Source organism: Megalopta genalis, chromosome 6 (assembly GCF_051020955.1).
Source record: "Megalopta genalis isolate 19385.01 chromosome 6, iyMegGena1_principal, whole genome shotgun sequence".
Classification (NCBI taxonomy): domain Eukaryota; kingdom Metazoa; phylum Arthropoda; class Insecta; order Hymenoptera; family Halictidae; genus Megalopta; species Megalopta genalis.
In genome coordinates, this window is record NC_135018.1 from 15,575,545 (window position 1) to 15,647,633 (window position 72,089).

At 41.8% G+C, this 72,089-nt stretch overlaps 3 long non-coding RNA genes across 3 annotated transcripts in view; 1 reads left to right on the forward strand and 2 right to left on the reverse strand.

Annotated features, from left to right (window-relative positions):
- The window catches only part of LOC117219282 (uncharacterized), a 359,703-nt gene extending 357,622 nt beyond the window's left edge, over positions 1-2,081 (forward strand). Inside the window, exon 5 of the long non-coding RNA XR_004489983.2 lies at positions 1,890-2,081. This is a non-coding gene — a long non-coding RNA (uncharacterized LOC117219282). The remainder of the gene's footprint in view (positions 1-1,889) is intronic.
- Positions 2,082-25,233: 23,152 nt separating this feature from the next.
- Positions 25,234-34,601, reverse strand: LOC117219238 (uncharacterized). Its single transcript, XR_004489978.2, has 3 exons — positions 31,090-34,601; positions 29,256-29,417; positions 25,234-27,830 (listed from the first exon to the last, which is right to left on the reverse strand). It is a non-coding gene; the product is annotated as an uncharacterized LOC117219238 (long non-coding RNA).
- An 11,248-nt stretch (positions 34,602-45,849) lies between these two features.
- On the reverse strand, positions 45,850-51,981 carry LOC143259681 (uncharacterized). The gene is made up of 2 exons (XR_013033683.1): positions 50,162-51,981; positions 45,850-47,475 (listed from the first exon to the last, which is right to left on the reverse strand). It is a non-coding gene; the product is annotated as an uncharacterized LOC143259681 (long non-coding RNA).
- Between the last annotated feature and the right edge of the window lie 20,108 nt (positions 51,982-72,089).

The window sequence follows — 72,089 nt, forward strand, 5'->3', positions numbered from 1 at the left end:
GGAAAAAAAAACCAAAAAGAAAGTAGAGTTTACGTGTCACAGCTCACACCATTCAACCGAATCGAACGCCTCGAAACACCGTGTACTACTACGAGCTAATCCACCCCCTTCGGCCACCCCGTGACCGTGGCCCGTCAACCGTATGCGTCGCACCATGAGAAAAAAATGCCGAAAAATATTCGACCAAGGTGAAACTCACGGCACAGAGATATCCGGCTGGATAAACGTGGAGTTGTTGTTTTTTCTTTTGTTTTCGTCTTTCATCCCTTTTTCCAGCACTCCGCTCGCGCGCACCCTTCCGATAGAAAAGTGTCAAAGCGGCGCGCGATTCGGAACTAAAAGATTTCTGGGAAGTGGCAAACAATCAGGGCGACCGATTTTTCCGGATCAACGTCGCCGCCGGTCGCTATTATCGAAGTGCCGGACACGTCGGGGCAGTCTATTTTTATAAATCAACCCCAGAGTGCTTCGAAACAACGGACGAACGCAAGGGGTTGGCGCGTCATCTTCGCTTTTAAAAATGTTTCAAATGTCGCGGACATTGTTTTGCCAAGGTTTTGTCAATTCCAACCCCTGTCCCCCGTTGAATGTTCTTTTTTCATTTTGCACCCTCTGTTAACGAACTATGTCGTTCATAAAAACGCGAGTTACAAGCATGTTTTTAGTTACAACTCTCTCGGCAAGGTTTTTCTACTCAGCTCCCTTATTTTGATGGAGTAAACTATGTCATTTGTAAGAACATAGTTTAGGAATTCATTTTGTTCATAAAGATTTGTATTAGTACGTCTAATTTTGAAACATTCGATTAGAGATTAAGACAGTACAAAATCAACCCTGGACAACATTCCATTTTGTACGTTCTTTCTAAAACTTAAAAGAAATAGTTGTACCTGATTATTTAATTATTAGAATTTTCAATTAACGATAAGAACAATTGACTAACTGAGAACTGAATTTTAACATCGACGTGGCAATATATTCGTACATATGTAATATAGATTTGTATACTATAATATATAATATATAATATTGTGTATAACATATAATATAATAATGTAAATTCTAACATATGACATGGCAATACCTACTCGTACAAAAATAAATGTTTTATTATATCGTACTATTAATAGTTCTCCGAACGATATTACAAATGTGACTGTTAACGAGTAGCTGAAATATAAAATTGAGATTTTATATAAAAGGAATTTAATCATATACGCTATTTTCCACTACGCTATTTTACGCTATTTTCCACTTACGCTATTTTCGCCATTTTCCACTTATTAAAATTATTAAAAGAAGCAATTTATTTTTATTTAATTTCTGTTTCCTACAATCGTTGTGAAAATTTGTATTTTGCATAATAATCGGCGATCTACTCGTTATTTATCGAGATATTTTACATTATCTTCGCATTATATTCATTTGTGAAAAATAGAAATTTTCGAAAACGATATGAAATGATATGAAAATAAATTTTCTAGTTTCTATTAATAATTCTGATAAGCTGAAAATAGCGTCTTCGCAATTTTACAGTTTTCATTCTCTCATCTTCGTCATAAATGCATAAAATTCGCGGTCTACATTATACATTATAATACATTATACATTTCACGTTATCTTCCACTTATTACAATCATTGAACAAATCAATTTATTTTTATTTAATTTCTGTTTCTTACAATCGTTGTGAACATTTTTTTATTTTTCGCTAAGATCCTCGATCTAGTCGTATCTAGAATGAATATGTTCATTTTCCCGATTTCATTTTCGTCCGTTCATCTTCGGCTGTTATATGATCCAAAGTCACTTCTGCCTCGACTGTGTCCACCGTGCCTCGTATTTACTTCTCGTTTTAATTTCCACATGTTTCTATTTTTTTCTTTCCAGGGGTCCGGGGGACCGAGGGGAGGAACGTGGACAGCAGAACAGGACAACGGGCGGTCTATTTCAGTGGCAGCGTCGCTTTGTAGGACGCGAAAGTTGAAACGGAGGAAGCTGTGCGCGACGCGTCTGGTATTAATCGAACGAATATTTTTTAGCACAATCAAATAAATGAGATGAGCATAATGGGCGAACGGATTCAGAGTACACATTGATGAAAGTTTGAACGGAGCGCGACGCGTTTGGTTTCCGTTTGTGCGCGAAGTTGGGCGATTTTACGACCGTGTACGTACACGTGTTTCCAGATCCTCGTGGTTGAACGTACGCGGGCAATGTTAATAATGAAATTAATATGGTAATTAGCCGAAGCGTCGATGAGAAGTCCGACGTGGACGCGACGCTAAAAATGATTCTATTCTTGTCGGAACTGTCGCGGCCTAATTGGATTCTGGAAATAGATCTGGAAATTATTGGCGAAGGAAACGTTTGAAAATAACTAAATAAATACAGTGAACACGAGAGATGACGGTCGCGTTGATCGAGGCTATTGATGATTCGAATGAAACGCGGCGCGAGGATTGATTCGTTTGTACGCTGGAAATTGAGAGCTTGTACGACACCGAAATTCTTCCCTCGCATAATCAATTAAATTCGATGAACGTTAATAATACCGATAAGCGAAAATGTTGCCGGGAATTCGATTGTTTGCACGAGCGCAAACGGGCTCTTTTTCGTGCGGGAGCGAACGGTGAATTTTCACCGTTCCGGAGCGCGTAAACAAAAGCAAAAATTAATTCCTGCGGACGGATAAAAGTGAAAATAAATGTACGGTCGGCGATATTAAGAAGAATAAAAAAAAAAAGCGTCGAGAGGGAAAGTAATTCGTTATTTGGTATTTAGCGGAGGGAAAAAAAAATAACCCGAATGGAAATATGAAATTGGTACACGGATAACGGGAAATCCTTTTAAATTGGAGCACCTCGAAATAATTTCTGTCAACAGCGCCGGAACTTTTTACCGCACCCGCAAGAATTCGTTTATACATATTTTTTAATGATCTCCGCACACACAAGCGGCGAAACGTTTTACCCCGCGAATCGTTCGAGTTAAAAATATTTTTCCGATTCCGAGCATATTTTTTTTTTTATTCAAATGTTGTTCATTGATTTTACCGGGTACGGTGTACGGCCGGTGCGCGATTTTACTTAACTATCGCCGGTGTTTAAACAGCTGCTAGCCGAAACGATCGGTTATGACTGCGATTGCACTTCCTGTTGTTGATCGAACGGCGACCACATAATCCAGTCTAACAGAATATCTGCGTTACGCCGTTCCGCGCGCGTTCGAAAAAGAATATACATTTCGCTATATTTTTGTTATATTTATTATTATTTTTTGCACGGTTCGATATACAGGGTGTCCCAAAAATATCTCGCAATCCGAAAGCAGGGGATTCCTGAGGTGATTTGAAGCAACTTTTTCCGTAGCGAAAATGCAATTCGCGGCTTCGTTTACGAGTTATTAACGACAAACAGTGACCAATTAGAGGCGAGATTATTCGGCGCGAGACGACCGAGCCAATGAGCGGAACTGGGCTCCGTGCGCTCGTTGGCTGGGCCGTCGCGCGCCGAATGATCTCGCCTCTGATTGGTCACTGTTTTTCGTTGATAACTCGTAAACGAAGCCTGGGAGAAAATTTTCGCAAAGGAAAAAGTTGCTTCAAATGATCTCAGGAACCTCCCATTTCCGGATTGCGACACATTTTGGGGACACCCTGTATATATATAGGGTGTCCCAAAAATGTCTCACGATCCGGAAATATGGAGTTCCTCGAGTCATTCGAAGTAACTTCTTCCTTAGCGAAAATGCAATCCGCAGCTCTGTTTACGAGTTATTAACGAAAAACATGGACCAATGAGAGGCGAGATCGGCTGGCGCAAGACGGCCGAGTCAATGAGAGGAACTGGGCTTCGTACGCCAGTCGAGCTCGCCTCTCATTGGTCAGTGTTCTTCGTTAATAACTCGCTAACAAAGCCACGGATTGCGTTTTCGCTAAGGAAAAGATTGCTTTAAATGACCTCAGGAATGCCCCATTTCCGGAATGCGAGACACTTTTGGGGAACACCCTGTATGTATATCGAACCGCGTAAGAAATATAGCGCAAATTGAGTGGTAAACAGCGCTCATGTTTTTCGCGTTCAACGGACATTCCGTAAACACGTGTATACACATGGGCGCGTACATGGCTCGTGGATATTCAGCGGATATTATTTACCACGGTCCAGCAGTATTTATTAACAAATAAACAATAGGTTTCCGTCGAAAATAACTTCTGTTATCTTTTTTTTTTCATTCACTGCGACTGCAATCAATTCACAAACAAACACGCAACGCACGCATGCCGGGATCGGGGAGGGAGGGGGGATGTGCCTAGAAGGTGGGGGTAAAATATAATATGAGAGACCTGCCCCTATAATTGTATCAGCCGTAAACGTTCACCGAACGAACGTGTTCGCGGGGCGCGACAATTTACGGTCACCCGGGGCTTTATGAATTTTCGTATTTCTTTCACGGTCGCTGTTCATTCAAATTTTCATTTTCATTTTAAATGTACGCAACCAATTACCGTTATCAACCCTCCTCGTTAAGCGCACTCGCGTTCCCGGAGAAATTCCGTTGACGCACGACCCCGGCTCGCTTTTAAATAATCGCGCGCTCAAATAATCAGGACCGTAAGATTTAAAAAGCGCTGTAACTTCATACCGCGCATTTTAACCGCATTCCGCGCGAAATTCCCGTCCCACCTCCCCGCCCTCCAGCCCCTGTTTGCCCATTCACAGTTCACGCAATTACGCGGCGACGTAAAGTGTCGCTTTTTTTATCTGCTCCGCTGCGACCACCGTTTGTGCTTCTTTCCGATTCGATCTGCAATGGGCATGCTGAAAGCATGCACGTTTCGTACATTTCGTACGTGGCATTCGAAATTAACCAGCTCGGTGTTCGGTTAAATGAAAAGCTGTAATGGAAGGAACATCCACTTTTCATATCATTTCGATGACTACATCAGATTCGTATCGAATGTATATAACCCGTCTGGTTATATTACATTGTATTTAAATAACTTTCCTTTTCGCGCATTAATTAAACGTACGATGTTAATGTATCGTTAATTGATTCGGCGTAATAACACAATATAATATCGGCGTAACATTAATCTCATATTTGCGGAACAATTTACGACTTCCACGCTGAAATTTTCGCCGTGTTAAAAAGTAAAGTAGCTCGATTACCGCCGACAATTATTATTCGAATAATAATACAAAGACCATGGTGGATTAATTATTTCGTATATGCCACAAATTGACCACCTGCACTCGTGTGGTTATTTTGAATTACCATTAGAGATTGTTATATCACGAGATACAAAAAAAAAATGGAAATATTTCAAGTCGGTAGAATTGTTTTGGATTTGGAGTTCGAATGGCTTCGAGTGCGAATGGTTGAACAATGTGTCGTGTTGCATGGCATCGTACGAAACAAGAGGTGTACGAACATGTAACTCTTTTCCCAAGGGATTTCATAAATCGGACATAAAGCAAGAGATATTCTTCTCAGTTATTTTAACAGTTTTACGCTTTTGTGTTTTGTCTATTGAAAATGCAAATTTAATTATATTCTTTAAAAAATTTGGTGTATAAATAATGTTTAGTGACGGTGATAACGTGGCTTCTTTTAACACCTCAATATACATATACAGGGTGTTCCACAATTATTTTAACAGCCGAAAATGAGGGGTAGCTGAGGTAATAAATAATAATCGTGTTAAAGGACGTAAGGGATATGTTTGTTAGAGAAATATGAAGAATATTATCAATAACCTTCATATAACCTTGACATATCAAGGTCATATCAAGGTTATGTCAAGGTCATACCAAGGTTATGTCAAGGTTATGTCAAGGTCGTGTCAAGGTCATACCAAGGTTATGTCAAGGTCATTTGAAGGTCGTGTCAAGGTCATACCAAGGTTATGTCAAGGTCAACAAATGAAATTTTTAAGCAAGCTGTACAGTGAAGATTATACATTGAAGGACGTAAGGGATATGTTTGTTGGAGAAATATGAAGACCATTATCAATAAGATACTCACCCATTTAGTTGCAAAATCCACTTCATGTATCCGAATTTACTGTATATAATGTATCAAAATTATTGTATAAGCGGGAAATGAGGGATTCCTGAGGTCATTGGAAATAACTTTTTCCTCAACGAAAATGCAATCCGCGGCTTCGTTTACGAATTATTAACGACAAACAGTGACCAATAGGAGGCCAACTTGGCTGGTGTTGGGCAGTCCAATCGCGCCAGCTGATCTCGCCTCTCATTGGTCACGGTTTTTCGTTAATAACTCGTAAACGAAGCTGCGGATTGCATTTTCGCTAAGGGAAAAGTTGCTTCGAATGACCTCGGAAACCCCTCATTTCTCGCTTGTACAATAATTTTAGGACACGTTTAGATCGTTTTAGACCTAAATAATATAGACCTAAAGAACCTTGACATATACATCGTGTTTAGTCAAATAAACAATTTAGATATCATCAGTTCGGATAATGGTGGAATCATTTCTATTAAAATCGATTATTTCCCGTACAAATTCCTGTACGAATATATATATTTATATATATATATATTTATATATATTTATATATATATATATATATATATATATATAAATCCTGATTCGGATAGATTTTTATCGAGATAAATCCCTATTCGAATGGATATTTATTCGACAGCGTCAAGTTTACGATCTTACCCGTCAACCGAACGAAATGTTGACGAGTTCGTCAACCCCGAAGAAATGTTAATTACAACGACGCATCCATGAAAGAAATCGTAACGCGACGGTTGAAATAATCCTTCCTCGACGAACATCTGGTTCTTGGTATTGCTTCAAAAATCCTGTTGACCTTGAAATGGTTGGAAAAAGGTGAACCATCACAATTAACGGACGTACAGAAAGCTGAATAGCTTACACGATTAAAATCGACATTAAAAAGTCACGCCGGGAGCGTTGGCCAGCGAAGAAAAATGTTTTCGAAAAAAAGACGAAGATGAAGGACAGAAAAAGAGAAGAGAAGAGAAGAGAAGAGAAGAGAAGAGGAGAGAAGAGAAGCGAGAGAAATGCCTGGCCGTCCCCCAGGTACTGCACGTCCTTCGCCGACAAGGACGAAGCCTCCCCCGTGTTCCATCTTGAGACTCGGCCCCTGACGAGGGTTGTTCGGTTGGTGCGAGGGAGACACCCTCGTGCTCGCGCGAGTAGGGTGGAAAAACTCATATCCCCTAATGAAGTAAAACGGGACATCGTGACTGGTCTGTGTCTGTGTTCCTGCGTCCCCGTGTACGTGTGCACGCGCGCGCGCCCGCGCCTGTGCCTGTCTCTCGCGTTAGAACGAAGGAAGCAAGAGAGACGAAGGAAAAGAGAGGGAAAAAGAGAGAGGGAGATCGAGCGAGCGAGCGAGCGGGTTGAGCAGGGTTTCTGGAGGGTGAGAAGCGGGGAAAAATGAGGGTGGAAGACGGAGAAGAGAAAAAGAGCAAAAAGGGGAGGGGTGTTACGGGAAAGTGGGACGAAGATAAAATCAAAGCCAGCCGCGAGGAGAGACAAAGACGCGGATAACGCGGGGCGGAGGGGGTGGAGGAGAGCCGACGAAGAGGGGAGAATGGAGGAACGGACGCGGGAAAAGACAAGATACACGTGCTCGAAGGAGAGACGCGATACATACTCGACAATGACGAAGCACCCTTCATCCGGGGTGGAAAAAGGAGAGGGCCGAGCGAAAAAAGAGCGCGCCACCGACGAAGACGGTCGCGAGATGAAACCCGGGGGTGGGGATCCCGGGATGAGACACCCTTCCAACGAAAGGAGAGGTGTACCAAATGAGATGGGGTGGGTGCGTGTAAATCGAAGATTCTACCCCCGTCCGGGGCGCCGCGCTCCTTCACTCTTTTTTTCTCTCCGTTCTCGGGGAATGCCGAACCACCAGCTCGCGCGCGACACGCACAGGTGAAAATGGTTACTCGGCCGGGAGGGATTTTCTTCGGCTGATCCTCCAATCGAAATCAGGCTCGTAGGAAGAAATAACAGTAATTAGCGAATATATTCGGTCGAACATTTTTACGAATTCGATGCGGTCGAAGAAAAATCTCATTTTCTCGAGACCGATTAATGAGAACCGTAATGCAATTTTTCATTGTTTCACGAGGTCTCGATTTTTTTACTCTTTCTCCTGAAGATTTTTTATTGCACGTAGCCGACCGAATATTTTTAGAATCTGACGGGGTTTACGTGAGGTTAAATATTGAACACAATATTTGAGACGTTTATTTTGAAAGTGGCGTAAGTCACTTTGTTTTTAAGTCGATATATGTAAGGGTTTGCGTTTTAACACGTTTAAAAATATGGATGCTAACTTTCGAGAAGATTTACTTGTATTTGTTGTCTCAGGATACTGATATTTTTCTCAGTATAAATAATTTCGTATAAACATTAAAAAATCACCACTATTCATTACGGTAAAGTGACTTATGCCACTTTCAAAATAAACGGCTCATTTGAAACAAGTACTTTGGCTCTCTTCTAAGTTTCCAACGGTAAATAACTGCAAAAATAATTATTTTCATAATTAAATGTGAATGGTCTGACGCGAGGCAAAATCTTGTACTCCGTATTTGGAGCAATTAAATTTTGTTGTAATTTTTCGTTGATTTTGAAAATCTCCATTTTACTTTTCCTCTAGCTCGTGAAACAAGTTAAATAAAGATCCGTAAGGATATTTTCGTAATTCAGTCTAGAAGGACTGACGCGAGATAATGTCTTATTTTCTTTATTCGAAGAGTTGAATACGAAATACACCGTAATTAGATTCTATTAAAATTGTTCATTGTTTTCGTTTTAAACGTTCATTGGTCTGTATGTTTTACTTTCCAATAGTAAATGTACGTATGTGCGAATATTTTTCTAATAAAATGCAAGGATATCGGAATAAATTGAAATCTTACTTTTCGTAAATTTAAAGGTGTCAAACTAAAATGTACGACTCAATAAATCCATTAAAATTGTCCGTTACTTTTGTAAAGCTTGATCACGATCTTTTCGATATGTGACATTTCGTTTCACGGAAATATTTGAAATTCCAATTTCGACGCAGAATAGCGTCGATACTTTGCTGGTTTCTATAATTCTCGACACAAATTATTTTGGTGCTATAGAAAATGATGTTCTTCGTCGGAAATTACAACGAACGTATTTAACTCTGTGTGCAATAACAATGTCTTCGGGAAACTCTGTTCCAATAATTTGACGTTTAATATGAGTAATTGTTAACGAAGATATGAAATACGATTTTATGCGATTATCGAGCCAGGTTCAAACGCGTACAGTGGCCCGCGAAAGTGTTCGTACACCTTTTAAAACGCAATAAATATTTTAAAATTGAACTTAGATGAAAAAAGTTGAAAAACGGAAGGTTTTTATTGTTTTGTCATTCCAAGTAGTAGCAAAATTAAAAAAGAAAAGTATTTCAGTCGTCGTCCTCTATCATCCAACAAAAATTCAGGTCAGTTGGTTCAGTTTGGAAAAATTTATTGCGTTTTAAGAGTTGTGCGATCACTTTTGTGGGCCAGTGTACATCAAAATCTCAGCGATGTTCCAACCAGGATTCGCAAAAAAACTGGCCAAAAACCAGAACGGCCGAACAAAATTCGCGGACAAAATGTGTGCTAGGACCTTTTGCTAGGACCTTTGTGCTAGTGCAAGTTTCAGAAAGCGAAGAGCCGCGGAAGAAATTCAACTGGCATTGTGAAGCGATCGATGGCACTCGCGAGAGGACGAAATCAGATCGAAAACGAAAACGGCGGGGAATAAGCGGTTAATATAGGAATTGATAGTCCCGTGAAACTGTCCAGGTAAGCACGTACGACGTTCGCCGATGTATTGCAGACACCTCTTGTCCGTGTGAACGATATTCGAGGTTTATTATACATAGAGACGCGGCCCATGTAGGTATATGCAGGCGGCACCTATGTGCCAGGATGGCCGCCGGGTTTATTGCGACGAGCGTTATCGCGACCAGACGGAACGAACGTCCCGCAGCAAGTGGGCAGTAACGTTTGACGAGCAGTCTAACCCTTTAATTGAGTGCAGTTTTACGATTTCAGACGTCGTTTCAGACAAAGGAGTCAAGAGTTTCTGGGACGTTATGCGGCGCGCCGGAATAATTTCAGTCAGCTACCGGTGGGGAGGGTGGCTTCAATCTACGTTCGGCTCACCCCGTTCCATAGATCGATCGCCGTGGACGTTGTCCATGCCTTATTCCAGACACCCGACTGAAAATCTAAATCCTCTCAGGTCATTTTCTGTCTCTGATCGCTCGACCGCGCGGATCTTTTCTCGGATACAAAATTCGCTGCATCTGTTACGAGCAACAGGGGTCACATTTTGGACTTTTTATCCTTTTCTTTAATCATTTTATTGGAACGAATATTATGTATTGACACGTTTCTGTTCCTTTAACTTTTGCAGGACCATAAGGTTGCTAAGAGTAAATATTAGTATGTAACTGTTTATTTTGGTTTGTTTAGACGTGAAATAAATAAAAAGCATAAGGAAGATACGTAACAATGTGTAGTTTTTTGGGGGGAATTTTATAGAAAATATTTTTCGCAATGGACTATAAAGGTAACACAAATGATGGTTAGGCTTACTATGCAATGTCTTTTATTTATTCGTTTATTATAACAAAATGTTAAGTAAAATAATACAAAATTATGAAATAAAATTACTATACAAAATGATGTGCTAATTATGATATCTGCCAAGCAATTTATTTCGGTTCTGAAACAAAGATGAACATTGCACGTAGTACATATATTATGGGTCCTATTTTCTATGCGGCATTTTTATATATAATACAATAATATATATTATAATATTATATATAATAATAGTAATAATAATAACAATTATTATTATTATACATATATATAATAAATATATATAATATAAATAAATACATTTATATATAATCTAAATATATATATATATATATATATATATATATATATATATATATATATATATATATATATATAAATATATAAATAAAATAATAATATATATAAAAAATTAAATATGACAAACATCAATTTTAAAGAGTGGGTAAAATGTTTCCCTTAGTCGTGAAGGGGTTAAAATTTCCAATGTTGCGAATTGCAACTATCCATTTTTGCCACGAATTCATAAAATCCATATTCTTCTAATTATTTTAGCGAACTACGAAAACACAGTGAACAAAGTTTGTCTTAATTCCAACCACTTGGACAATGTTTCTTTTATTTTGTACCTTTTGTCACTAAAATATGTTGTTTATTGATTATATATAGTTACATCTTTCTCGGCCCGGCTTTCTTTACTCAGCACCCTCCACGAGTAAACGTTTATGAAAACACAGTATGGGAATCCATTTTTACCTAGGACACTCGTCCCACCCTCGCGTCGGTGCAAACTACACTTACATCAAGATGCTGCAACAGCGCGTGGAATTTGAGTTGAACTATTCAATTCGAAAAATCAAGAAAATGGAGAATCAATTTAGATCCTGAATGGAACGACATTCCACAAAACCTGTAAATAATATCAATTAATCATACATACCGCGATTAGTTCGGATTAGAAATTAAAGAAAGAAAGGAACACTTCGTTTCGAAATTTTGCTGCTCTCCGTAAGAATGAAAGTTCTCTGCTTCGATTGCAACAGGCAGGAGTAATAAAATAAATATTTCTAAGTACGGACAGTTTGGGAAGAGGAGATACGATTGTTCGAGCTTTGCGGCTCATTTTTATAGTTACCGATTGTAAACAGTTATAAAAAACGAGCCCCGAGGCTCGAACAATCGTATCTCCTCTTTCCAAATTGTCCATTTTAAGAAATATTTATTTTATTACTCGAGGGTTTTTATTTCTTTATTACTCGCTTTTATATTTATTTTATTACTCGCAAGGCTCGAATAATCGTACCCCCTCTCCCCAAATTGTCCATTTTTGTGTACAAGCTGAGGGTCAATTAGAAGGGTCAATTAGGGACGGATGATCTCTCATGGCAAAAATCTGCTAAAAATGCTGTTAATGATCGTCGGTGCACGCAGTCGCTTGCACCGTGTAAATCAGCGCATTGCGCACACGCGTCAAGCGAATTTATGGATTAGAAAAGTGAATTGCCTAAACGTTACCGATTGGGAACCATTAGAGGTGCCTCGGTAGCTATCATCGAAGGTTATCGATTAATCCTGCTCGATACAGGGTAGTCAGCCGAAAATTAATATTTCTGGCGATAAATAATGCGGACGCAAACCGCGTAAGCGCGCCCAGCGAACGTCGTGCGTAAATAACGCACCGAGAACGCATCGTTTAGATAACAGAAGCTTTGTTTCGATTAACGTAGAGGTTCCCAACGGACCTCCCGGTTATGGTAATATTCCCGCGATTTTTCGCGCGTTTCCCGCATTAGATAAATCTGAACAAATTTCGATGCTGTCGAAAATTACGGTCTTCGACGGTATTTCCTATAAAACGCACGAAGTTCTGCAGTTTTATCCAGTTGGCTGGTTTCGACGATTCTTATTGGTCACTGTTTTTCGTTAATAACTCGTTAACGGTGCCTCGGAGAAAATTTTTGTAAAGAAAGAAGTTGCTTCAAATGATCTGAGGGACCCGCCATTTCCGGATTGCGAGACATTTTTGGGACACCCTGTATATTGTTTGATGTCAAGACAAGATTGGATTTATTTAAACTTCCTACGATTTTTATCATAATATAGGCTTGAACGAAGAAGTTCGCAGAAAAATGTTTCTAGCATCAGGAATTGTAAACGAAAAAAAATCGGAAACCGTTTCGACCGATTTGGTAGTTCCGGTGTTAAGAAGGATACAACACTACGATATTCCTTATTAAATTATACACTTTATATGTGTGTTTTATTTAAACGAAACTACGGTAGCTTGCGACTCGTTCGAAAGAGATTTCAACGGATAGCTGGTTAATTATCGTACCGTGAATTTACTGCGTTGTGCGTGGGCAGTTCTAATGACTCTCTAATGACTGAATTAGTCAAGATGGCCATTGGATCATTTACAGTGCACAGGGTAGGATCCTTCCGCTGCACAGTGGTATAAAAGCTCGAAATCATGGTCAAAATAAGAAACAGTTACGGATTTATTTGAAAATTTGTATGTGGGGGTTTTCGTGGTCGCTGATTGCGAATCTGATTTTCAAAATTCCAAAAACAAAATGGCGGATCAAATATGGCGGATGGGTTGTTGAAAAAATGATTTGATGAACAAAAATTGGTGTACATATATCTTCGGGAATCCTGATTGCGAATTTGAATTTCAAAATTCGAAAAACAAAATGGCGGATCAAATATGGCGGATGGGTTGTTGAAAAAATGATTCGATGAACAAAAATTGGTGTACATATATCTTCGGGAATCCTGATTGCGAATCTGAATTTCAAAATTCCAAAAACAAAATGGCGGATCAAATACGGTCGATGGGTTGTTGAAAAAATGATTTGATGAACAAAAATTGTTGTACATATATCTTCGGGAATCCTGATTGCGAATTTGAATTTCAAAATTCGAAAAACAAAATGGCGGATCAAATACGGTCGATGGGTTGTTGAAAAAATGATACGCGGAGCTGTATTTTATTGGCCTACAGTAGCTGAAATGTTGAAGATGAAATTTTGTTAGGCATTCTTGCCGTGCTAAGAGCGTATATTTTGAATTTTTCATAATCAATCTCGTGCGCCGGTGCGAAATTATCTCCAGCGATAATTAATATCCGATTTCCGACCGAGAGACCAAGGGGTGATTAAAAAGCGGGATATTTTATTAATTGGTAGAATGTAATAAACGAAGAGCTTTATTTGGGAAACCGTGGAGAGCGGGTGTAAGTGGTCCGTATTTCCGCGTACGCGCTCGGGTATCTCCATTTTCATCGATCACACACGGCAAAATCCGAGGCTCGTTAAGCGAGAAGTAACATAGAAACTTCGTCAATTTTCATTAATGTTTTCGGCCCCGTGTTTTCCATACGTCCACACCGGGGCCGCCACGTGTATGCATAAAATCCGCGGGACCAATTGTCGCACTTGAAATTCACTTTCATGCGGTAGCGACGAATACCCGTTCGCGCGCGCGCGCGCGCGCCATTTAACAAATCAAAATTTCATGTAAAATCCGTTAAACAGCGATCGTGCGAATTCCGCGTGACGGCAGAAAAATACAAATAGAACGCTGCGACACCGTCGTGTCCGTGGTAATCAAAAAATGTGTTCCGATCGAACGACCCGATAACCGGCGCGCTTTATTCATCGATCATCCTTGGCCGCGATGCGAAATGAATTTGCAACAATGCTGGGAACCCGGCGATAACTGTCGTATGGAAACGAGGAAAAAAGAGCGAAACAAAACGACCGTCACGTACGTACGGCTGTCCTGGATTTAACGCCGGAACAGACGCGTCGGAGTGACAGGTGCCACCAAATACCATCAAGGTCGACCATGACCCTCTCGAGGTGTTTACTTTCGTCCATCGATCGTCGCGACAGTTCCGCGTTTTTGGGACGTTGACCGGGTTACTGCACGCCGGAAGTATAGGAAAGCGGATGAAAGGGCGAAAACTGCACCGGGGAAACTCGATTGTTTAACCGGCTGCATACCGCGCCACGTTCGTCGACCTTTATCTACGAATTCGATTTTACATCGAAGACGCGCGACTCTAGAGAATCGGTGCAGTAATTTCTCCCGGAAATGCCAAATTTCGTGTTTGCTGTGAATTTCCCTGCGCTAGTTCTACGCCTGTGTAATTTATTGTTACGTCGATGCTAAGGGTCGACGCGGAGTCGTGGCACGTGGTCTTCGGATTGCCTTCGAATCGCGTTATATGGCCTCCGAATTGCCTCCGAATCGTGGCAAATAATTATAAATAAAAAAGTTAAGTGATCGTTTTTTTATTATTATTTTATTATTTATTGTTTTATCGGCATACTGGCCGCTACGTTTTTTTTTGCCGACTGTCCCGAGTTTCTATAAAAACCGAGGCGCGAGGCTCGAAGAATCGCGACTTAGTATTCTCAGATCTTCCGATTTCAATTCCGATCGCCGAACATTTCTCGGAGATATCACTGTATATTATTTTATCACTGTTGAAATTTTAGCCTCGAACAAAAATTAATCTATAGTTTACTTAGTAAGATATCTTCAGTTAAGATATCGGTTTACATTTCGCCGGCTCTGTCAGCGGGCAGCGACGGTGATGTAAACTGTATATATTAGATGCCGCGATACATCATCGCCGGTACCTTTTGATATACATCGTGCCCTGACTGTTTGAGGGTCCCAGCGTCACGTATACAATGTAAAACGCGACAAATAAAACGTCTCTGATTGGTGGACACGACGAACCCAAAAAGGGTATACAAGAAGCGTTTCTTCTTACCGGACTCTCAGTAGAGTTTGGTCGCTCGATCGGTTTCGCTCATATACCTTCTCTCGATAAAGGATTAAAATAAAGTCTTCTAAAGCAAAGAATTATAGAATCATTTCCATTCCATAATCCCAATAATCACAAAAATTGAATTTATTTGAACTTCCTGCGATTTTTATTGTAACATTAGGTCGTCCCGCAAGTTCGTGCCGCGAATATGTTTGTACGTTTTGTGACACGTCTAATTGATTTCGTGCCGAAAATCGTCTCGACGATCGAGCATGTTCCTAGACGCGAACAAAAAAAGAATGGGAACAGCAAACGGCACGAGCTTACGAGACGACGCGCAGGGTTTAACCCCTTGACCTACAATGACGGGCATAGCCCGCGTACGATGATCGGGCCAGAAGTAAATATTACTTACAAGTCGTGCGAACGTCCCGAACGCTGCGCGAGCTTGTATACAATTTCGGCCCAACATCTTCGAATCTAAATCGTAGGTTAAGGGGTTAATTGGCACAAACCTACGGAACTTTCTAAACCAGAAACGACGGAACAGCGCATTGTTTGCCCGCGGAGCACGTTGTCGAAAACGCAGAAAATATCCGGATAGGCTGCAATTCGTAAATTCCTGCGGCAGAAAAATGATTCCAAATGAAGCATTCATTTGGGCTCGTGCCCGAAGGTGGCGTCGCGCCGGTGTTAAATGAGCCAGTCATTACGCGGGTTACGCGTAACAAAATATCGAAAAATTTCAATTCACCGGCGCGTGCACGCGCGACATAAAATGTTAAGCACTCCTGCGCACGTTTCGCCGCGGGAAGGAAAAGTCGAATGGCGTCCAATTAGACCGCACAAAACGCGTTAAATTGGAAATGTCGCGGCGGTGGAGAAAGGGAGAGAGAGAGAGAGAGAGAGAGAGGTGGGTGGGAAGGGGTGAGAGGTAGAGGAGGAAAAACGAGAAAAACGTGGCCGGGGTGTAGAAATCGGGCGAAAAGAATCCGGCAAATTTTCGGCCGGCCGGCAGATACCACACGGTCCATTCATCACGCATTTTCGATGCGATATTAAGCTGATAGCAAATGTTTGCGTAGAGCAGAGCGTGCGCGGACGTGATTCCTGGCCGACGTAATTTATCCATAGTCCGCGGAATAATTTCAGCCGAGGCGGCTGAATTATGAAATTAGTGGCCTGGGGGACTGCATGCGCTCTGCGCCCTGCCACCAGCGTCTCCTGCATTTCACACGGCCGATCGCATTCCAATGTCCACAAGCCAGATTAAAAATGCAATTGTCGCCCGCCGCAGAAAAATAAGCCGAGACCTACGCGGGCCTGATCGCTCGATATATCCCGCGTCCACGCAATTTTTCGATTTCTAAAATCACACACGTTGTGCCCTGTTATTCGAAAGTGCGGGTCTCTCCCTGCGAAATCGTTCTGCCGATTTAGAAACTGGTTTGTCGGTCGAAATGAAGCGAATATGTTTTCGACGATGAAACAATATGTATAGTTAATGGATGCATACTTTATCTGGTCGTACTTCGACCAGTCTAATGGTAACGTATTATAGTATTGTTGCACTATTGTTGGCTCGACAAAACCATTGGAAGGAACAATTAATTTTTACTTCATTTCTGTTTCTCGCGATTGACTTAGCAAATTTTATATTTTGCTTAAAAATTCGCAGTTTGATTATCATAGTCCTTGGGAGTCTACGATTTACAGTTAGGAACTTTTTAATGAATCGTCCGACGGGAATAGCAATTTCAGTCGTGTGCCAGCAAGTTATTTCAAGTAATATCATCTAATAATTTCTTATCGGATTATCATATGAAAAAAGAATTTTAAGCCTCCTCTTAGCATAGCGCAATAATTGAAAATCCTCTTAATAAGCTTCCGGTGTATAAAGTGATAAATGTGAATGTTATTCCTTTTCTTTCAGTGGAAATGAAATTCTATTCTCTTGTCATCAACATTTAACACCAGAACTACCAAACCAGTCAAACTGATTGGTTTCTGATATTTTCATTTACAATTTCTAACTTTATACAAATGTTTTCGTGCGAAATTTTGTATGAACTTTTTCATCCAAGCATATATTTTAATAAAAATCGTAGGAAGTTTGAATAAATCCAATCTTACTATTATTATAAAACAATATACAGGGACAAAGTCATTCGCAATGGAGAAATGAGGGGTTCGTGAGGTCATTTGAAGTAACTTTTTCCTCAGCGAAAATGCAATCCGCAGCTTCGTTTACGCGTTATTAACGAAAAACACTGACCAATAGGAGGCCAGCTCGGCTGGCGCGGAGCGGCCCAGCCAACGAGCGCACGAAGCCCAGTTCCGCTGATCGGCTCGACCGCCTCGCACTAGCTGATCTCGCCGTTCATTGGTCACTGTTTTTCGTTGATAACTCGTAAACGAAGCCGCGGATTGCGTTTTCGCTAAGGAATAAATTACTTCAAATGACCTCAGGAACCCCTCATTTTCCGATTACGGGCAACTTTTGCGACAACTTGTACATTAGTCGCGTTTAAGCACACAACAAAATAACATATTTCGTTTGTTTCTAAGAAATTATTGCAATCGAAGAAGTTCTAATATCGTTGCAACCGTTAAGAAAATGGTGCGCAATGTGTTAACATTGTATTTATCGATTACATTGTATTCAAAAATGATTGCACTACTTTTCTACTGTTTCGAAAAAGTTTGTAAAATTGCACGTGGAAATAATTACACGATGTTTCAGCAGGATCTGAAATAAAACAGGACGGAAGGATAATGTATTTTACTATTTAGCAAGCTCGCGAACACCATAAACGGTCGAACCAATTTAAGCATTTCCGAAATGTATTTTCTCCTCGCATCTTTACTTCGACGGTACTTGTACGCCCTCGCGAATACCACTCGCAAGTCTGAGGATAACAGCGACGTTTGTTGTTCAATTTGCACATTTCTGAGCAACAATTTGTCAGAGGCACGAAGATCGCTCTTCTTTGTCACTTTTACGGAAGCTCCGTGAAGTCCAAAGAATTTCGTCGCTCTCGCGGGAACTCAAGAGAAGCTCCTGTTAAAATTCGCCTCGTTCGCGTCAGTTTCAAACAATCCGCCTGGAAAAATCACGGTCCCGCAAATTACAAAAATTCGTCTCTTGTCCCGCGGAGTTGAAAGAAAAATTTGTGGAAATTCGTCTTCGTGCCGAGCTTTAACCTCGGACGGTATCTGTGAAACTCTGAAGAATCACTTCCGTCGCGAAATATCCGAAAAATTCTGAAAAATTCTGAAAAATCCGACTCGAAGAAAACATATTTTCGCGAAAACATTTTAAACGTTTACGCAGCGTCGACGATCGACATCTCTGAATAGCTATGATTCGATAGAATCAACGAAACATTTTTTTAAAATAATTTTGGAACTTTCGGTGGAACAAGTATAGAAATTAATATATTATATATTATTATTATATATTATTTTTTATATATTTAATTATATTATTATTATTTATTATATTATTATTATTATTATTATATTTATTATTATATATTATTATATATTATATATAATATTCTTTTTTAATTTAGAATACAAATTTTCGGATAAAATATAAAATGATCTGATTGTATGCAACATTTAAAATTATACTTGGAACAATATCGTTCCGTCTATTAAATAAACTAATGAAACTAATCGATGAGATTTTGAATATTTTGTTTCTTTTCGTTAGAGACTTTACATAAATATTTAGAACCCGAGTTCCACGTTGCTCGCGAAGATTCAGTTTCGCATAAAATGCGAGAAGGCCGACGAGCTCGGCGATTTAAGGAAATGAATCGGCGGGTGCACAGTTTGTCGGGATGAGCTGTTAATGGTGACCTTGCTCGAATTTCGCCCTCCAACGAAGTTCCGCTACCTTTAAAACACTTAACGCCACCCACTCTATTTGCATCGACACGCTGCATGCGACGGGACGCACACAATTGCCTTTCAACTCGAAACACAGGCCGAAAGTGAAAGGGGTTGATCGTTGGATTGCTTCCGGTTGTGGAATCCCGTGACCCCAGAGGGAACTCGTCTCGTAATACTTTTCCTATTTCCATAAACGATTTGCATAGTCGCGAAGATAACGCTCGCGCTGCGAATAAAACAGCACAGAAATCCAGCAAACTGAAGAAAACGGAAAGTGTGTTCGCTCGAAACACGATCGTGCTGATTATCAAAATGTAAAATTAATCGAAGCTGTTCTGCGATTGGATTCTTGCTACTGGGCAGCGCCAATTTGCATGCGCGTGCGAATATTCGTTATTTATTAACAAATTTAGTTATACAGAACAAACTTTCGTTTTTTCGAACAAAATGAAATTTTACCTTCGCGCCGTTCGAATCGATTGTTTGAAAGTTGTACCTTAATTCTCAACCAACTCTAAACGAATAAAATATTTAACATTTACCAATACTATTTATTAAAATATCTACTTTAGTAAATAAAATATTTGTTTTAATATAATTTATTAAAATATCTATTTTAATTATTTAATTATAATATCTACTTTAATCAATAAAATATCTATTTTAATTATTTAATTATAATATCTACTTTAATCAATAAAATATCTATTTTAATTATTTAATTAAAATATCTACTTTAATAAATAAAATATCTATTTTAATTATTTAATTAAAATATCTACTTTAATAAATAAAATATCTATTTTAATCATTTAATTAAAATATCTACTTTAATAAATAAAATATCTATTTTAATAAATAGAGGTTAAAATAATAATAATAACAGAATAATAAATAATAAATATACAGGGTGCTCGCGTTATTGCGAGCCAGCGATTTTTTTCGATAACGAAAGAAAAAGTTTTATAGTTTTTTATGGTCAACAGGACAGCGTATATCAATTTCGCAAATTAATATTATTTTTCAAGAAATGAAGGTGACATTTGATTTTATAAACGGAATGCCGTATATTTTTGTATGTCGTATGAAAGCACAAGACGAGATCGTTCGTCTACTATACGAAGACCTTCAAAGTCACGCAAGGTTTAACGAATGCATTCAAATCTTCTTGTTGCATATTATTTGGAGGATTGCCGTTTCGATCATGTTCGAAATGAAAAGACAACGAAACAGTTCATCGACAATGGGTCGATATTATTCTTATTCTCGAACAACGGCGTTGATGAAATGAATTAATTCAAGCATTTCTTTCTTTCAAACAAAGCCAGGTCCGCTGGCATGAACCATTTAGCGTGGACGAAGTTGACGCGGGTGGCAAAGCAAAAAAGAAAATGGCGGACAGTCCCGAAATAAAATGCCGTCTCTTCTCTGGTTTCCGCGGGTTGCGTGATCACGGTCAAATATTTTCGAGCGTATTCTGAATAAATCCGCGAGAGCGTGAGGCTTTGTTGTCCACGTGGTGCACGGTTCGGCAACCGGGGCCATTATACTCGCGGGGGTAAATAGCAGTTAGTTTTGAAGCGGCGCGCCGCGGCGTGGCGTGGCGTGGCGTGGCGCCGCGTCGGCTACGACAGCAGGAAAGGGGGAGAGTACACGCGTGTGTTTGACGAATTACACGGTTCGGCGAGATCGAAAGTAAAGTTCTCTCTCGACCGCGTTCGCGACCTGTCCGTGTCCTCTCTCAGCTGTCGCACGCGCAGTCCGTTCGATGACCCGAATTTTTTCACCCGGCGAAGCCCCATTTTTCTTCTGCCCGCCGGGATTCCTCCTTCCGCATACCTCGCCGCCGGAATGCCAGCATTTTTCGGCCGGCGAGCGCTGTTTGGTGATCGCCGCCGCCACCGCCGCCGCCGCGCCGTCATTAACCCCTCGCGGCGGCTGGGGCGCGGCCTCACGAACTCGCGATCCCTTATTCCGATACGGTGATCACTTGATTTCGTTGTGATCTCGTTCATTTCCTCGTCATCAAACTTCATGTTTATTTATTTATTTATTTATTTACTTTTAATAATAATAATAATAATAATATTATTATATAATAATTAAAAATAATTATATAAGTATTATTAGTGTATATATATATATATAATAATTAATATTATAATAATAATTAATATAACAATTATTATATTAATTATATTATAATATTCATTATTATATATATATATATATATATATATATATATATATTAATATAATATAATTAATATAATAATTGTTATATTAATTATTATTATAATATTAATTATTATTATTATTATAATTAATATTATTATTAATAATACTAATATTACTAATAATAATTAATGAGCAGATAAAACACAAAGCAATAACATTCTTACAAAAACTGAACAACCCGATTGCATTGTTTATAATTTATGAAAATTATTCAAAATAGAAATAAATGTTTACGCAGTTCCGGTTTATTGCAACGGATGCAGGACCTTTTTAGTTTGCACGAAGATTCGCGAACTAATAGTAGTATTAACCTTTTGGCAGTCGGAGACATTTTAACTCGAAATGCAAAATTTTGTGTAACTCAGTGCATTTGATACATATGGAGTCGGATTTTGTGACTCGTGCAACAGTTTTTGAAATGTAAATAAACTCGATAACGTTGCAATTACTTTGAAACACGATATAACAATTTTTAATGGCGCCTTACAGTCGTCACTCGAATGCAAAGGGTTAGCAATAACAGTGATAAAAATATCATTTTTATTCGATTAAGTGAATTTCATTTCAGTGGACTGTTTATATATGTATATATACATATGTTGCTGTGTGTGAGGGTGGCTAAACTTCACCCATTCCAGTCCAAGGTTTTTTTGCATGCAGTGCATTTATAAAGCGCGACATTTATAAAGGTAAATAAAATATGATCATACATGTGCAGTCAAAATGAATGTAACTTTTTCATGTGAATAGCATTAAATACTATCTGTGAATCCAGGATTAATTCTCAGGTGCTTTTGCCGTTTAGATTTACGTAAGCGAGTTCGTATGGTAGATTCGAAAACTGCAAATATCTGTGCATATTTAGACATAATTGTCTTAGGGAAAATAAAAGACAATAAAACATAACACAATAAAATATAATATAATATTTATTATATCCCGATTATATATTATATTTTATTTTTATTTACTCGAATGTCGAGCTGCAAACAGCACTAATACAATTAATCGAATTTAAGTTTAATTAAGCGATGTCTAGCATTTGTCAATAAGTACATTAAAATGCTCGGAAAATTTTTAAAACACATTCCTAACAAACTATACGTTTTTTGACATGACATATGAAAACATATCGTGAATAAAATGGAATTGATCCTTTAATAAATAAAATTTACTAATAACGGATTAATTATTTCGAATGAAAGTTATAATTAAAATACGCAAATACGTGCATCAACGATACCGCAAAATAAATTTGACCAGGACAATGGAGCCAATTACTGTACCTTTACTTGATTTCCAAGCATAATTAACTTATTATTTAACAAATAAAACGTATCAAATACCTTCCATTTTGTTTATTTCTTAATGAACTTCATATTTATCGAGCGAGACACATGAGATTCTTCTATTTCGTTCATTTTTCAAGTAACTTCGTATTTACGGAATAAGACATTGCATTCTTTCGTTTAGTTTATCATCGAATAAAGAAATTGAATACATCCTGCTCGATAAATACGAAGTTAATCATGCCCCAAAAAACCAACCAATGTCACAGCAACTGGTCACCTCAGAGTAACCGGCTCCACGCTGCCCTATCTCGCGTCGAATATTCCGCGCGAACAACCCTCAAGATTCCGAGCTGGATTATCCATAAACGCGAAGCTTATGGGCTCCCCTATAAAAACGTCACGGTCGGAGTATTTCCGCGCGGCGGGGACACAATTTTTCGCGTAGACAGGGCTCGGGGAAAATGGCCCGAGAAACAAAGTTCGGGGTCGACGGGAATGGGATCGGCGAGCCAGGTGTCCCATTTTCAGGGTCCAGACCGCGGTCGGACACGGGGTCGGAATGAGTTACGCGCCGGTGACACGTTTATTTACCCGCCGTGAATCGCGTGGGCGGGCCAAGATGAATGGTCCGACTCGGATGCGCTTGTCCGCGATGCACTTGTGCAATAAGCGGGCTCGATTACGTAAAGATCGCCGCGACGACCTGTTTTCTCCAACGTCGCTCGTGTATTATCGAAACCCGCTCGATTCGTGCTCGTATACGTGTGTATCGTTCGCAGTTTCGATTCGTTTCATTCAGCCATTCTCGCTTGTAAATATCCATTCATTTACGAATGCGTGCAGCTGCTAGAATTTATGTAACCTGCGCATAATATTTCATTCTTCCGTCGTCTGCAGTCTACGTTATGTATTTACATTTTGTATCAGCATTTCGTATCTACATTTTGTATCTACATTTTGTATCTACATTTTATATTTACATTATGTACTTACATTTTCTATATACATCGTTTACTTTTGCCGGGACGATAACGTGTCGTTGAATTTCTATCCGCGCACATTAACCATTTTGCTGTCTTCGACGAGTATAGTAAGAAGTATACGTGCTCTGATATTCTTTATTAAATGATATCTTTTATAAAAGTGTTGCATTCAAACGGAATATCAAGAAGATCGAACACGTACACGACCTGAGGTCGTTTGAAGTAACTTTTTCCTTGACGCAAATGCAATTCGTGGCTTCGTTTATGGAAGCCACTTTTTAAATGCAATCCTTGTGCCAAAAGTCGCTCGTAATCAGGAAATGAGGGATTCCTTAGGCCATTTGAAGTAACTTTTTCCTTGACGCAAATGCAATCCGTGGCTTCGTTTACGAGTTATTAACGAAAAGCACTGACCAATGAGAAGCGAGCTCGATTGACGCGAGGCGGCCGAGCCAAAGAACGAGCGATTGGTCGGCCGCCTCGCGTCAACCGATCTCGCCTCTCATTGGTCACTGTTTTTCGTTAATAACTCGCAAACGAAGCCGCGGATTGCATTTTCGCTGAGGAAAAAGTTACTTCAACTGGCCTAAGGAACCCCTCATTTCCTGATTACGAGTGACTTTTTGGACAACCTGTGTAACGAAATTAAAAAAAATTAAATTCTTTAAAAAGGCATTAATAGCTCTCCCGCACACGGCGCGTTAATTGCGGGACCGCGTTCGTAGACAAGGGACACCGCTCCTAAATAAGCGTCGATGTTCCTCTCGGTACAGAAACGGTCATTCGTCAAGAAACTACGACAAACATCCGAGCAACAAACATGTTTGTCTCAATCCTTCCCGGCGCGCGCTTCCAGAAGCACTTCCTGCGGAATCGTTCAGACGTCTCGCTGCCCTTATCAATCGATCTACGACTATTTATCAGAGCAGATACCAGCTGCATGCGTCTGGGAACGTCAGCCGGCTGTCAAGTTAAAGATCGGAAGACAGAGATAGGGGGAAGGGGCGGGAGGGCGGCAGAACGAGAGACAGAGAAACGCGATAGTTGTTTTCGAACTGGCTAACATGGCCGGTCCAGTCACGAGCATAATGAGTCTATTCCAGCGGGATATGGCGCAGGGGGTTGCCGGTGCGCCGTTGCTGACTCTCGTTTCCTCGAGAACCGTCCGCTCGACGTATGGACCGTGCTGTTTCGCGATATACGACGTCCCCGACGGAACGTGACCGGTCGGGACGCGCCAAAATTATTATGATGCACCGTATCAAATCAAAATCAAGATATAAAAGAGCTGTATCCGACGTTCGAGCGACAAGTTTATTAAATTCGTCCAACCAACCACTGGATTTTCCGACGTGTTTTGGGGGTGAGATATTGACGGACTCGATGCAGTAGCCAGCGTCATTTATTTACAAGAATAGTCTGATTTTACAAATCGTTTCATTCGAGCGCTATCGAGCGAAATTAATTCGGGAAGCAGTGATCTAAACGTTAAGTACTGCCATCGACAAAATCTTCTTTTGCGAATAAACTTCTATTGCCCGTTCGCGGAACGCCGCCCGATAAATCTGCATACCTTGATTAAGAATTACAAATTTATGAAATTCGATAGTTATAACAAGGCTGCGGATTGTGTGCATTTCTTGCGAGCTTCTTTGAAGAATTTGAGAACATTTTTATATGATGCACAACTTATTAAAATTATTAAAAGAGGAAAGATGTTTCTCATCCGATATTTCCTTAGAATCAAGTTACGCAATTCTTATTTCACATCAAAATCCGCAGTCTAGTTATAATAAATGATACTATTATATTTGAGAGAGATATGCTCTCATCGGTTCAAAATGCCTGTTCGAAGCATTAAAAATATGTTCGGTATGAATCGTACACGGACAAAAATTTTGTAAGCGCAGGAAAGGGTCAAATATGGGTTTTCAAACGACTCGAAACAACGGCATCGATACAAAATTATTTACGTAATAAACAATCTCGGCGTTATGTTTCCATCGCTCGTTTCATTGAAAAAGGTTACGTCACCTTTCAAGACCTTTATCAATTTACAATATTTATTCTCGAGTATCATTCATACATTAAAAAGAAGAACGAGGACACTTTTTCAAGTTTCGTTACAAGCTCAGATGAAAAGGTTGAAAAATCATCGATCTTTCATTTTTGTTGTCATCTCAACCAACTGTAATTTCTGAAAACAATTTTTAGCCATTATCTAAGAAACTAATCCCTCTAACGTCTCAACAAAATTTAGATCGCTTGGACCAATCGTAAAGAAGTTATTCCGTCTTAAAAATTCGTTCGAATACTTTCGCGAGTATGTGCACGCGTACGGGATGACATTTCCGGTTAGAACTTATACAGGATGTTCCAACAGTCGGGGCAACCATCGAGGAAAGGGTGATTTTGTCGCGACTCATTGTCGCGAAAATCGACTTTGAATATTCAGCATGTTCAGCAATTCTTGCATCAACAAAGTAAGTTAGCAACTAAATCACGTGTGTGTCTTATTTTCATCTAAATCCACTCTGAATCCACGGGCAGAAGCGTGCAACACAAAGCACATCTTGTTGATACTAATATTATTAGCACTATTTGTAAAAGGCTGAATATTCGAAGTCGATTTTCTCGACGACGAAGTCTCGGATGAAAACATTTTATTCCCTATAATACCTCCGGCTCGTTTTTCCCATATAAAATCACTCCGGTCCCGGCTGCACCGCCGACGCTGGGACACCCTGTACAAATTTGTTACGATCGCGTGAAACGTTCGAACTACGAAATGTTACATCCGCGCGATAAGAACTTCGAATTGCTGGGAACCGCCGCTCCAGAAACCGCGATCCCGCTCCGAAAACTGGTTTTCCAATTGGCAACGCGTGATTACTACAGCAAAAAGGTTGCATAACAGGCGAGCAGCGGTCGGCACTGGCCGACAACAATTGCACCCCGCCGTGGAAATTCGATCCGACTAGAATTTTCGACGCGTCGCTAATTAATCTCGTTTCATCGACGGTGCTCGTCACCCGCGCCCGTCACCCGCGCCACACCCACCGTCGAACGCAACCCCTATCCGTGTATCTGGCAGGGTTTTACATTTTTTGGAAGTGCGCTGAGTCGGAGCGTTCGCCGCGCTAATAATTACACGTGCGATCTATTTAAAGTGTGCGCCGCGCCGATATCGGCACGTTGGTGGGTCGCGCGCGTACGCGTGTGCGCCGTCCCCGGCCGGCAGTTTATGCGCGCAGCACATCGACAAGGAAATCGAACAATTCCTGCTACCGCAAGGCACACAGCGCATTATTTATCCCGGATAATAATGAATTGGTTCGTCAACGAGAATACCTGCTTGCCAGCGCCCGCTCCGCTCTCATTTACGTTCTATCGGCGGCAGCGCCGTCCCTTTCCAACCCTTTCGCTCGTCGTTCCACCCTTTCGCTATCCGCCAAACCCCCCGCCAGCCCTCTCGCCCGGCCGATCGTTTCTCTCTTTCTCCGACCACGGCGGCCGCGTGTCCCTCCGATTGTTAGTGTTTACCGCGTACATATTACCGTGATGACGTTGCGGCGTTATGGCGTCCGACTATCGGCGCGACCAGCGAAAAATCCGCGAAACGAGGTTTCGACTGTGTTTGCGTCTGGGCCGTGGTCGGGCGCCGACGATTTCCACCGAATTATAATATTATCCCGTCGAGCGCGGAGCCGTATTACCGAACGCCCGAAATCGCGGCCGGATACATCGGGAATGAAGAACCTCTTACCGCTCGTGGAAGCGCGTGCCATTTTTTGATCTTCCAATAGAGCGCCGGTGGAAAACTCGGGACACACGAAGGTTTCATTGCTTGTGAATGAAAAATGGCTAACTCGTTTCTTAACCCGTTTTCCTCATTCGTTGGCCGTTGCTCGCGGCGGGATGTACGGGGCGAAAGCGAGATGTTGGAGAGGCACAATTCTGGACACGTCAATTGAATTTTATCTCTGTAAAATAGACGGTGTTCCACGCAGTATGTAGTATATTTATATGCGGTTAGCGTTGATGTAATATGCAATTTATTGTATTACCAAATATTGTATAATTGTACGTTTTACCGAGTGTAGTTTTATTGTTACAAAGCTATATGGGGTTATGTTAAATAACCTTGCAGCATGTAGTATTTTTATATGCGTTAGCATAGATGTAATAGGCAATTTATTATATTACCAAATATTGTATAATTGTACGTTTTACCGAGTGTAGTTTTATTGTTACAAAGCTATATGGGGTTATGTTAAATAACCTTGCAGTAAGCAGTATATTTATATTCATTAGCATATCTGTAATAGACAATTTATTACATTACCAAATATTGTATAATTGTACATTTTACCAAGTGTAGTTTTTTATTGTTACAAAGCTATATGGGGTTATAGTTCCGCAAATATTTTTACATCAGCGTGTCATATCGTTACAAATATTTTTACAACATCGTGTTATATCGTTACAAATATTTTTACAACATCGTGTTATATCGTTATAAATATTTTCACATCATTGTGTTCTATTTTTGCAAAGTGTACTTTTTAAGAAATACAATTATGAAATATACATATTACAAGCAAACTGCGGATCTTCGTGCAAAATAAAATTTTCCAGAGACGATTGTAAGCAACAGAAATTAAATAAAAATAAATTACTTCTGTTTGTACTTTTGGCTAGCGTAACGATATTATTAAATTTTTCGTATGCCAACAATTTTATACGTCAGCTGCTCATTTTCGCCGCAAATATATTTCTTAACGAGGTCTCTGTGCGTCGTGAAAATAGAAATTTCCACGAAGATCCGCAAATGTTCGACAAATAAATATGTGCACGTCTCGAATTAATTTAAAAATATTTAATAAGTAGACGTTGATGAACTTTGTTCTAAAACTCGCAACAGACCCATACCAGCTAACCCAAGTACATAAATGGAAGAACGCAAGTAGCGACCGCCGGAAGCCTAGAATTTAAACCCGCGAAGACAGTCGGTGTTTCCGCGCCGTGTATTTGATTATAAAGTAACAAAACTAACTCCCACCTCGGCAGAGACCAGTCAGAAAAGTGATGCGTCCGTGCAACAACTTTCTATTAGGTTATCAAGCAAAGAGACGAAGGAGAAGAACAACGACGGGGGGAGAGTTGCTCGGAGAGGGCAGGGGTCCGCAAGAACAATGGCGAAGCGAGAAACAAAAATGAGACCAATAAACGTCAGAAATGGAACGTCAAAGAAGAGTACGGCTCGGCGAGGACCGAAGAGAGGACGGCCGGGGATGAAGAGGGGGGGGGGGGGCGAGGGTGGTAGCCGAGAGGCCACGTCGCTCGAATTCGATGCATAAGAACGAGACGGGGAAGAGAAGATTATAATATAAATGAAGACACCTTACCTTCGCTTCTACCTGCTCCGTCAGCCAGTTCAACGAGGTAGCTGGTGCGATCGAGAACACCGACGGGGATGCCTGTGGAGGGATGAGTGAGAGGGGTGGTGTCTAGCTCTCGCGATCCGGGGGAGAAGTAGAACGACAGGAGGGAGCGATCAGCCAGCAGTCCTGAACACGAAAAGATGGAACTGAATGAGAAACGAAGGTGAGGGACAGGGCTGATGAACGAAGGTGAGAGACGATGGTAAAAGACATGGGCAATAGACAAAGCTGAGAAACGAAGGTAAAAGACAAAAGTAAAAGACGAAGGTAAAAGACGAAGGTAAAAGACGAAAGTAAAAGACGAAGGTAAAAGACGAAGGTAAAAGATGAAGGTAAAAGACGAAGGTAAAAGACGAAGGTAAAAGACGAAGGTAAAAGACGAAGGTAAAAGACGAAGGTAAAAGACGAAGGTAAAAGACGAAGGTAAAAGACAAAGGTAAAAGACGAAGGTAAAAGACGAAGGTAAAAGACGAAGGTAAAAGACAAAGGTAAAAGACGAAGGTAAAAGACGAAGGTAAAAGACGAAGGTAAAAGACGAAGGTAAAAGACAAAGGTAAAAGACGAAGGTAAAAGACGAAGGTAAAAGACGAAGGTAAAAGACGAAGGTAAAAGACAAAGGTAAAAGACGAAGGTAAAAGACGAAGGTAAAAGACAAAAGTAAAAGACGAAGGTAAAAAACGAAGGTAAAAGACGTAGGTAAACTAGGAAGATAAAAGACGAAGGTAACAGATGAAGGTGAAAGACGAAGGTAAAAGATGAAGGTAAAAGATGAAGGTAAAAGATGAACGTAAAATACAAAAGTAAAAAACGAAGATAAAATACGAAGGTAAAATGCGAAGATAAAAAACGAAGGTAAAATACAAAAGTAAAAGACGAAGGTAAAAGACAAAAGTAAAAGACGAAGGTAAGAGACGGAGGTAAAAGACAAAAGTAAAAGACGAAGGTAAGAGACGAAGGTAAAAGGCGAAAGTAAAAGGCGAAGGTGAGAACAAGGTTGGGATGGGGAAATAAGACCCAGTGAACGTCGAGGAGCTGTCGTTGTTGATGGCGACAGTTTCCGCGGAAATCTCGATTCGATGATTCCTGTAATTAGCTCTGGTCCGTTTATTCGTTCGCAGACTCGCAATTTGGATTAGCCAGACGAACTGCGATCTCGCACAGTTTCACGGGCTGTTTACGTCCCTGGCGACTCTTTAAAATCCGCATCGAACTGTGATCTCTTGGCGGAAGGTTGTTCGATCTTTGTGCTCTTTAATCCCTTGCTTTTATCGCGCGCGATTTAATTGTCAGTTTGTCGAGCTTCTCCGAGGAGCGACGAATTTTTTGGATTTATGAGGATGTGCTGATTATAGAAATTAGGAAGCTGTACAGTTCTTTCGGATCAACGTTGAATCTCTTACCGGATCTGACGCAATTAGTACGCAATTGAAATTGGATGCTGGAGAATTTAGGTGATAGGTTTTGGCGATTTTTTGGCAGCCGTGGTTATTCGGTAAAATGTTTCAATTTTGTTTTACACATTTTTAAAGATATTTCTTTGGGATGGACATTAAACTAGAGGTGCGATCATCCATACAATTATCGATGAATATCGATATTAACGACGTGTTTCCGATCGCGTTCGATGTAACGATAATATAAACAAGATATCGTTGAGATGAATGGAAGCTCCGAAGCTTAAGCGAACGAGGTAAAACACGATGAATTTAAATAAAACAATGTGGATTGATTAAAATGCTCGCGCACTGGTAATATATGATAATTATTTATTTATTATACATTATAACATATTACTTACAATTTACCATGCGCGAAGTGTGCATTTTGATAAAACTGTCCGAAACCGGCCTCTTCGTTTTGCCTCTACGATGCTTTAACGAAATCATCGACGCACCGTCAAGTACGGCTAGGATATCGATGCAACATGGGCCGTGCATACACGCGTCGTCCCAGCTCTACGCCGAGCCCCTTATTGAACGTAAAACAAATAGTTAACGATAGAGCTAGAGGAGAATCTTGATGAATACTTCGTTACTCTGCGTCGCGAAGTAGCGAGATAATGCGCCGCTTAGAATTAGTTCGCGGAGAACGAATGGCGGTTTAATGAATCGGCTGCGAAGAATGCATTGACGCGAACGCGAGTATTTTCTGCATGCTCCGTTGCAGCGTTTAACGGTAGCCGCGTTCAAGCTTGCCACCCAATTGTCGAGCCTCCGTCGAGCGTGAACCCGGACAGGACCGAAGGCATCGGTAAGGCCCGACGCAGCAATAATCGAGGAAGAAAGGGCGAAGCAAGTGGCAATAGACCGGCATGGAAAGAAGGACAGGCAGGAGCTCAAAGGGCAGCAGCAGCAAAACAGAAAGGGGCATCTGCGAAACAGGTGTAGGAGGGGGGTTGTGTTTCTGGAGAGAGGGGGCGGGAGGTCGAAACGAAACGAGAAAATGGAGAGGAACCGGGAGAAGTGGAAGATAAAGGGAATCGGAAGATGAACGAAGGTGGAGCAGCACGAGGAACGAAGATGGTAGGCGGAGGAACGACGAGAGACCGGTTGGAAGGGGTTGGAGGAGGGTGAATACACCAACTCGACGACTATACTGCGTCGAACAGGGAGAAACGGCGTTGAACCAGGGAGAGAGGGAAGAGAGAGGGAGCAAGAGGGTGGAAGAGGGAGAGAGAGAGAGAGAGAGAGAGAGAGAGGAGTAAGGTAGGGGGACGAAGAAGAATATAGGAATAGGAGGAAGAGAAGGGTGGAGGACGGTGTACTGATGAATATGACAGATTATAATTTTACGCTGTGGGTGGTGTGAGGAGGCTGCCGGAGGTGGAGCGCCGGTCTATAGCTGGCAAAGGTGTGCTGCTAGCCGATGGAGGTGACTTTGGAGGTGGAAGTCGCCCGGCGCGGCGGATCGAGGCGAAACGCTGCCGGAGAGAAGGAGGGAGCAAGCAAGTGCTGTCAAAGCAAAAAGGACGGGCTTGGTGGGGGACACAGGCAGGGTTAAGTCGCGCTCGTGACTCCTGACGTTTCGACACTGGAAATCCCTCGTTGCCTTTTTGCACCACGCCGCACCACGCCACGCCACACCACGCCACGCCACGCCAAGTCAAGCCAAGCCGAGCCAAGCAAAGCCAAGCCAAGCAAAGCTACGCCACGCCACGCTGCACCAGACCAGGCCGCTTCCGAGTCACCGAACCCCGATGGACGTATCATTTTTTGCACCTTCCGGGAATTACGATCGGGACTAAAATAATCCAGCCTGGATCGATTTGATTAACCCTTTGCGGTCCTCCCTCATATCCCTCGACCGCCGGCTTGAATTAATTAGACGGAAATACTTTCGCCGTTTCGTTGCGTCGCGAGCGATCGGCTCTCTCGCGGTGCTCCGAGACGTCGACCTCGAGCATTAAATATTATTTGCGGACCTGCGTATCAACCCAGGTAGCGCGTTATTATTATTCACGTTGTTACGTCGTTGGTTCCTCTTTGTATCGATGGCCGGGGTGTGTAAAGAAGTTTGCACCCTGCAATTCTAGGTTGTTGCCAATGTTATGTAACTTTAATGTTGATTATGCCCCGAGCTAAGTTCAGCCCGCGGTTCAACCCTTTCCGCGCGCGATCGAGATAATATCCTATATTATAATTTATATCCTGCACTTCGGCATTGCTCGGTGTATTTATAGCCTGACATAGCTCTCGTCGAAGTTACCGGGACTATTTATGTACCAAGGATCGAGACTATATTCGGGGCATTGTCTCAGCGGCGCGTGACGGACCGGAGATGACTGTGTTCTTCGAATATTTCGAGAGATTCAAGTCTCTCATTACAAGCTCAAAAATGAAATTCCGAGAAATTCCAAGAGACGTACGCAGACTTTTTCTACTGTCGAGGGAACATTCCAAAGTGGTACGGTACGATTTTTGTAAAAAATTTGTGAAAAAATAGTTCTTAGAAGACTATCTTCCATTCGTCGATAACCTCTGCGAAGGTTTTCATCGAAGGGGTGATGAAAACAGCCCCCAAAGTTGAAGGTCGAAATATTTGCTCGACTATCTCGAAGATTATTAGAGTTAGAAGAATAGTTGAAATTGCAAAATTCCGTATTTTTTTAACGAAGAATCCAGCCGCGTAAACCGATCTTCAATATCTTAATTCCAGTGAAAGATATATTAAAAATAATTCTGTACAAATCGAAGTCTGTTCGTAACTGCAAAATGCAGATAAAATAGTATCTCGACGTTTGACCTTTTTACAATTTTCTTCAATGCGAACGCCTTGGAAGTAAGCGATGAAACAAGAAGTCGAATATTTTATGCGCCGAAAATATGCGCCGAATATTTTTCCAAAGTTTCAACGAAATCGGCATGAAAATCGGCTATCAACTTGGTCACGTTTTGTGGCGAGAGTAAGGTAGTGGGTGGACCATTTACTGTGGGGTAGCCAATTACTCTGTCATTAGTTTAACTTCGCGCACGACCAACGAATAAGACGATTCAAATTTCTTTTCATAGAAGAATAAACAAAACAGAAGAATAGAAATATTTAATATACTTGATTTCATAAATATAAAATTAATTCTGCCCAAAAGCAAATGAAAGGCGCAGAAATTGGACGCTGCGCCGCTCCACTACCCTATAGGTCAGGGTTGAATCGTCATCGATGAACGTTCGCGAAGCACAACAGACGCCCGTGAATTCGTCGGGCGATCAGCTGTTCCGCCTACCGCAATCTCGAGTCACACTTGAATTATGAATTACGTTTCCACCCTCGGATCTTCCGTTTCGAAGGCGAGCGCGAGGGGGTCGTTTTACGACTAGGCCGTCCGCAAAAAGAACCAATCTCTGTGGCTGTGCGCGATTATCGTCGGTAATTCCCATTCTAGGGCCGGCGAGTACCGCGGGCATCGCTGGGATATTAGGATCGTAAATATTTAAGTTTAATTGCGCGGCACCGAGACCGGCGTCGGTGACTTCTCGAACGGCTATCATCGGTGTTCACGGTCTCTCTGTCTCTCTTTCTGGTTCTCCCTGTTTCCTTCTCCGTTACTGTCTCCTCTCTCTCTCTCTCTCTCTCTCTCTCTCTCTCTCTCTCTCTCTCTCTCTCTCTCTTTCTCGGTCTCTATCTTCCTCCCCGTGGCCCCTCTTTGTCGACCAGTCGCCAGCTAACAAGGGGTAAGGGGCAGGACGCTTAAAGGAGAGTACGGAGGTCGCGGTCGCAACTTCCGGTTCTCGGTGGGCGCGCGCACCCGCTCGAACACATGTAGACGCACGTGTATGGAGATACGCGTGCATAGCGCCTGACGTCTCGTAGACGCCGTGGGAACCGACTTCCTCAGCGGGGGCACGCTTTTTTCCGAGCCGGTGAAAGTAAAGCGGGCGAAGAAGGCGAGCGCGCGCGCGCGCGTCTCCTCCCGATCCCGTACTTTCCGTACGTGCACGCAACTCTTTCGCCAGTTTTTCTTTTTCGTGTTTACTTTGCCCCCCCCCCCACCCACCCCCGCTCCCGCTCTTTCTTTCTCTATCTGTCGTTTTTCGAAGCGCCCGCACACGAAGGCACGAACGCGGACGCGCGCACACGCGTTGTCGGCGGGCCGGAAATCGATACACCGTTACCCGTCGTTCTTAATGAAGGTATATCGTAATTAACGAGCGCACAAATGCTCGACGCGACGCGATTCGCCGGGACTGTTTGTCCATCCTCGTTTCGATCCGCTCCGTTTTAACCCTGTTACGGTCGAGTCGACGGAACGACGACGTCGGGACGGGTCCTCTCCGTGAACCTTGGAGACAGATCAGCTGGTTTCGTGCGGAACGAAGACAAACGATAAGACCGGCATGGTATGGCGGTGCCCGGTGTGGTATCGTTCCGGATAGCGAGACGATAATGCCGGTAATTGCTGATAATCGCCGAAAATGTAAACGAAACTCGGAGAGCGGTTTTACGTAAGCCGCGCGGACTCTTTTGCGCGAATTCTCCGGATCGGAAGAGGAATGTAAACAAGAGGTGATAACGGGCGTAGTTATGTAATTTTTGTGTCGCGACGGCGCCGCCGCCGTGCCGAAATCATTGGCACGGCGGAAATTTAGATAGCGTTCGCACCAATTCACGTTATTTTTGTTGTATCGGTTTGTACCACTACTTTTTAACTAAGTTTTCACATTCACCTTCACCGTGATACGCTGCCCATCAAAATTATGGCATAGAAAAATTTCGGATATAAATTTGCCAACTTTCACTAATCGGTTCACTTTACCGGTGCGCTTCAAAGTGCTGTGACTTTGCGAGAAAAAAAAATCGCAACCGCGTTTCTTTTCTTTTTAACTTAAAGGGGAAGGATCGAACTTCTCTCATTCGACCGCAAACGGCATCTCCGAAAAATATTTCGTAAAGTCTGTGCATTTCGTGGAACTTGCCAATTTTCAAGATGACAAACATGGCCTCACATTCGAAGGATTACAATGGCGAGAGTGCATCGAACTTAAAATCCGAAGTGATTGTCGTGAAGTAGAGGTTTCGAGCTTTGATTTAAAGAAAAAAGTGTCATCATCCTACGATGACCCTTCGCGGAGTTATCGTCGGTCAAAGTTGGCCAATTTTTGTCCAAATATTTTCTATGCTATAATTTCTTTGATCGATGCATGTATATTGACTAAACTGAATGCTATTGGGATTTTTTTTAATACAGAAGGATTAAATTAATATTTCCAATAGTCCTATTAATAAGATTTTTGACAACTGTGAGCTTGCTTAAACGAAGCTTAAAATTTTTTTGTTTAAATAAATTACTTTAAAAGAACGTTATACTAATTTATTATATTAATATATATTATTATATATATATATATATATATATATATATATATATATATATATATATATATATATATATATATATATTAATACATTATATTAATTCAAATAATTTGTTGGATTACGAATGAAATTATTATCTCTTTTGAACAATCTTTGAAAGAAATATTCAACCGATGATCTTCGATATTCAAATGAATATTAGAATACTGCCGGTGGATATAGCGTTAATTTAATGACCTTGATATTACGGGAATTTTCGTAGTCGATGTTCGGCATTCGACGCGTTAAGTAAGACTCGATGAAACATCCGAATCAGAGATTCATCGATAAATCCTTTAACGAGATCGATGCTCGCGAGAAAAATGTCGTGTTTGGGAAGCAGAAATAGAGTTTCGCTGCTCGGTTGATACCTTCAGTTGACCTTGCAATCAATCTACCACTTCGTATTGAATTTGCAAATGTTCCCGTAACTTCGAGTCCGTCGACCAATCTGGAAATGGTTAGTGCAGTAGATATTGCAGTTGAACCAACAGGAATTGTCTACACAACGATATACCGTTCGGTTCGCAAATAATTTACTACAATCTTCGTGCAGCCACATCAAGAAACCAATTTCGATGAAATTTTCAGCGTGCGCGTAAGGCTTAAATAAAAAAAAAAGAATTAAAAAACGATAGATCTATATTTTTTGTTCGTCATCCGAAGTAACAGCAAAATTTAAGAAAAGCGTGTTAATCATTAGCATGTACTCTAATTTGTGCGATCTAGATCAGTTTTTTAGAAAAAAAAAGTCACGTTTTAAAGTTGCACGAATATTTTTGTTCAGTACTCTAATTATTTGAATCTTCCCCGATGGGAAAACTATGTGCCGCGAAGGATCGTATTTCAGGCTTCTAATTCGGGAGAACGCATTGTCGGTTTATCGCAGAATAACGCACGAAATGGATGGATGGGACAGACAAATCGAGGCATAAGGCGACAAGTATCCCGGTGCCGGAAGTTTCCGTGGGTGTTGTATTATTTAAATATTGCGGCCGGGAATAAAAGGAATGTATCACCGAAATGAAAAATTCATTTAGCGTACACTTGCCGAGAGTTCTTTTTATGGAACCGGAAAACTCATTTGGCGAAGGTAGCCGAAACCCTTTGTGCAATTAAGCGAATATTTTCATATGTCAGCGCCGAATTAGCATTAATTATCCCGCGAGTTCGGTAGAATTTCGCTATAATGAACGAAACAATTTCACCCGGATAATAAAGTTGATTAGAAGAGAAATAAGCCATGTGCCCGGGAAACTCTGTCCTTCAATTAGAAAAATGCGTGCGCGATATGCCGCTTGTATTTTCAAGCACACTGATACGCGTATGGCGCTGCATTAATACCGTGTGTCTGGCGGTTTCAACATACTTTGAATTTCGTTGTAAAAAATTTTCACAGGACCAATTGAATTTAATGAACTTCTGCAAAATATTTCTGCGTCACTAGCTCAAATAAAGCAAGAGTTGAAAACGTTTCTACCGATGAATAACGCGTGTGTCAATTCGACCGTCTAATAATTTCCATGCGTACTAACTTTTTATTCATTTGTATTAAAAAAATTAATTCTTTATTAAATTTTATAAGAATTAATTTTTTATTAAATTTTATAAGAATTAATTTTTTACTAATTTTTAACGTTTCTCTTACGGTCTTGTTGTGCATTGACAGAGTTATGTATTGGCAAAAAGAATTTTTTCAAAATTCTGTGCTTTCGTCGATTATTTTGCATGCGGATATTCGGTTAATTCTTTTATGAGCCGAGAGTTTATTCATTCTCCATACCAGAACTTGTTTTAAAATAGCAATCACGCATGAAAAACCTAGTTTGAAAACGGATCATATTTCGATGAGGTAAACATCTTCAAAAAATCTTACGAAATTTTCACTGTTCGTTTAGAAAAATCAAGCAATCTAATAAATAATCGAACGACGATATTTGTACTCTGGGTCCAAATGGACCCGGGTCTCGCCGTCCGAGTGTTAAATCACCTAGCTCGGAGCACTTTCGGAAATCAAGAATCTCCGAACGAAAGAGTCCTTCGACAGCATCGCGCGCTCCGCGATCAAGTTTCCGTCTTCATTTTTTCGTCCCGCAAAAACGCGACTTTCTTGCGTCCGTGAGGCGCGAGTCGACTTATCGTTCCAAAGAATCGGATGACAATGACTCCAAGGGGCCCCGTGCAGGTTCGAACTGCCCCGTTCTATCGGGATCATTAATCATCCGTAGACCCTACGTCAACGTTGCCCGCCAACGTCCGGGCACGATGCTCGCCGCCTTTATTTTCTCCTGCTTTTGAAACGCGCGTTCGCTTTACTTTCGCGTGTCGTTCGCCGATCGAACCGATGAACCCCGTTTGAAACGTAGCGACGTCGACGACGATGACGACGACGACGACGACGACGTCGATCTTGGTAAATAACGACCGACGGAGAAAGACGGCTGTCCTTTAAGTAAAGTGCGTTCATTCGTGACGCCATTAGAGCTTTCGGGACTCTTCATTGTGTCTTATTTCGCGCGAATTATTCCCGCCTTTCTTTTCCCCAGGATCCCGACGACTGTTTCTTACAATTACTCATTTCGAATTTAACGACCGGATTGCGGATCTGCGTGCCTTCGAGGCGTACGGAATTGTAAGAATTCTAAGAATATGTGTCTGCGGATCGGAAACTTTGCATTCGAAACCAAAAGTCACTGGCAACCGGGAATATATATATATAATAATAATATATAAATTTTATTATATTATATTAAATATTATATATTTTATTTATTATATATATAATAATAATAATATATATTTATATATTTATATATATATTATTATATTATATATATAAAGTTACTTCAAAAATTGATCTCACGGACCCCTTATTTCCCGGTTGCCAGTGACTTTTGGTTTCGAATGCAAAGTTTCCGATCCGCAGACACATTTTCTCTTATATCTTATATTATATATATCTTAAATATGTATAAAAAAAATAAATTATTAAATTATAAATTATTAATATATATATATATATATATATATATATATATATATATATATATATATATATATATATATATATATATATTTAATATATAATATTTACATATATATTAAATATTAAATATATATATCATTCGCCTCTTTTTAGATCAAAGTAATTCTGTCGTCGATATTTAGAAATTAATACGAACTGTACTTAACCATCGACTGGTTTGTCTCGCGTTCGTATTAAAAATAATGTGCAATTAATGTGACCTGTACTTAAACATCAACCAGTTTTTCTTACGTTCGTATTAAAAATAACGTGCAATTAATGCGACCTGTACTTAAACATCAACTAGTTTGTCTTGCGTTCGTATCAAAAATAATGTGCAATTAATGCGACCCGTACTTAAGCATCAACTAGTTTGTCCTACGTTCATATTAAAAATAATGTGCCATCGATGTGACCTGCACTTAAACATCAACTAGTTTGTCTTATGTTCATATTAAAAATAGTGTGCAATCAATGTGACCTGTACTTAAACATTAACTCTCGTTTGTCTTGTGCTCATATTAAAAATAACTTTCAATTAGTGTGACCTGTACTTGAACAGCTAGTATAATAGCTACTAGCTTATATTAAAAATTTTTATGAAAAATGTAATTGTTTGCTGATACCGTCGAACATCGCTTGCCATCGAGAAACATTTTTCAACGATAAGGGATCATCGTAAAAGTGAAATAAATCGGCTTGACGGAACAAAAACTACGGCAAAGTCGGAATCTGCATTTGATCTTGCAATAAGTCAAACGCGGGCCACGGAATTAACTCGCGAAAATGCGAACATGTCTTCGATAAATCCGGCTAATTATTGTTAATCCGCCATTGAGCGGGATCGATGGTACCCGGAGACGCGTGTAAATCCTTCAACCCTTTGATTTCGCAATTTTTTTCCAATTCCTCGTATCTCGGTTTTCAAAATCCGCCGTTTCCAGCTCTCTCATAATTCCGACGCGAATGTGTATATTTTCCTTCTCAGCGGGCTCGTCCCTTTCGCGGCGGGTTTTCCGCCCCTCGAAATTACGAAGGAGACCGGTTCCAAATGGAATCAAACGTCAACGCGCGGAATTCACGTGTTTATCGATCCGCGGTAATGCGGAGATTGACGCGCGAAATGCCCCGTTCGTGAACCTGGATAAAGGTGCAATATCCTGTTGACAGCGAAGGGTAAGATCGTTTCCGTGTTTCGACTAAGACATAGGATCGCTGTGTATATTTTCAGCCGCATCTAACTCGATGAGTTTCTGTAATCGCGAATTATGAGTTTCACTGTGCGCGGATATTAGTATTTTGACCGTTTACGCCAGGGGTGTCAAACTCGCGGCCCGCGGACCGCATGCGGCTCGAGATGAACGTTTTTGCGGCCCAGTCAATATATATCCGACGCAAAGTAAAAATAAAATAGAAATAGTCTCGGCCAATAAAATTTCTCCCGAAATAGGAAAGATAGTATCGGAGAAGAGATGTCAAGTATCAGGACGTAAACAATAATTTAACTTTATATATGTGTTTATTACAATGTACTAGTCAAAATAAAGATATTTGTTTTTATGAACATTGATTTTTTTTGCGGCCCACCTAAAGTTAAGCATTGTTTATTTGGCCCAAATTAGCTTTTGAGTTTGACACCCCTGGTTTACGCTAATTCCGATCCATGAAGGATTCAAATGAACGCTCCAATTGTGTCCTCTTTTCGCTGTCTATGTTTAGTGTTCGCACTTAGGGATATTCTGTGAAATATGTAAACCTAAATTTGAGACTGCTGTAAATTCTCCCCAATTGTCCTTCAAATTGTAAACGAAAATGTAAAGATAACTGCATTATGTATAGTATAACATAAATAATCAAATGCTTAAAATGTTTATAAAGTTAATAAAATACAAATGTTCAATAGCTTGAAAATTTATACAGTTAATCGATGAAAAAGTTGATAGACTTTGATGTAGTTGCAAACGTGTACAAATATTGTACTTGCATAATTATATTTTGTTCCTAATAACAAGTAATTTCTCCCTAATTCGCGATCATATTGCGCACATAAATGGACAATTTTGGAAGCGGAGACACGATTACTCGAGCCTCGAGGCTCGTTTCTATAGTAGCCGATTGTGAACAACTATGAAAACGGGGCGCTAGGCTCGAATAATCGTATCTTCTCTCAAAAAAATAAAGTAAATACTTTCTGCAACAGTTGTAACAGCCAAATAAATATTTCCACTATTCCCTAACAGTATAAAATCACACATCGGTGTCCTTAAATTCAATTTATTTTGTTTGCTATTTTGTTAAATTGTTCCGTTTCAGCTTCGTATCTCCTGTATAGTATTTTTTGATCAACGAAATAATACGTCGCCTCCTTTATCCTATAAAATAATCTATGAAAATTGAAAATTATATAAAGGTTCATAATGTTATTGTAGTGTGCAAGCTTCGGCGAGCGAAAATTAGTTTCTTACCGTCGTAAAATGTCACGTGTTAAATCGTCGATATTATTACAGATCAGGGGTGGTCTGATGCGAAGGCAAGAAGCTGTAATGTAGGATGTATTTAAAATCGACTAATTAATTCGTTGTTACCTGCTTCCGTGGCGTAGCTAATTGTTTTAAACTGTATGGAGGTAGAGAATGAACATGAGTAAATTTCAGGCATTTTCCTAGCTCGCATTAAAATATGCTAATTTGTGTGTTAATCTCGTAACTAACTTCGTAAAACTTCATCTAACTTTCGGACGAGGAGTATTATTTCGTAAAGAACCGCGGACGAAATTAGAACGATTAAGAATCACTTTAATTTGTTCGATATCTACTTTTATTACAAATTTTTTTTATTACAAATATTTTGATTACTGTTTTTATTTTATTCCATTTTATACGGTTATACGAACGTTTCGGATGATGACTTTTCAAGCACAGAGATATATTCGACAGTTTAACTTTAATTTTAATCATTCGAGGAACCGATACATACTCTTGTGTCCGCTATAAATTTTTGGGAACGGTAAACTAACTGTAATGGTGAAATCGTAAGTCGTTTATCGTTCAGCCATTGTTCCGTAAACACAACATTCTCACCAGTTCCTCATAAAAACGGACGACCACTTTCATTCTGAATAATTAACATACTTTGCTGTGCTTCTTTACTTCGGGTCTCTGTATCCTCATATCTTTGTATCTGCGGTGCAGTTTGCAAAGAGTAACATACTCCAAAAAAATTATTCACCAATTAATGCGACTCTTCGATTATTTAGATAAAATCCACGAACGGGCAGATATTAAAAAGAAATAACTGATAATATCAATGCTGAAAAATATCCAGCCCGCGCATAAAGTCTTTATATCGTGCAGTAAAATCGAGCTTGTACTTAATACTTTCGTTGTTTTACCATAAATTTTACATCGCCCTCCCCCCCCCCCTCCTATCGGATATTCCGCGCTTCACCCACAAGCGCATTTATTTCACCGATTTTATAGACTCGATTGATTTATCGGGATTTGGAAAAACTCTCTCTACATAATACCGCTTATATTTTCCGAGTTCGCTTAGCTGGTCTCACTAGACAAATCCAGCCACAAATATTCCCATGCTTAAACAAATCAATTTTTCTAGCATTATTTTTTTTATGCAACAGAATTTCTCAACTTTATTCTCTTCTCTCTGGTCGGATATTCTGTCCGAGATATCTCGAAACGCATGATTTCACCCTCAAAGACGGGGGTAGTTTTCACCCTGCTAACATGACCCGTTGCTGGTAATGAGAAGATTTTAATGAGAACATTTTTCAACAGATATTGGATCGTTCGGGAAGTTTCGTTCTTCGACAAGATTTCAAGAAAATGTGAACAGCTGTCGAAAGAACGCTCGATTCCGTATTCTGCCAACAAACGACGGCAGTTCTACGAGCGTAAAATTCGAGAACTACCAGAAAAGTGTTGGAAAGTTTGCTTCTTTGCTCTAAACGTTAAAAAAGAATCTCGTTTCTCGTTAAAGAACAGAACAACGTACCGAACGAACCAATATATCCTTCGAGAATTCTGATTGAAATCGTTGATTAGTGAAACAGTGAAATGACGCCACGTGTCAGATCAAATAAACGTTATTTATCAAAATCGGAATTATACAGAATGTAACCGGTTCTAGTTAATTTAATTCTTAGCACTCCGAACCATTCTGGACGTTGGCTACCAGTTATTCAGCGCCACTTTTCGGCAGAAACGGGCATTTACAGACCCTCGTATTATTTAGTATGGTTTTGGAACTAACTAACATACTATAATGATATTGGACTTTTATGAATTGGCTGAAATCGAGAAATTTGCAAAAAAATCAATATTTTATTTTTTATAATTTTGTTACTGTTTGTTTTATAATTTTGTTTTGTTGTTGCAATCGCTATCTATGCGAACTCTTTCTCTCGTCGCTTTGTTGCTTGGACGATATCGCTATCACTGCTATCAAAACGATAGACTAACTGTAGAAGAAAACCTTCCACAGTTAGTCTTTCTAACATATCTGTATAAACGTCTATCTGGAGCTCATCTTCGCTACTACTTGTGTCATGAGACTCATTCGTGTTTGAACGTTTTGCCATTGTTCTACTAAAAAATATGAATAAATACATAGGTTAAAAATTTCTAATTGTTATTACTAACTCACAAGATGATATTTACCAAAAAAACTTTTACCAAACAATTTATTTACCAAGAGAAGAATCACTTTTCCGATTTTCTCACTCGTTAGATCTATCTATACCGCTCGACGCTTCAAACCAGACCGAGTTCAGCTTTGAAAATCTTTTCCTCCAGATTTTATGATTATAAATCTCACTATACAGTGCGTGCTATGTTCGCATACCGATCTTTCTTCTACAAACTTGCCTTTTCGCTCTTTTCAAGTGGCGCCTTCGAAGTGCTCGGACCGTCGTGAGCACGCCTCTCACGTTCTCGTCAAAACCCGCTGACATTTCTTGTATATATCTTAGTAATTTTACTATATTTTGATTTGATTTCTTGTGCCATTTCAAGAGAAAACTTCAGGGAAACATGCATGTCTGAAAAAGTTGCGCTGAAATAACTCAATTCCCCGTAATCACTAATCAACTTTAATGTCCCACGAGTGGGGACATCCGAGTGATATGCTAGAATTACGATGTCCCACGAGAGGGGACAGCGGAGTGCAAAGGGTTAATCCTCGCATTCCAAAAACCGACGCGCGGATCGAACGCCCAAGGAACGTACTCGCAACCGAGAAACTAAACGCGGGCCGAGACGGTAGCGCAACATCGATTAAAAACGCCGATTGTGCGACTTGCCAGTAGCGCAGCAGGTAGCGATTTATTTCCGGGCGGCAGAAACTCCAAAATAATCGTCGCCAGCCAAAGTGTCGATATCAATACGCGATCGCATCAATCGCGAACAATCTTTCGATCGGTGTCCCCGAAGAGTTCAATCCAGCGCGGCGGCTTGAATGGTCGCATCGCTGGATCCTTTTACAGGATCAATGGGGAGAACGTAGACCGGTCCGCGCGCGAGAATAGGGTACGTGGTGTTCACGGTCGATCCAGCTCGCGTCCGAGGGGATAGAGGGCACGAATTAAACGGTCAGAGAACGGCGCCTAACGCGACGCGTACAAAATAAAACGGTGACTGAAATAAGACTTTGGCCTTTCACGAGTTATTCGATGTACAGTAAATTCTCCCGAATTTTCCTTCAGCTTGGAAATAGAAATGGACAATTTGAGGAAGAGGAGATGCGATTATTCGAGCCTTGCAACTCGTTTTTATGATTGTTGACAATCGGCAACTATAAAAAATGAGCCGCGAGGCTCGAATAATCGTATCTCCTCTTCCCAAAATTGTCCATTTTTGTTTGCAAGCTGAAGAAAAGTTAGGGAGAATTTATTGTATTTTCATATACCGTTGTAATATAACAGATGTTTTCTTTTTTGCAGGTTGGCAACAAAAGCAATAAAAATACAATTGAACGCTGGATTTATATTATTGTCGAATTGTTTCACGTGCGTTTGTCTATAAATGTCCAATCAAATATCTCGTAAATTTCATTTTGAATTCTCGTCGAAGGTATAGAAAAGATTAATAGGAAAAATGTACACGGTTTCAAGTCGACTAGAAGGTGCATGTAAATTATCTTTTTTATTTATTCGTTACCTTTTCGAGTTCTACGGGTCAACTTAATTGTTTTAAACGGATACGTAATGTTGCCTATTCAGTTAGTGAAGATCATACACGATCAAAACGATATTTCGTTAAAAACTGTTATCGCGCATCGTTTAGAAAATAATCGGCACCATTTACGAACGTTCATAAACACAACGTAATATATATAACGTAAGCAATGTAAAAATAAACATACAAATTAAAAATAGCTCTATCGACGAGCACTCGTCGCTGACCTATATAAATAATTAAAAAAAATTAAACAACAGTTCACGATCCCCTTCGCAGGATACACGTGAGCGGAATTTCGCCAAAAAAAGTATCACGAAGTAATTTCGAGGAGTATTTGTTATAAGTTAATTATATAAGTTATAACAAATACTCCTCGAAATTACTTCGTGATACTTTTTTTTGCGAAATTCCGCTCACGTGTATCCTGCGAAGGGGATCTTGAACTGTTGTTTAATTTTTGGTAAGTTAATTATATAAGTTACCAAGAGCGTGAACATTTGCAATACTGATTATATTTGAAAAAAGAAAAAGTGGATACAAGAAGCGAACAAATGTGCCAACAACAAATATTTACATTCAATAATACCCCTCCGCTGTAAATGAAATCAAACGTTCGCTTCTAGAACAACGGGAACAGCTGATTCGATCGAGCGCGATGAAATTTCGTCTAAAATCCGTCGAACTCGCGAGCGACGAAGCGAGGCCTTGTCGATATTCGCTCGGTTTCTTCGAACGACACTTATTCTGTACCTAATGGATACCCATGTACGGGTATCCGTTAAGGATTTTAAGAGGCAGACGGAATAGTTAATCTCCCGATTTTTGTCCCACGTCGACGCGGTGTGGGCCGGCTCAAAGGAGGAAAGTTGTATCCTGCGCGCGTGTCCTGCAGAGTGGCGCTGGGTCCGCGGTGTGCGACAATTTCCCACGTTCCGGGGCCCGGAGCGGTGTTTCCAGCGGCGTTAGTCGAATCTGGCTGGTCGCGAGATATAGTTGGCTGGCCTAGTACAGTGGATGGTGTACGTGGAAAAACGTTCTCTGACGAGCACGGCCGTCTACACAGCCGCACACCCACACAGCCGCGCCATTAACGCTACGATCGAGTCGTAAAGCACTCCACACAGCCGCAGAGAGGTCCACACGGGCACGGCCCGGTGGTGCGCTCCGCTCCGCTCCGCTCTGCACCGCTCCGCTCCGCTCCATTCCGCTCCGGCTCCGCGCCGCTCCGCGCCGCTCCGTGCCCCTCCGTGGGTGTGTGTACACGGAGGGAACTAAATTTCCACGTTGCACGATGGAGCATTGCCCCCCGCGTCACATACACTCGCGCCGTGGAAGCTGCCGGCTAGAGAAGGGGCGAGACGCAAAGGGGGCCGCGTACATAGAGAGGAGCAGCGCGGGTGTGCCCGTGGAGAACACGTACCAGCTCGCCTCTATGTACGTGCACACATATATAGCAGCCGCGTTAACACGTACGACAACCCGCCCCTGCTCCCCTCCCTCTCGCCGAGGGGAGTCCTGTCAGTATCCCCACCCCGGCGTAGAATCTACTTGTGCCACCCCTTTGGCCCACCCTTCTCTCTCTCTCTCTCTCTCGCTCGCTCGCTCGCTCGCTCGCCTCGCTGGCAAGCCCGTCTCGCTCGTTTCATCGGTGCCTCTCTGTCCGTCGGTTATATGGATCGCTTGTCTCTTTCCAGGTCGGAGAATATTGGTGGAGGCTATCCCGCTCCCGCTTGACGCTATCCAACTCTCCTGGCCAGCAGTTTCAATTTGTTATTTTTACATCATTTTGCCCCCTCCCTCCACCCGCTCTGTCCCTCCTCGTCCCTGTAGACCGACATCCACCCCCTCGATAGATTCTTCTCTTTTCATCCGTCTCGCTTTCCCCGTTCCTCTTTTTCTCATTTTCTCCCTACCCCTCGTGAACTCTACCTTCCACCTCCCTCTCTCTCTCTCTCTCGCTCTCTCTCTCTCTTTATCGCTCTTTCCATCTCCCTCTTCCCCTCTTCCTCGCGCTTTCGGTTTTTCCATCCCTCCCGCTCCTTCATCCCCCTTCGAGTTTAGAAGCCCTCTTTCTACCCCCGCTCGCGCTCCCTCGCCGCCGCAGTCTTCCGCGTCCCTGACAAAAGGGTAGAGACACATTTTAATTGTGTAGTTATTATGTTTTCTGGAAGTTTTAATTATGTTGGCCGGCCTGCTTAGATCGTCGACACTTATCGCGCCCCGTTGAACACGCTCTGCGGCGAGATTTGAAAAAGTAACGCGCGCGGGAAGCCGCTGCCTGCCGCGCCACGGGCTAGGTCTCGCGAAATTAAGGTCTCTCTCGCGTCGCGTAAACTCGTTCCGCGATGTTTCTTTTGTTCCCGCGTTCGCCGTGGAAGGCTGTCTAACGTTACGCTGGCTGGTCTCGTTCCATCGGAAACTATAACGCGTTCATTCGATGGAAACTATCAACCCCCTATTACACTATCTTCGAAATCTAGCCGCGGAAAGTATCGCGGCTGTTTCGTCGGTCTCGTCATCCTGAACGAAGAGTAAAGCTTTCGTCTATCTTCATGCGCGTACCAAAAGATTGGACTGCAGAAATTGAAAAAAGATATTCAGAAAGTGTTAAAATGATCCAAGTCCTAAACGATTAGGAGACCGCGGATCGTCGCGCGAAACGAAAATTGTCTAAGTTAATTGCAAGAATCGCGAGTCCGGGTGAAAACTGTCTCCCCTCTCTTTAAATTCGTTTTAGTGTCTTCGCAGTTTCGTACTTGACCCAGTCATGCTCCGTCGTCTAACGAATCAGAGACGACCATTGAAAGCAACGCCGATGCAATTTTTTTTCTCTCGGTACGACGACAATTATTAGCTTCGCGGACTTTGCGCGCACTCGTAACGAAATTCTCACGAAATTGAAAACGGCGGACGGATTACAAGCATTCGGGGGAACAACGACCCATTTTTTGCAGTTACGTACTCCGCGATCGCGGGAAATTTTATTTCGCTGAACTAACTCCGGTCAAACGATCGTGAAACTTGGTCGCAAGAAATTCTGCGATCACGTTCCTTGACCCTTAACTGCGACACCTACTGAAACTTACGTAACCGTTATTAGCGGTCTCGCGGACCGTTAACGTTTATTGCGTTTTATAAATGACGTAAAAGTCGGTAAATAAAAAATCAGAATCAATTGTGCTCACTTTGCACATCGACAATGGTGGGGTCCAACGTGGACGGTTCGGTCGAACAGGAGCAAGCGTATTAAAAACGTTTCCGTTTTCACGATCTTTCTTACAACTACGTTATAATTATGTATTGCAGCATATATTATTATTACTATTATTATTATTATTATTGCTATTATTATTATTATCATTATTACAAGCAGTTGGTAGCGGTGTCGGCAAAAATGGTTACGAATTAAACCGGAAACCTGTACGAACATCCGCAGTCCGGCGATCGGCGAGTGGCCGCGAAGACGAGCAATTCCGGCGCGAAAATTGGCGGCCGGATGTGCATCCGTTTCTGGAACAGTATTCGCGGTGAAAAATAATCCGGGAAATGCGCGCGACTTATTCATGGAATGTTCGCGCGGCGCGCCGGTGTCGCCGGGGTCTATAGCTCGTTTTCGGAAAAGCGAGTCGAAGGAGGGAAGACAAAAAAAGAAGTCCGGAGAAATCCAATAGGCGCCACCCCCATCCCTTGGAGCACCTTAGGCAGAGAGAGCGGCGGCCCTTAGCGGCGCGGCGTGGCGCGGCGCGGCACGGCGGCGGTGCCTCGAGCGAGTAAGAGTTGTGCGCGCGCACGTATCGATCCACGGCCAGCAATCGATCGATCTATATATATACACGTGGATATAGCCCGTGTCGGTACACGTAGCCGGGCGCTCTTACACACGTAGCCCCGTGCGAGCGGGGCTGCACACGGGCTGCACGGACTGCACGGGCTGCCACGGGCCACGGGCCACGGGTCAGAGAAACGTGGACGTGCATGCGTGCAGCGCGCGTTGGCGCTCGCGCTCGCGCGCGCGCGGGCTTGAGCGGCCGCGAGCGTGTGCATGTGCGGGGAGAGAGAGAGAGAGAGAGAGAGAGAGAGAAAGAGAGAGAGAGAGGTTCGAGCGTGTCACGTATATATCGTTCGATCGATAGTTGGTGCTCAGCCAGTCGCATGCTAGGTGCGAAAGGATGAAGCTAGCGCGACCTACGCAGGATCCTTCGAAAACGTCCGCCGGAATAATCAATCCTCTCGATCTTACTCCGATCCTTCGCGACGCAGCCTGGCATGCGATGCTTCACGCCTTCCCATCCCCGATGGCCGCGAAACATTCGGTATTTTTTTCACCCCGCCGTCCGCGTATTCGTATCCTATTCTCTTTGAAAACGTTCTGTTTTTTTCCTGCAGCGCGCCGCTCCCGCTTCCTCTAATCCCCGTTCTTTTTCGCCTTTTGACCTCCCCCTTATCTCGATGCTTCTACTTCGTTGAATTTTCCATGCGCTACCAATGTTTTCCTGTCGATTCTCCGCTCGCCGGCTCCGCTCGACTTCGGACAGAGACAATTTCGCCGCTTTAATCTTTCCCGCCTCTTTCTCCGCCGGTGACCGGCTGCGCTCCCGAGCTTTTCCCGTCCGCGTTCTCTCTTTGATATCCGTATGGATTCTCCGTTGGAGCCTTTTGACGAACTTTCCGCCACCGCCGCCGCCGCCTCTGTCTCTCTCCTATGTCCCTCTTCGCGTTTCTCTTCGTGCCTCTCTCCGAGTGTCTCTCTCTCTCTCTCTCTCTCTCTCTCTCTCTCTCTCTCTCTGCGTTCTCGCGTATACCTTTGTCCGCTGTCGGCTTTTTTCCCGTCCACCTCGTCCTCATTCTACCACCTTCGCCAGGGAGCGATCTTAACGGTGTCTGCGCGTTCTTCCTCTTCGTCCTACCGATCCTCCGCACCGTCACCGTCGTCGTCGTCATCGTCGTCGTCCTCCTCCTCGCCGTCCTGACGCACAGCGGACGACTTTAAAGTCGTGGGTGTAGTTGCGCGTAGAAGCTCGCCGTCTGATGGGGGTGCCGGTGAAAGAAGGTACCGAGCAGAAGCTAGGTAATTCCCCGTCTCTTCCTCTTTACCTTCCCCTTTCACGCCGGTGTCCCCCTACAGCGTCGCTCCCCGGAGCACGCCCCACCTTCCACTCCCAATTTAGACACGCTTCCCTCGATGTCAAAGCGAGAGGCCCCCACGTGTATTCACGAACACGCTCGCCCGGCTACGGCAGCGAGCGGTGTTGCTACACGACGCGCTCTCGCTGGCAGCTTCGCTCGCGCGGGCACGGCCGTATATTTAAATAGATCTACGTGAATTTATATAGATATATATATTTATAGTACATACATACATTTTTATATATATACATATTCGTTCATGTTCGTGTACGAATACGTAACAAATATACGCATAAACATAGACGAGAGAGTTATAGGTGTTCCAGGTGAGAGTGCCGTTGATTTACGCCGCGCCGAAAATACGCGTTGTCCATTACCGGACCCATACATCCGAGATAAATACTTATCCGGGGAAATTAAAATCTCTCTTTCTCTTTCCCTCTGTCTTGATGCCGGTCCGCGCGCCGCTATAGAAGAACGAGAAATTCCGGCGGGGAGGGTAGCAAGAAAAGAGAGATGCGTTAATGCCTGGACACGATTCCGCGTCCAGCACTCCCGGCTCGGTGCGTCTCTCTCGCCCGTGTGTTCCTCCTATCTTAGACTCGCGCGCGAGTATCGCTCGCCGCGCCTCTTTCCCGCTCCGTTCCTCTCTGTACCGTCGCTCTCTCTCTCTCTCTCTCACTCTCTCTCTTTTCCAACTATCTCTCTCTGCGATCGCTCCGTCTCCGTCCGGCTGTTTTTCTATCTCTCGAAACCAGCTATTGCCGCGCTCGTTTCTGCCGTGCGCGGAAGTCGGAGAGAAATAACAGAGTAAGCGAGAGGGACGAGAAATATTACCGGCGGCGTAGAGCGAGCGAGAGAGCCGAGCGGAGTGCGAGAATCGTGGCGAGCGAGAGAGGCGGGGAGAGCGAGAGGAGCGAGTAATGTTCGGATCAAGCGCGTGTGTGGTGGGAGTTAGGGGATTGGTCGGTCGGAGAAGGACCGGGCGATGCCGAACGTTGCTGGAGAACAGGGACGGAGGTGGTCGGCGAGAGAGAGACGAGGAAAGAGAGAGAGAGAGTGAGAGAGAGAGAAAGGGAGAGAGGACGGTAGACATGCGAAGCACGAACGAGGGTGGAAACGGGACAGAGGGAGACGCGGATGGAGGAGAGGGAGCAGGCTGTCGTTGGTGGGTGAAGGACGCGAGTATCGAGACGATAGGGCGACCGACGAGGACCGATGGGGAACGACAGAGGCGGAACGAGGTGGAAGAAAGACGGCGAACGAGCGAGTGGGCGGTAGTCCGAGAGGGACAGATGGTAAGCGAACAACGCCGGACGGACGGAGACGGGAGATTAAAGAACCGGTGGGACGAGGAGACCGCGCTCTCTCCCTTCTTCATTGCTCCCTTTCTTTCTTGCTGCATATTCGACGTGCATGCGCGGCTCGGCACGCCTGTCTGCGTGCGTATATTTCTCTCTTTCTAGTCTTCCAGCGTCGTTAGACAGGCTTCGCCGGAGTCCCTCTCTCTGAAATATCTCTCCGAGAATATTATAGAGACTCGGCGATGGCGCGGTGTTGCCCGGACTCTCGCCGAGAACGATGCTCTACCATCGCATCTGTGGATTATGTATTATACGCGCGCGCGCGCGCGCGCGAGCGCGGCCACTAGGACCTTTTTTTTCTTTTCCGTTTTCGCCTGGCTGCCCCCACCGTGTACAGAGAGAGCCGGCTAGGATCGTTCCTAGGGTATTTTTTTTCCGCGACACGTGCTCCTCGCGATCCTCCCCCCTCCCTCTGCCGGTCCGCCGCGAAACGCTCGAAACGCTCGCGACGATCGTTGCTAAGGAGGAAGAGGGCAATTTCCGAGACACTGAAAAATAACTGGTTTCGAACGCGCCGGAGAACCGTAATGGCCGTTGTTGCGTTGCGTTTCACGCGGGATAGACACGCGATGGCGGCGACGGCCGTGGCGGTGGAGGCAACGCGACGCGCAATGCAGCATTTCCTGCGCGCATCGCGCGCTCAGCGTTTTCCCGGCGAACCTGGCAGAACCGGACCCCGGTCCGTCGCCGGCCATCCCGGGGTTCGTTTTATCGAACGGGGCCGGTGCGGTCCACCTCGAAAACGTAAACCTTCGAACCGAGCCGCGGGATTTCGTTGCCGATCTTTTTGCCCCGGCGCGGTGCGGAAGAGCGGAGAGAGAGCTCGGGCAAGGAGCCGATTGAAAACACGAACGGTTACGAGAATCTAGGGGAATATCGTGGACGAGAGAGCTAACGAGAACGCGAGGATCCTTCTGCCTCGTGGCTCCTGTGGGGGTTGGCTTTCGTTGGATACGCTAGAGCACCGGAGCACACCGCCGCCGAGAAGAGGAGAGAACCGCGGTCGGAGTCGGAGCCGGTGCCGGTGCCGGAGCGAAAGCCCGAGCGGCGAAAACCCGAGCGCGAGCGGCCCGAGAACGGCAGGGGAGCCCCGATAGACGGAGAGAAACGGAGAAAAAGAGAGCCAAATGTATCCACCTAACCTACCTACCGCAGGGCAAGAACAGATGAGCGGAGATCCCTCTCTGCCAGCCATCAGGGAAAGGGAACGAGGCGAGGCTCTCTCCTCGAGTCTTCCTCTTCTCCCTTCAAAGCGTCCTTTGTTCGCTCGCTCGGCGGTCCCCTGGGACCCCGCGTCCATCGCGTTTCCTTCCACCCAGTGCCGTACGTCAGGTTTCGTTACGAGCGGTTCTAAGCTCTTTTTCCACGGCGGACGATTTTCCTCGGGAGTATTTCACGGCGACCGTTCTCCGCGGGGTTCGGACATCTTTCGGAACACCTACGTCGTTCCTGGCTGTTCAACGTCGCCGTGGCCCTAGCCGCCGATCGAATATATCGTATCGCGGAACGGACGAACGGCGCCGGATCCTCGGTGGAATTTCTCACCGTCGAAGAAACAGAAAGATCCCCGGCCCGAGTAATTCGCAAGCCCCGCGGCCGCCTCCCGGCGTCGCCGTAAAAACGCGTCCGCCGATATAGGCGCAGTTCTAATCAACTTCCGGATCCGTTCGGGGCCGAGGTTTTTCTTCGATCGCGTGCCCCCTCGTCGCCTTACGGCCCTGCGCCTCGTCCGTCTCCCGTCCTCCCTCATCCCGCTGGATTTCCTCCCCTCCAGCGCGGCGGCTGGTTTCCACACAGCATCCCTCTCGGACTGTTCCCCGCTTCGGGCTGCGAGCCGCCGGATTGGTCCGCCCGCCGGCCAATCCGCTGGCCCCGTTACGGTCCTGGCGCATTCCCCACACACGTGGTTGACGTATGTCCATATTCCTAGGGTGGGTGCGCGAAAAACGTCAAAAAGTTTCGTTTCGGGCCAGATCGCGCGTTACGCGAGAGAAACGGCGCGATGCGCCGAAAAAGGATAACGGCAGAGAGAGAGAGAGAGAGAGAGAGAGAGAGAGAGAGAGAGACGCGACGAAGAAAGCGAGGGGCAGAGGCAACTGGAGGAACAGAGAGGCGAACAGTCGGACAATTACGCGAGCAAGAGGAGGGCCGAAGGAGAAGGAAAGAAACGGCGTGTGCCTCTCCGATGAACAGGGATGCGCCGACGAGACGCCAGCTAGGTGCGACGGAGACGCCGATGGAACACGACGATATAGAGGGAGACGACTGTACAGAGCAGGATCGAAGGAGAACGAAACGGAGAAGAAAGGAGGCGAAGGGAGACAAATGACGAGCGTTCCTCTTTCCTCTGCGTGCGATGACGTTAACGTGAACCGGCAACCACGTGGCTCTCCTTTCTCTCTCTCTCTCTCTCTCTCTCTCTCTCTCTCGCTCTCTCTCTCCCCTCGTCCGGCGTTTCCGCGTCTGTCTTCTTCCACGGAACTTTTATCCCCCTCTCTCTGTCGCTCCGAGTGCCGCGACGGCGGCGGCATCGTTCCTCCGTCCTCGTCGACGCTGAAAACCGCCTCTCCCGCTCGCACACGGTTTTTAGGCCTCTGCGGCTGGCGAAGCCTCCGACGCCACCTCGGCAGATGCAACGCCGCAGTCCCGCACTGCAGTTGCAGCGTGCTGGTGCACGATCCCTCGATCCATCCTCGTGTGCCGCGCTCGCGGAGGAACGCCGCGACGGCGAATTAAACGGAAATTATGCGATTCGAGCCGGCAGAACCTCGGATTAATTGTATCCGTGTTTCCTGTGCTCCCCTGCCGGAACACGGTCTTCTTCCTTTTTCTTCGGACGGCGTCACCGGTGCCCACGTGGCTCCCAGATACCCGCATACATGCGTCCGCCGCGGCGCACAGTGTGATATTTCGACAATCAACGCGGTATTTAACCCCTTTCCAGTGCCGAACAACGATGTTACAGATCGTTGTTGGCTACGCCCGAGGAAACGTTCCGTTCTCCGTATATTTTTAACAAGCAACAGTTCTGTCTCTCGTCGGTCATGCTCCTTTTTCGATTTGCGAACTATCAGGTCCGGCAACATTTTTAGAATTTCCGCTCGGAAACACAGCCGAACCGCGTCAAACATGTTTGGTATCGTTTGCTCAGGCACACGGGCGCTAATTTAAGGACGCGTTGTTACGTAATTTCTAGCTTACTGAAAATATTCTGCATTCTACAGCCGAGGCACAAACTTTTTATTTCGCGTGAAAATCCGCAGTCCGATCATCTAAACTCGCAGTTCAACATTTCGAGGTAGATCTCCTTCAGATTTTATGAAGTCTCTCTTGAATTAGCTTCGTATATCTAACATAACGATTGTTATACCATAATTTGATAATATGATACAAAAATGGCAAGAACTTGGAGCGGAAGTAGATCTTAAGAAATTCCACTTGTCTAAAAAAATGTTGTCCCGGTCTGTTTATCGCGGGAACGAGAACGCATTCAAAAATGCGTGAAACGATCGAAAATTTTACATTTTTCGAGAAATACGGCTTTCAGTTCGAACAACGTGTCTGTTCATCGACTACCGTTTCCACTTAACGCGGCCGTTCATCAACCGCCGTTTCCACTTATATGCGTCTGGTCGTGGACTACCGTTTCTACTCGCAGTAGACCCGAATCACGTGCATAACGTGCAAACAGATGGCCGGCAACAAATTATTCAGCAAGTTCGCGCAGTTCATCGCGTAAATGCACTCCAATTTGTTGATATCTTTAGTTCGCGAGTATATTTGTGCAAACGCGCCGTATATTACAAAGGCACGCGATAATTGTCCGGCTAATAGAACTCGGAGTTCCGCGGAAACCGCGGTTTCCGTGGCTCGCTGACCGATTCCGTTGTTTAGGCGAAAACAACATCGAATTGGTCTTTTCATTTAGAGGCAAGCGGAGCGTTTTCGAGCTAATTGTTGACGTAGAGTGTACTTAACCCCCGTGAATCCCTAACATATTTCAGGATCGTACTGTACTTCTAATAATAAACTTTACAGATTCCAGTCATGCAACGTCGATCTTAACCAACTCACAACTATTCTATTGCCGACGATCCTTCGCAATGGGATTGCACATTAACGAACGAATGTTTTCAGAAATATCGTGCAGAAGAAAATTTCATCTACAGCCCTAATTAGATTTAATTATAGACCTTCGTGTTGGGAACAGCAGAATGAAAAATCTTTGATTGTGAAGGAAAATAATTTGAATTGCCTGGAGAAGGGAAATTTCTTATACAAATCAGAAAATTTCTTCTGGTAAAAATTAAGGAATGATATTATTGTCTTTTGTTGATGCGAATGAATTCTTCGAATATGTTTACTATTAGTCACCGAGTCATAAACAATCTCCGATGCAGCTGGGCGGGGTTCGATGTAAGTCGAGGGTTCAAAATAAATAAAATAAGAAAACGGGGAAAGGATAAATAAGAAAAAGCGTTTGATAAAGAAACGAAAGTTGTTTATTATCTTATCAACTCACAACTATTCTATTGCCGACGATCCTTCGCAATGGGATTGCACATTAGCGAACGAATGTTTTCAGAAATATCGTGCAGAAGAAAATTTCATCTACAGCCCTAATTAGATTTAATTATAGACCTTCGTGTTAGGAACAGCAGAATGAAAAATCTTTGATTGTGAAGGAAAATAATTTGAATTGCCTGGAGAAGGGATATTTCTTATACAAATCAGAAAATTTCTTCTGGTAAAAATTAAGGAATGATATTATTGTCTTTTGTTGATGCGAATGAATTCTTCGAATATGTTTACTATTAGTCACCGAGTCATAAACAATCTCCGATGCAGCTAGGCGGGGTTCGATGTAAGTCGAGGGTTCAAAATAAATAAAATAAGAAAACGGAAAAAGGATAAATAAGAAAAAGCGTTTGATAAAGAAACGAAAGTTGTTTATTATCTTATCAACTCACAACTATTCTATTGCCGGCGATCCTTCGCAATGGGATTGCACATTAACGAACGAATGTTTTCAGAAATATCGTGCAGAAGAAAATTTCATCTACAGCCCTAATTAGATTTAATTATAGACCTTCGTGTTAGGAACAGCAGGATGAAAAATCTTTGATTGTGAAGGAAAATAATTTAAATTGCCTGGAGAAGGGACATTTCTTATACAAATCAGAAAATTTCTTGTGGTAAAAATTAAGGAATGATGTTATTGTCTTTTGTTGGTGCGAATGAATTCTTCGAATATGTTTACTATTAGTCACCGAGTCATAAACAATCTCCGATGCAGCTGGGCGGGGTTCGATGTAAGTCGAGGGTTCAAAATAAATAAAATAAGAAAACGGAAAAAGGATAAATAAGAAAAAGCGTTTGATAAAGAAACGAAAGTTGTTTATTATCTTATCAACTCACAACTATTCTATTGCCGACGATCCTTCGCAATGGGATTGCACATTAACGAACGAATGTTTTCAGAAATATCGTGTAGAAGAAAATTTCATCTACAGCCCTAATTAGATTTAATTATAGACCTTCGTGTTGGGAACAGCAGGATCTTTGATTGTGAAGGAAAATAATTTGAATTGCCTGGAGAAGGGAAATTTCTTATACAAATCAGAAAATTTCTTGTGATAAAAATTAAGGAATGATATTATTGTCTTTTGTTGGTGCGAATGAATTCTTCGAATATGTTTACTATTAGTCACCGAGTCATAAACAATCTCCGATGCAGCTGGGCGGGGTTCGATGTAAGTCGAGGGTTCAAAATAAATAAAATAAGAAAACGGGGAAAGGATAAATAAGAAAAAGCGTTTGATAAAGAAACGAAAGTTGTTTGTTTGTTGCGGTCTAATATTGACCAGTGCCCTGGTCGTAAATCACCCTTCAAAATTGTCCGATCATTTCTGCCGTTTTTACTTATCCACGGCGAGTACCTAACAAAACCAACTTTCCTGAAAAACGAAGTCTAATTTTTATTACGAAAAGGTTACTTCCCACGCGTTTGTACAGATTCACTGTTCAACGGAAATATCAACCGAATGCCTCGTATTTTACACAGTCCGCAACGAGCATTACCGAGAAACGAGTAAAAATGAGCATCATTGTCGCTCGTACTTTTCAATGATAAAAATGTGTAATGATTTTTTTAAACAATAATCTTAGAAAAAATGAATAATGCACATGAATAAAAGCGACTCGTTTATGATTGTACAATTCATTAGGAAATGCTGAACTCTATGCGTCTGTGATTCGATAATTAACCCTTAAATGCATGATTTTTTATTTTGAATTTTAAAAAATCGTTTTTTATAGGAATGTAGTCATAGGTTATGTAAAAAACAAATAAAAAGATCTAGGTAATAATATTGAGTATTTATTTTGAAAAAAAGTTGTATGTAGACTTTTGGCAACAATATGCGTTTATTACTAAAATTATTCTAGACGTAAACAAATGGTCATGTATTTATATTATCTATTAGTATAGGAATTTTCACATTATTTATAAATGAAATGCAGCAAAGCAATTGCGATTTTAGTTGCGACACAAAGCAATTAGATAAATCGCTCCTTTATAGGAAACTCGAAAAAAGAAAATATCTCTCCAAGTAACACATTGAAGATTATCACCCACCACATTCAAATGTCAAAAAACACATAACTTACTCGCCAAAAGTAATGTCAAGCCTTTTATTTCACACACGATCTATTGTCTATTGTTATCAACGTGTGTTCGGAAACGCACAGACTCTGGTTTTTGAATCAAATTAAGTGGAACTGGAACGTGGACGATTGGCAACAATATGCATTTAAGGGTTAAATCGTTCAGGAACGTGTTCGCGAACCAGGTAGCAAGATGAGCAAAATTATTATCCCAAAAAGCTCCGCTTCTGTCTCTCGCCAAGCCGGTACATATATTCCATCGAGTTCGTCGCCGGTACACAAACAGTCCACGATACCGTGAAACCGATCGAAAACCGATTAGTATCGGCGACCAGCGGTAACATAATCATCATTTTTTTTTCCCGCATGCACGATCACGGCCGATCTTCGACCATAGGCTCGTACGTGTCCACGGGCACGGAACACTCGCGCTCTCGAAATAGTTTCGTTTCATCCGTTCCGAACGCGAGGGCCAACTATCCGTGCGGTTCTGCGCCGATTCGTCCCAAATAATCGCGAGTCACGCGAATAATTGCGACGGCAGGTATATCCTGTGATATAATCGGCGAGTAATCAACGGCGTCTCGTAATTCATCGGGACCGGGCAATTAACTGGAAAGCAAGGAACCTGTTAATGTACTAAACGATACCCGCGCTCGCTTTCTTTGCATTGTGCTGTCGAACGTGCTTGACTGCTTATCAATTACCGGCACGTTGCCCGGGCTCGAAAGTAACAAGTGTCTGCCGCCTCGTTAGCCCGCGATTTTTACATCCGCGGGCGTTTTTATTCCGCGGAATAACTATAATTAATCGCGGGGAACAATTACCGGCGGGACCGGCGGCCAGCTACCATGTTGCCCCTTTACCCGCCGTTTCGTTTTCTCGCGAAGATGCGGGCAGGGAAAGTGACTTTTAAACGACCGTGCTCGATCCCGCGTTGCCGGTATTCGGACCAGCTGACTTCTTTTTCCTTCGAAGGTTCGTATGGCCCTCGTTACCGATTAAATACAGGCTCCGGGGGCTAGAGTTTATCTGCGTTAAACCGCGATCGGCCATCGTTCGGGTTGTTTGCAAATTCTGCGATGATTTTTACGTACAAAATTTTACATAAAATTTTACAATGATCTTTTTTCATATGTATGGCAGGAGACAGAAATAATGTGCAAGCCCTAGAAGTTTTCGGAGAGGCCAAAAATCACGCGGCTGAAGGCAGAGATCTGCTAATTCGGTTACATTGTCATTCAATTATATAATCCGAAACTTTCAGTTAAGTCGATTGCCAATTATATTGTTCTTGAAATTACAACCAAGAGCTTTGAACAAGTGAAACGCATTTTTATGCTTTTCTCTCAGATGTTCATCTTCTGTCCCTTCGACGTGTTTTCTTCTCTTATCGCCTATTAATCGATTATATTTTAATTTGTAATTTTAACTCGAGCACATCGTAATTCGTAATCTTAATTCAGTTACATCGTAATTCGAAATCTTACTTCAATTACACCGTAACTCGTAATCAATGCAATTTAATTACTTAGAATTTAATGTATCCTTTCTACGTGTTTTCTTCTCTTATCGCCTATTAATTGATTATATTTTAATTTGTAATTTTAACTCGAGCACATCGTAATTCGTAATCTTAATTCAGTTACATCGTAAATCGTAATCTTAATTCAGTTACATCGTAATTCGTAATCTTAATTCAGTTACATCGTAATTCGTAATCTTACTTCAATTACACCGTAACTCGTAATCAATGCAATTTAATTACTTAGAATTTAATGTGATTTAATTGCTCGGTATCTTGTAATAAATGTAATTTAATTACTTCGCATCTTGTAATTAATGTAATTTAATTACTTTGTATCTTGTACTCAATGTATAGTAGTCCTAGTGCTCAGTATTTTGTAAGAAGTGTGACTTAATTACCTTGTGTTCTGTACTTAACGTAATTTAATTACCCAGTATTCTGTAATCAATATAATCGAATTACTTATCGCTCGCTAAACGTATCCGATTAAAAGTTAACTGGAATATATCGACCGAAAGAAAGTCTTCCACGCTTAGGTTCACCATTGTGGGCAATTAATAGCACCACAGGCTACCTCGATTTATTATTTCGGTTTTATCATTTCGTGAAATAAAATTGTGATGGTAGTTTGTGTAGCCGTGGAAGAAGCGAGTTTAGAGAAACTCCGGTGTATCTTATAATTATTTATAGAGTTACGTAAATAGCGTATGTGATGCAATCGCGAGGAATTACTCGAAACGGAGGAAGGAGCGGAATAATAGGAAAATAATTATTCTGAAAATGATTTCCAAGGAGCCCGCAAGGACGATGTTCCTCCTCAGGTAAGACCGTGTATTTTTGATCGATCGGTCGAAAATTGGTGTCGATGAATCTTTTTTCGCCTTTTCATTTATTTATCGCCGCGTCTGCTTAACAGCAACCAACGACCACTTGTGGAATTACAATCTGCAGAGTTACGAATGGACTTAATAGAATAGAATAGTTCTTACATTGGATTATCTAAATTGAACGGCTCTGGCTTCAACATTGTCGTCTCAATCTGGATTCCTTAAGTTACTGAACGGGATTGGTAACCACATATTACCGCTTCGATTCACAGGACTATTATTACTCGTAAACAGAAGACTTGAATGTCATCGAGTTGCATGTCCTATTCTGGTGCTATTTTAACGGTTTTTTTCGCCAGTGGACGCGTAAACGTTACATGGCAACGTTTATTTTGAAGATGATGCAAGTCCATTTTTTGCTGTCTCGAGAAAATTAAACGTTAGCATATTAGTAAATTCAAAAATATAAATTAATTATATCAAGTCTGGCAATGTTTCTACTGATTTATTAATATGTAATTTGATTATATAAATTTTTTCTTGCGCGAATTCAACTAAAATAATATACATATATTTACAGGCTGTAACTGGATGACTGTAATGGACTTACATGACTTACATATTTAATTTTCAAAATAGACAGTCCATACGAAGGTTTTGTCTTTTCAATACATCAATGGACGCTGCTTGACATTAGCTATAAAAATTGTAACGAAACGATATCGTTATCTCGAAATGTTAATAATTTACAAGATATACAGCGTATCTCAAAATTATTGTACAAGCAAGAAATGAGGGGTTCCTGAGGTCATTCGAAGTAATTTTTTCCTTAGCGAAAATGCAATCCGCGGCTTCGATTACGAGTTATTAACAAAAAACAATGACCAATGAGAGGCGAGATTAGCTGGCGCGAGGCGACCGAGTCAATGAGCGGAATTGGGCTTCGTTCGCTCGGCCGCTTCCCGCTAGTCGAGCTCGCCTCTCATTGGTCGCCGTTTTTCGTTAATAACTCGTAAACGAAGCCGCGGATTGCATTTTCGCTAAGGAAAATATTATTTCAAATAACCTCAGGAACCCCTCATTTCTCGCTTGTACAGTAATTTTGGGACACCCTGTATTTCAACTTGAATGATTCTAGGTCCCAATTATTGTTAGCGTAACAAAAACTACTGCTTGCATTCGATAGCGTCATCCAAATTGGGATATCTACTAAACCATTAACTTTTCGACATAAGTAACATAATACATTTTTTTAACTAATGTCTAGCTGCGTTCATTGATGTATTAAAAAATACAACCTACCATTTAAAAAGACAAGGTTGACCTTCATATGACCATTCGCACACGAAAAAGCTAATAACACGAGAATATACCCTACTCGATACCATTCAAATGATCTTCGAAACAGTTTTCATTGCAACTAACAATAACCATGCAAATCGAACCGTTAATATGCGGTAACACACCCCGTATAATTTCGCTAAGCAATTTCGGTTTCTTCTGAACAGGACACGACTTCTGCCGTGCGTCCATAGCTGCGAAAAGCAATCTTCGATCGATGGATCTATTACCCATAAACAAACGCACACTAATGTCTCCCGAATTGACGCTCAGATTGTGCAGAAAAATGGACAATTTGGAGAAGAGGAGATGCGTTTGTTCAAGCATTGCGGCTCGTTCTTATAGTTGTTGACAATTGGTAACTATAAAAACGAGTTGCAAGGCTATCGAATAATGGTATCTCCTCTTCCCGAATTGTCCATTTTCGTGGACAATCCGAGCGTCAATTGGAGAGACATTACCGTATGTAGTATTTGTGCGCGAATGTTCCGCAGATCGAACCGCGGTTCGTCGTTTTTTTCGAACATGCGCCCGGCACGGCATTAGATCTCGCGGGGCCGCGATAAAAACACGGGATTAATCATCGGCGCACAGCCACCGAAAGGATTAAAGCGATATTTGCGACAGAGACGGAGGAGGGCTCAAAATAAACAGTACAATACTCGTTGGCTGACTGGGGACATCAATTTGTCCGCCATAGGCGTCAGCACCGTTATTTAATTATCAGACCGCGTACTATCGATAGGGTGAACAGATTACAACTCATCGACAACGCGGACCGGCCGCGTTCATTGATAGCCGGCGATCCATAATCCGTTTCGAGCGAAAATTGACTGGCCGGCCATTCAAGCACCGCGGGATTATAGTATCCTTCGCGCAAAGAAAAAAGAGCACGCGACCCCGGAACCATCGCCGAAACCATTCGGCCGGACCCATTAATTCGTTTCCATTATCCACGATTCGGTATTTCGCGCATCCTAGCGCATGCTTTTCTTTTTTGTTTCGTTTCGTTCGAGAAAGATTAAGCTTTTCGGCGAAGCCTATGCTATGCGCATAATTTATCGGAATACAACAATCGATGCACAATTTATTGAAACGCGATTGTCAATGTAGAATTAATGCGGTCTGCCGGAGCACGGTGATCAATTTGCACATTTTATTGGAATGCAATTATAAATAAACAATATGTATAGTTCGTTTAGGCACAGTAATAAGTGCGCAATTTATCACAACACAATAAACGTACAATTAATATATATTTGATCGGCACGCGATAGTAAATGCACAATTTGTACGGTCTATTGGAACACGATGATCAGTTTGCACATTTCATTGGAACGCAATTATAAATATACAAATTGTACGGTTTGTTTAAACACGATGATAAGTGTACAATTTATTGGGACGGAACAATAAATGTACAATTAATACGTCTGATCGGTACACGACAGTAAATGCACGATTTGCGCATTTCATTGGAATGCAATTATAAATATGCAAATTCTATAGTTTGTTGAGACGCGATAATAAATGGGCAATTTATTGGAACAGAACAATAAATGTACAATTAATAGATTCGATGGGTAAACGATAATAAATGTGCAATTGGCGCAGTCTATTGGAACACGGTGATCACATTTGCACATTTTATTGAAATGTAATTATAAATATACAATTTTTATACTTCGTCGAGGAACGATAATAAGTGTGCGATTTATTTGGACGGAACAATAAACGTACAATTTGTACGGTCTATCGAAACACGGTGATCAATTTGCACATTTTATTGCAACGCAATTGTAAATATACAATTTGTATAGATTGTTTAAACACGATGATAAGTGTGCAATTTATTGGAACAGAACAATAAATGTACAATTAATAGATTCGATGGGTAAACGATAATAAATGTGCAATTGGCGCAGTCTATTGGAACACGGTGATCACATTTGCACATTTTATTGAAATGTAATTATAAATATACAATTTTTATACTTCGTCGAGGAACGATGATAAGTGTGCGATTTATTTGGACGGAACAATAAACGTACAATTTGTACGGTCTATCGAAACATGGTGATCAATTTGCACATTTTATTGCAACGCAATTGTAAATATACAATTTGTATAGATTGTTTAAACACGATGATAAGTGTGCAATTTATTGGAACAGAACAATAAATGTACAATAAATAGATTTGATCGGTACGCGATAGTAAATGTACAATTTGTACAGTCGATTGAAACACGATTAAATTTGCACATTTTATTGTAATGTAGTCATAAACATACAGATTGTATAGTTCGTTCAGACACGGTAGTAAGTGTGCATAGTTATCGCAACAGTAAATGTAGAATTAACCCTTTGCACTCCGCTGTCCCCTCTCGTGGGACATCGTAATTCTAGCATATCACTCGGATGTCCCCACTCGTGGGACATTAAAGTTTATTAGTGATTACGGGGAATTGAGTTATTTCAGCGCAACTTTTTCAGACATGCATGTTTCCCTGAAATTTGAAAAGAGCGATAAGGCAAGTTTGTAGAAGAAAGATCGGTATGCGAACATAGCACGCACTGTATAGTGAGATTTATAATCATAAAATCTGGAGGAAAAGATTTTCAAAGCTGAACTCGGTCTGGTTTGAAGCGTCGAGCGGTATAGATAGATCTAACGAGTGAGAAAATCGGAAAAGTGATTCTTCTCTTGGTAAATAAATTGTTTGGTAAAAGTTTTTTTGGTAAATATCATCTTCTGAGTTAGTAATAACAATTAGAAATTTTCAACCTATGTATTTATTCATATTTTTTATTAGAACAATGGCAAAACGTTCAAACACGAATAAGTCTCATGACACAAGTAGTAGCGAAGATGAGCTCCAGATAGACGTTTATACAGATATGTTAGAAAGACTAACTGTAGAAAGTTTTCTTCTACAGTTAGTCTATCGTTTTGATAGCAGTGATAGCGATATCGTCCAAGCAACAAAGCGACGAGAGAAAGAGTTCGCATAGATAGCGATTGCAACAACGAAACAAAATCATAAAACAAACAATAACAAAATTATAAAAAATAAAATATTGATTTTTTTGCAAATTTCTCGATTTCAGCCAATTCATATGAGTCCAATATCATTATAATATGTTAGTTAGTTCCAAAACCATACTAAATAATACGAGGGTCTGTAAATGCTCGTTTCTGCCGAAAAGTGGCGCTGAATAGCTGGTAGCCAACGTCCAGAATGGTTCGGAGTGCTAAGGGTTAATACATTTGATTGGACATATCCCTGCGGAAAGTCTCGATATCCAAAAATCGGATAAAAATAAAATTTCAATCGGACAATATTTCGTGCCGCTTTCGGGGGCGCTTTCTGGCCCATGGTGCGTCGCGCGTCGGCCGAACAATGAGGACAGAAAGTGCGCGCAACGCGGGTCGCCGGGATCCAGCGATCCGTCGCGCAGGAGATCGAGGCATCGAGACGTTCGAGCGGGAGGGCCGAAGGGAAAATTGGCTCAAAGGGAAGCGCACAATTTCCGTGAAAGCGGCTAATGTAAATCGCGCTTGTCCACGCTCCCGCGTTATTGCGGGCCCGCGCCGCTCCGATACGAACGAAAAAGAGAGAGAGAGAGAGAATCGGTGTGCGCCGGTTAACGATCGCGCCCCGCCGCCGCCGTCTCTCGTCCGCGGCCCTCGTTATTCCTCGTTCCCTTCCTTTTTTTTCCCTCCTCTTCCAACTCGACATGTAAACTCAAACACTCGCATCGCGAAAGGGATGAACTACGTCCGATTAGCTCCGAGTGCACGAACTCGAGGCGGGTCTGACCGCCGACAGAATCGTTCTACTGACCGCGCCGCGGCTACCGCTAATCAAACGAGTTCCAACCCCGGCGAGCTTTTGCGCGCGCTTAAGTCCTGGAAATACCGCGATTCATCGCGCGACCATCTGCACGAGCACGTGCTTGGCTATCCACGGCGCGGACACGCTCTCTGCCGATTCCCAGGATCGACGTTGTTGCGATCGAAAACTTGTCGTGGACAAAGACATTCGTGTTGTTCGTGTCTTTTTTTTTTCTCTCCGGCGATCGACCTGTCAGTGAACGGGGTTGGACAACGCGGCGAGTGAAATGGGGATCGAACTATCGAAACAGCTTGTAGTCGATCGGCGAAACAGAAATGTTTTCGAAGTGGTAGGAACTTTTATCGAACGCGTATAAGAGTTAAGCATATTTTATTCGGATAACGAATCAAATTTGACTCGAAGAACTTGTTCGAAAGATCGGTCGAATGGAAATTTATTCGATGTGTTATTCAGAAGATTAGTCGAATGCAATTTTATTCGATGTGTTATTCAGAAGATTAGTCGAATGAAATTTTATTCGATGTGTTATTCAGAAGATTCGTCGAATGAAATTTTATTCGACGAGTTTACTCGATGTATTATTCGAGAGTTTGGTCGAATCAAATTTTAGTCGAAGAATTAGTTCGATATATTATTCGAAAGATTAGACGAATCAAATTTTTGTATGACAAAATTGGAAATATTGTTTGAATAAAATTTTATTCAAATAGTGTCCAACTATGTATGACGTACAGTTACTCGCTAACAAACATGGATACGTTTTCACCAGTTAGTTGTTGCGATCTGTCTGAAAAGTTTATGCGTGTCTGTTATAATACAGAATTAAGTTGTAAAGAAATAACTTTGTGAAAATAAATAACAAAATAAATAACTAAATATAAATAACTAAATAAATAATTTTGTAATTTTTTTCTCTTTTTGTTAACATTTATTTGTTTATTTAACTTAACTACTCGGTTGTTTTTAACGAGTATGCTCGTTAAAAATGTTGCCATTTCTTCGGTCATACTTGTGAAAAAACGGGTTAAAGCGGGAAAACTTTTTAAAAAACCAATCCAGTCTCGAAAGTTGTTTCTTACGGAATAAATCGTTCTTGAAGACTGACATCCGCAGTTGTAGAAAAATAGTGAGGTAAATAAATCGTGATATCGTGATATTATTTAATTAATGCAATGCCAGTAAAGATCGCGGGTCCTGACACACTCAAATATAATTAACGAATGCATTAACGACATCGATGAAAGAAAGAATCAAATTTGCAGTTAGCATGCGTGCGTGACACAGCGGTGACGTAGCGATGATGTTAATTAACACCGCGATATCACGAGTCTTTTAATCGAGACCACTCGGCTCTCCGAAAAAAAAAATTGTTTCGATACAACGCTCCGCAAGAAGTAGCGTCAAAATAAAAACTCGATAAGCTTTCGAGCAGCTGGCCTCTTCAATCAAATAATTATGCAGGAATTTACTTTCGAGTGCTCAATTAATCGCAATTTTTGTCGACCTGTTCATTCGTTCAACTTTCATTTTTTTTTTTTTAGGAAAATTCAACGATACGGGAACGCAGTCTTCCGTTAAAATAAATTCACGATGAAGCTGAACATTTTTTAGTAACACTCGGTCTTTCATTCTTCGTCCGCGAAAACTTATTTCCATCGAATTCTCGAGACGAAAACGAAGATACATCAAAAGAATTCTGACCGATCTATTCAATTGTTCAATTAATAATTTTTAAATATTAATTCAGCCTTCTGTTATCACTACTCGCATTAACTTCACCCTCTGAAAGATAATTTTGTCATCCCTGTTCAGTCTTAACAGTCCCCAAAATCCACTTGTAAAGACTTTATTTATCTGGGACAGTAAAAATCGAACATTAAGAAACATTTGAACATAAACGTAAATTGCATTTATTCAAAAATAAATATTTAATCAAAATTGTATTACATAGCTGAAATTTTATTTCCATCGAATTCTCGAGACGAAAACGAAGATACATCAAACGAATTCTGACCGATCTATTCAATTGTCCAATTAATAATTTTTAAATATTAATTCAGCCTTCTGTTATCACTACTCGCATTAACTTCACCCTCTGAAAGATAATTTTGTCATCCCTGTTCAGTCTTAACAGTCCTCAAAATCCACTTGTAAAGACTTTATTTATCTGGGACGGTAAAAATCGAACATTAAGAAACATTTGAACATAAACGTAAATTGCATTTATTCAAAAATAAATATTTAATCAAACTTGTATTACATAGCTGAAATTTACAGTAGCGTCGATATCAATAAAAAGTATTCAATCTATTAGAATTATTCAAGAAGAGAATACCACTGTAAACAACAATGCAGCATACGTTTATTTTGCACAAAAATTCGCACACACAAACCTATAACAACTTCATTCCGACGTCAATGAGAATCGTCTCGACCGACTCAGTCTAATCATTTCTTTCGAGATTATTAATCGCAAGAAAATTGCAAACAGAAGAAATTACGCTTCTTTCAAATTCAGCACAGCTTTAATGTGCGTTAATTCAATTTAACAGCACACTAAATTTACGGAACCCGTCGTTCTCGACACGTTCCGAACCTCTTCGTTTACGATCATTGAAATGATCAAGATATTAGGTTGGCAACTAAGTAATTGCCGATTTGTTCAATGAAATAAAAAATCTTTTTTTCCTTGGAACGAAGTTTAATCTGTAATGTATTTTCCATTTTGTTCGATGACCTTTTGCCATCTCACTGACAACTTGAAGATTCCACGCTCGTAGAAAGTCTAATCCTTTTCGGCCAAAAACTGAGTTAAGCGAGATTTTACAGCGTCATCATCATTAAAAGTTTTACCACGAAGGGAGTTGTCCAGGGATCGAAATAAGTGGTAATCCGATGGCGCGAGATCAGGGCTATATGGTGGTTGTAACATCAATTCCCAAGCAATATCCATCAATTTTTGCCGAGTGGACAAAGACGTGTGCGGCCTAGCATTGTCCTGCTGGAAAATGACACGTTTACGATCGACCAATTCTGGTCGCTTTTCCTTGACCGCTGCATTCAATTTGTCCAGTTGCCAACATTCACGGATAATAAAAAATAACATAATAATAATAATAATAATTTTATAGTATAACATTTACGAATATCATAAAAATCGGAGTGAGAGACATCTATAACTGAAATCGGCAATTACTTAGTTGCCAACCCCAATACATTCACGAGGAATTTATTCAATGAAGTTCTAAATACGACAATAAAAATCGCCGTGAACCAGAATAAATAGATGCTCGTCATTTGTACGAAGCAACGCGGCGAAAATTCCTGCTTCCAGTGCTGCGTAAACCTATTGTTGAAAGTCCTATTAATAGATTTCGATGGGTGAAGCGTTAACCAGTCTGCATCGGGAAGAGTGTCTCCGGCGAGAGGTCCGTTTATTTTCAACCCCTGCGACCGAGTTCCAGCCTAGATACGGCGAGCAGCGTTTACATAAGCGAGAACGATCGGTTCTATTCGATCGGGTCACGGCATCGGTGCCACGGTTTCAGGATTTCGGGCGCGCCAGTCGTCCTTGGCTCGACTTCGCCGCGGTCGGACGACCGACAGAGAGAGAGAGAGAGAGAGAGAGAGAGAGAGATAGAGAGAGAGAGAGAGAGAGAGAGAGAGAGACCGGCCGTGGTCCTTGAGGACGCCGAAGGCTGCAGGACTATGTGACGCCAATGGTAAAAACTTCTTGTACCGGCCGACACGCGGGAACATCGCGGGAATACGAGAGAAATCACGCGAACGATCGTTCCACTGAAAAAGTCCGCGCCGATGAAGATCGATAGGGGGTACAAGCCGGCTTGGGTAGGGAGCCTGGATGACTGGATCACTGAACCTCTCTTCCATGCTGGAATCGAACCCGGGGGGGAAACCCGAAGCTTTCGGTTCGACGTTCGCTGCGGATGTTCTTTCGAACGCTGGAAAATTACGTTCTGTCAACGCGTTTGTTGCATTTATTAATCCACGCACAATATTGTTACGGCGACTTGTGTCCAAATCAAGTCGCTGTAATGTGAAACTGCCCTGTTGTGAACAGCTCCTTAAAGAATAATAGAAGATAGGGGTTGCCACGGAAGAGTGTTACCAACGGACAATCGAAGAGTCGAGATCGGACCGTCGAACGAGCAACATTTCAAATCGAAAGATCTAAGATATAATTGTATCGCGAGTTGTGTTATAAGCTAATATTCTTTATTGTAAATAAAATGCCGCGACTCGAGAGAAATGGAGTAATTCGCAACAATATTAATCGTTTCTGCTAGATCGAAACGGCATTCGGTTCTTCTGCGATCAAAATTTAGAGATGAAAATCAACGAGGAAACAATAATTGTCTCGTTCTTTCAGAGAAATCGTTGAAAACGAAGAATTTCTGATCAACGTTCGTAGCTGCGTGACATTTTCAGCGAGCGTACTTTCAAAGTTACTCCGAAGAGTTCGATATTCACGTACAGTGGCCCACAAAAGCGTTCGTACACCTTTTAAAACGCGAGTCATTTTTCAAAACTGAACTAAATGACTTGAACTTTTTTGGGTGATAGAGGACTAATCTACTAGACGGTCGCTAGAAAGCTGCTTTTTTTTTATTTTGCTATTGGAGTGAAAAGAAAAAATTTAAAAAGAAAGTTTTAACTTTCAAAAAACTTGTTAACTTTTTTATCTAGGCCCCTATAACGATAATTAAAAGAATGCCTTTTGCAGATCTATGTAACTTAAATGGGTGCTGAAAATTTGATCAAAATCGGTTAACCCAGAGTCCAGCTATGGGCGTTGAAGGATTTTAAAAACAGCAGATTTTTTTACAGTTTTTGGTCAAAATCGTAATAAAACTGCAATTTTTGCTGTCTTTAATTTGTCGTAATTCATAATAAAGTGAACCAATTTCGATAAAATTTACAACATAAGATAAAAAAGTTAAAAGACGAGAGGTTTTTACTTTTTTTGTCATTCCAAGTGATAGCAAAATTAAAAAAGAAAGCATTACAGTCATCGTCTGCTAGACGTATCGCTTTATCATCTAAAAAGTATTCAAGTCAGTTTAGTTCAGTTCGAAAATAATTATTGCGTTTTAAAAGGTGTACGAACGCGACAGAATTTTTTGTCCAAGTACAAAAATATATTCACATGATAGAATTTCTCGTCAAGGTTTAAAAATGTATTTACATGATAGAATTTTTCATCGAGCTTTAAAAATGTATGTAGGTACACGGTAGAATTTTTCATCGAGGTTTAAAATTGTATTTACCTGATAGAATTTTTCCTCCGGGTTCGGCAATGCATTTAGATGACAGAACCCTTCGTCAAGAATTTAGAGATGTGTCTAGATGATCGAATTTTTCATCATGATTTTGAGATGTGCGTTTAGAGATCACGGTGTCCCTTCGAATAAAACAAGTTTTGCCAGGATCCGTGAGCTGCTAAAGGATTGAAGAAACAATTTCTAGGACAGTTGAAATTCTGTTGACAATGTTACTTCGAGCTTGTGAGATGATTTTGAATGACGGTTCGACAGACAACGCGCACCGCGATAAGGGATGGCTCTTTTAACATTAAAGATAAACGAAAACTATGGAATAACAGACGATCGTATCCGATCTAAGAATCGAAGGAAAACTTTTCGTTTTATTGTGTTATTGTTTGCGAATGCGTCTTTCCGAGTCATTTTAGCGTAGTGAATTGAAAAAGTGCCTAAAGCAATATCTCAAATATTCGATTAATCTTGACATAATAAATTAAGGGAACGTCTAAAAAAAAAATTGTGTTTTAATTCGTCGACCACCATGCTTTTCCGGAATTCCAGAAGCATGGGAATCGGTAAGCGGACTTTTTCAAATTTCACGAAATTCGACATTTATTTATCGCGCGAAGCACACGATTTCCCTGTGAACGCGGCAACGCATTGAATTAATTGTCAAGAAAAGAAAGATTCAAGAATTCGTACTTATCGGACTACCGAGATCTGTATGCAAAGGAAAA